Raw genomic sequence first — 60,948 nt, 5'->3', positions numbered from 1 at the left:
TTCTGGACTTAGATGACTTAGTAGGAATTTCAGTGTAAACACAAAAAAAGACAAAATGGTGTGGCAGAGGAAAAAAAAAAAAAAGGTAATTGTCCTCAGGTCAAAGAGTACAAAACTAGGAGTGATTTATACTGAATGAGTTGCCATGGGGAATTTATTAGGTGAAATACACGTAGGCTAACACAGCGCTCCAGAGATACTTTGTATTTATACAGTGCTTTAAATCTTGAAGTATGACAATAATTTATAATAAAGAGTTCCTTCTGTTCTGTAAAACCTTCAAGCATTTGTAAACTGTGAGATTAGATATAAGGATCAGAGAGTGTAAGAGATTAAAACAAAACAGATCAACTATTACTTCTTTTTTTGAAGCAAACCATTCTTCCTTTTCACGGCACCAAAATCAAAACAGTTCGAAGAACAGGGTACGGCTTGATAAACTTCACTGACTGAAAAAGTTTTGATGTGGCCACAGGTGGGACACGTGAACACTTTGTGTTGGAAAGGTCCCATTATTGTGACTGAAGTCTGAGGTAATAGTGGAAAATACTGGACATCTGAAATGAAAATACCATGAAATTGAAATTTTTACACCCCTCAGCAAACTGAAAATATTTGTGTTCAGTTAGTTTCTCTCTTCATCATTTCAGGCTGGCATGCTTTTCCTAAAAATCTCTATAATTTTCCCACTTCTAGAAAACTATTTCTCGTCCGTATTTGAAGCTTAAGTAACAAAAATTGTTCCCTCTCTCCGTGGCGTTCCGTAGGTCCCGACATCATTTCCCAAACCCACGACAGGGAGTGCAAGATCGGACAACAGCCTACGCTGCTCCGGCGACAGACAGAACCGGGAACTTGAGAAGTACGTGGGCTGCCACTGCCCTCTGTTGGGCACCGGTGCAGGAGGAGACCCGTGGTCACCGCAGGCACCGGTCCCATGGAAGACGCCAGCAACTTTGGGAACAGTAAGAAAAATTCTGGCCTTTGTTGCAGTCCTGCAGGCCCGTCCATGCGTCTGTTGGGCAACTCGATCCTCTCCTTTTCTGCCTTTTCGTTTCACCTGAGGCAATAAAGGAAGATTATTAGCGCAGAGTTGCAAATTTCAAAAGCCCTGAAAGAAAAGCGTTGGAAGGGAGCGAGCAAAAATTTCCTCCCCACTGGGATCCAATTCAGGATATAGGTGGCAGCCAAAATGCCAAAACATTAAATGTTAACCACAAACGCGTTATCTCTTAGGCTTTTGAAGAGGAATTTTTAGTTTGTTGGTGGTCATAGAGTCATTCAGGTTGGAAAAGACCCTTGAGATCAAGTCCAACCATCAACCCTACTCTACCAAGTGCACCCCTAGACCACATCGCCAAGCAAAATATCACACGATTTTTGCCTGTGAACAAATACAATAGGAAATAAAAGTATTCGGATCCAATATAGCTGAAACTCAGTCTCAAGCTGGACACAAATCACCAAAGAAAAGATTAGCACGACCCTGACAAGAAAGGCTGGGGAGAAATCCTTAGAAAAGGACCACCGTGGGTGATGTCTTGCACAAAGCGGTACGTAAACATGATTTTAGTGTAACATATTCAACGTGCTCATCGTGCCAAGAATGGTGTTACGGCCAGGGGGGGATTTTGTGTTTTACAAAACCCTCCACAATCCCCCTCGCTGCTAAAATGGTCACTCTCTCCAGCGCAGGCGTCGCCCACGCCCCTGGAGGGAAGGCGCCAGACAGCGAGCTGGGGACCCAGGGCAGAGGAGAACCCCGCGTTCGCCGCAGCCGAGCGAGATTCGGCAGCTTTTTCTCCTCAGATGGTCTGGATACGTGACCTTAAACTGAGAGCGAAGAGACACGACATCTTTCCGTCACATTTGGCCTCGTCAGGGGGTGATTTGCTTCACTGCTCTGAAACACGACGGAACCACGAGCCTCATACGAGAGGATTTGCTGTATTTTTATGGGCCTACGGGGTGAATCCTGCAGTAAAAAGTCCTGCCTGTGTAGGAATGACTAAAAACGAGTTTGGATTTAGCCGTGTTACGAACACTGGGAATTTGATGGAAAGATTCAGGGGATTTACAGCAAAAAAAACCCCACGTACGACCAACACTTTTGCCGCAGCCCGGCGAGCACGGCCGCTACATTTAGGCCGCGAGGCGCTGAGAGCAGCGGGCAGGCCCCGGTCCCGGCCCCGGCCCCGCTCCCGCTCCCGCTCCCGCTCCCGCTCCCGCTCCCGCTCCCGCTCCCTCCTCAGCGCCCCGGCCGCCATGGCGGGAGGCCGGAAGCGGAAATCAGCTGAGCGGGGGATTACCCCCCCCCCCCCCCCCCGCCGCGCGCGCGCGCGCCCCGGAAGTGGGGCGGTTCCTTCCCGGAAGGAGACGCCAGCGCTGCGTTGGCCCCGCCTCGCCGGGCCGCCATCTTGGCTGGGAGCCGCGGTCGCGCCGCAGCGGGGAGGTGTCGGGGTTGCGGCCCTGCCCGGCCCTACCCGCTTTTTCTGGTGGCGTCCCCTTCTTTTCCCCCGTCCTCCCTCCCTCCCTCCTTCCCTCCCTCCCTCCCTCGCTTGGCCTCCGGCTGCGGGCAAGCGGGGCGTCCCGGCGGTGGAGGGGCCTGCTCTAGCAGGGAGAGGTGAGTGGGGCCTGGGCCGGCGGGGCGAGCCCAGGGGCGGGGAGGGCTGGACTGGCTGTCTGCGTCCCTCCAGCCCTCCCTGCCCCGGCTTGTGGGGGCCCGTGCAGGGCAGCCCGGCTGGCTGGAGGCTGTGAGCTCCCCGCTTGTCCTCTTGCTCCTGCTTCGGTTCTTGCAGTCGCTGCCCGGCACGGAGCGGCCAGCGGCGGGGCCGGGGTCACGCTTACCGGCGGAAAGAGGCGCTGGTTCCCCTTGCAGAAGGCAGCTGTGGGGCGTGGGGACCTGTGGTGCCCTTGGCTTGGTCCCCTGAGCCACCCCGCCGGGCTGGGAGCAGGGCTTGGGCGGCTGAACACTGGCGAGTTGCTTTCTTGCTTCTGGTAAATAGTGTCGTCGAGATGGGAAAATGGCTTTGCGGTTCTGTAAATGTGGCCGCTTGTTGTCTGCGTTGAAGATGCAAATGTTCTTTCAAATAAAGCATTGGGGGCTGTTAAAATCTCAGTAACTAAGTGCTGTAAAATATTTCGGTGTGTATTTGCGATCTATAGCGAGGGGCGCTGTTGTAAGACATCAGAACAACTAATTGTGTTAAATTAAAAAGAATCTCTGGTTCTTGAAATAATGAAATTAAGAATTTTTCTCTAAAGAAGTCAGCGTTGACTTTAAGACATAGATTGAATCGTATGACTTCCTTCAAGAAAAAATAATCTGCATTTCAAACAGTTTTAAGGAGTTCTGACAAAAGGCGGGTTAAAAGTGTCTGTTTCGAGTGGCGCTTGCAAATTTGATCCCATATAACTGTTGCTCATGGTTTAATATTATTTCCTTAATAAATTGTACTTGGCTCTCTGTTTGAAGTAAAGGAATAGAAAGGGTCGTGGGCATTTAGCATACTTTTTGTATCAAATGCTGCTATCCTATTGTAAACATTGTCTTATCTTTTTATACAAGCTGTTTGTAAAATCTTTCCTTTTTATTCTTGAATTTCCCTGTATAAAGCTAAGTAACTTGCTAAATTTCTCGGGATGGGGGGGAGGAGGGAAGTCAGTTAAATAGCAGTTGTTAATTGGTATGTGTTCTGTAGGTGCATTGTAAGGGCTGATGCTTTCTTTGTCTTGTAAGCAGCATGGAATTTCCTTTCTTCACACTGACTTGTCTCATTGTGGATGAGGTCTTTGTTTATCTGGAAGAGAATGATCTGGCTCAGAAGTTTCCTTCTGTAAATTCAACTGACTCTCTTAAGCAGGCAGTAGATTTAATTTAATATCCTTCACCTCAAAGTCAGTAATAAGGTTATTGTGGTTTTTTGTTTGTTATTTATTTCGAATAATTGGATGTGTAGAAACACCAAATGAATTTAAATCGTGGGCAACTGTACATAATAGATATTCAACTGAGTAGGGATGTGAGCTACTCAAAAAGACTGAGCCCTTTAAAGCAGTGCCATGATGGTGGATGTTCAGCCTAAACACAGGACTGGTTGTTAAGAGTTCGGGGGAGGGTTCTGTTGTGCAGCATATTTCGATGATAGTGATTCCCTGTGGTGTGTAGACAGGGTGTTCTGGAAGGAGTGTTCTCCCGTTTTGGCACTAGACAGAGTCACTTGGGAGTGTATCAGTTGGTTAAGATTTTGCATGGTTTTTCCTACTTAAAAGAGTCTGTAAAGTGGATTTTGCAAAAACGTGGAGCTCTGTGTCTATTAAGATTGTGTTGTGATTGTATTTATGTATGTTTTTTAAAAACTAGATGAGCAACAACAGTAACAAGAGAGCACCAACGACCGCAACACAGAGACTTAAACAAGACTACCTTCGAATTAAGAAAGATCCAGTGCCTTATATCTGTGCAGAGCCCCTCCCATCTAATATCCTCGAATGGTAAGAATTAGAATGAACTGTTCACTCTCCTGGGGAGGGAACAAGATTTTCCAGGTCATCAAGTCTGTCTCGCTCCTACAGATTATGTGGGAATCTTGGGTTTGGGAGGTGGAGGGTGAAACTTTTGCTGAAGTGCTGCTGATCTTCCTTTTTTTCTGGAGAAACCGATGGCTGGTTGCGTGGGGGCTTTCATACTTGTTTCATTTTCCTCCTTTGTCTTAGGCACTATGTGGTGCGGGGACCTGAAATGACTCCCTATGAAGGTAAAAGTCAGCACGTAGCGAAAGCGTGCGGGTACTTTGTGTTGTGGTCGGCATGCCTGAGTAATTACGTGCCTCTTTGCATGGGCAAAGTGTAACTGCTGAAAATGGCTCTAAAAACTGTTAGTGCAGGTTCAGAGCTGTGGGTGACTGGTGTGGTAGCTTGTTGAGAAGAGGTAGTGGTACCGCTGTCTCTTAGTAATTTTTCTCTTATCGAGGATTCTAACAATTCAGGTTAAACTGAAGACAGGTAACTTCCTGTTCAGTAATGGCTAAGGGTCTTGGAGCAGGTAACTCACTTTAGGTAGTATGGACAGTCAAAGATAACTTCAAAAAGATCCCGTTTTGTTAACCCCCTGAATGTTCTCAGTGAACTGAGACACATATTCTCTTCATTAATTTCTCTGGCGAAAGTGAGGGACATAAAAGCCGTATTCATTTGGGGTAGTCACATATTTCACAAGGTCTTCTGGAGCCTCTCAAAACGCACTTTGAAATGGGCTTCTTCGTAGGATTGTGTTTGCAGTTAGCTGTGTTTCTAGAACAGTAACTGATTTGTATTGTATTAAACACATTTTGGCTGGTTTTCCTGAAATGTCATGGACTTGACAGCAGAAAGTACTGTTTGTATCGTGCATGTGAGAGCATTGCCTCCAGAGTAAACCTACTGCGGGTGGGGATTGTTGTTCCTGTGTTTTAGAGGTACAAGGTGATGAGCTCTTTAGTGTGAGGGGGAGAAGGAGACAAGTAAAGGGTTTTATTTGGCCCGTTTTGAGTAGCAGCTTAGGACTTAATCTTCATGCAAAATAAGTAATTCATCTCTTTATGTAATGCAGGTGGCTATTATCATGGGAAACTAATATTCCCCAGAGAATTTCCTTTTAAACCTCCTAGTATTTATATGATTACACCTAATGGAAGGTTTAAGTGTAATACAAGGTAAGGATTTTCTTCTAACACTTAAGCAATTAACCCCGTTTTAGCAATATGTATGATGTGTGATGATCTTAAGGGTAAAAAATAAACCACGCTGCCTGTCTGCCCCTTTTGAAGGTTGTGTCTTTCCATCACTGATTTCCACCCGGATACATGGAATCCAGCTTGGTCGGTCTCGACGATCTTGACGGGCCTTCTTAGTTTTATGGTGGAAAAGGGCCCCACACTGGGCAGCATAGAGACCTCGGAGTTCACGGTAAGCTCCAGGCTGCGGGAGGTGCTTTTTGTCAGCCTGGGGAACGTGGCACGTGGCCTCAGAACAACAGCAGCCGCCGGCGTTGCGCTGTCTGGGACGTGGATATGTTGTTGCCCACAGTGGATGATGGACAGAGGAATCAAGTCAACTGTAGGTAGTGTGGGGATGGGGGGAGGATTTCTTAGAGAGTTGAAAACCCCTTTTAGTAAACAGTACGGTTAGGACTTCCTTTCTCCTTCCTTCCTTCTGGAAGTGCCCGCCAAGCAGGCACGCTGGTACAAAGCACTAGTCCCATAAGGTGAAGTTAAGCCTAGAAAAGCCTGTTGTGGTGGATGATATTCACAAGTATGAAGTGTTAAATGTTAGAAACTAGTTGGCTGGTGGTTTGCACCGTTCTTGTGGGAAATAAGCTGTTGAATTGAAGTGCATTAACTTTGTTTATACGCAACTGCTGATAATGTGTTTCCTCCACAGAAAAGACAGCTTGCCGCACAAAGCTTAGCGTTTAATTTAAAAGATAAAGTCTTCTGCGAGCTCTTCCCTGAAGTGGTGGAGGTAAGGGAATTCATCTGTGCAATCGTTTGGTTTTCTGTGGTTCTTCAAGTTCTCTGTGTAGATCTGTAAACTAATTGTTTAGGACTTTTCCCAGACAGTAGCTACTTTTGTCAGTCTTGGAAGCCTTTTAAAAGGTGCTTTTGCTACGTGTAAGAATGAAAAACTTGAATCTTCAAATGGAATTGTTTTTCTGCTGCACAAAGATCCCTCGTGTAGAGAATCAAGTGTGTGTGTTTAGTATATCCTAGCCTTAGCTGAGCTCCACGTGCAGCAGATGTGGTTGCGGTCCCAATATTTTAGAATTGTACACTCTGTTGTCTTGAGTTTGGGCAGGACTGGTCTTTATGGATCTGGACTTGGTCCATCAATAGTCTAGATTTTTTTTCTTAATTCTCCTTTAAGATCAGAGACTGTTCTATTCTTCCTGCTGAACTTCTGAGAATGGGTGATGTCTTCTTATGGCATGGATCTTCCTTGCACAGCACTAACCCCGTAGGTGTGTTGATACACAGAATATATTGTCACCTGTAGGTAACAGCTGAAGGATACAGACATTTGCTTCGTGTAAGGCTCTGAGCATGCTCATCCTTCAGCCACACAACAGTTACACAGATGGTACAGGTTTAAGAAAGAAAGAAAAAGAAAATCTCCCTTCATTCAGACCTCGGGGATTCCGTAGCCAGTTTCCAGTGATGCTACTTGGTTCTAAAAGGTCTCACCTGTTAGGAGTGAAGGATGCTCCTTTCTTCACTCCTGTCTCAAGACGGTTCCTTCCCTGTAACTTCTTGGTGAAGGATTTTGGTCCTTTCAGCCTGCTGCTGAGACTTGGAGAGTTAATTTTCTTCATGCCGTATGGATGAGAACAATTCCCTGTTACGGACTGTTTCGTGACTCTGGAGTTACAATATTGTGATGCTGATGCTCGTTGTAATTTGGAATTCTAGGCAGGAAACTTGTTTTGTCAGGCAAACTGTTCTGGGTTGTACAAATTTCACCAAATCACAAGGCTTTAATAATAGCACCAGGAATGTGTACTGTAAAAGAGCAGGGGGAAGATACAAAGAGCCGGTTTCTGTCTGTTTTCAGAAGCATGAAAGATGTGTGTTTTTGTTAAGAGATAAACTGAGGTCATAAACACAGGAGCCCAGCTGGTGAAGTAAACGTTGTCCACAGACAGAAATGGCTTTTCTGGGTGGAGTGGTGAGTGCTTATGGAACTTCAGGTTTCACTCATCTGTTATTCTTAAAGGTATTCACAAAGCTCTAGTTGAAAAAACATTCTCCCTCTTTGTCTCCTTTTGGGACAGCCTTCTAGGAAAAGAAAAGTTTTATTTCCTTTCTTCCTCATGCAGATAGGAGTCTGAACTGAAGGTTTTAATTGCTTTTCATACCAGTTACAAGAATGCCAGCGAATCAGAAATACTTTCTGCAGTACTGTTTTGCCAATCCCTAAATCGTCAGGAAACTCTGAAGACAATGATAGATAACTGCTGTTGTGCTCCAAGTACAGGCAGTTTTTTCATGTGTAATACTTAGAGTCCTAATCCTGCTCAGCTTCGATGATTGCTTTTTTCATTTATTTAATGTCTTCTGCTCAAAACAAGCTGAACGTGCAGGACTTTGGATGCAAGAATTTCTCATTTCTGAATTAAAGGCTTCTTAGGAAAAGTACACGTGAACAAGAAATAAACTTGGCCAGCTGATTGTTAGTGCCAGCTACTGAATAGGTCACTTGGGAAGAAGTTGGGGAGACCTTATACATGTGCATAATGCAGTTAGTTTGCTTTGAAAGCCCTGCAGTGTAAACAAGTGTCCCATATCCTTTTCCTGAAGTTACGCAAGAACTTGGTTCCGAAATCTTTTCAAACCACCGAACAACTTCACCACTTTCACTTCCAGCTACTCAGTTTCCTTTTTTTTTTTTTCTTTCTCCAGGAGATTAAACAAAAACAGAAAGCGCAAGAAGAGCTCAGTAACAGACCTCCATCCCTCCCTTTACCAGACGTTGTCCCTGATGGGGAAGCACACTACGGTCAGAACGGAATACCCCTTCTTAACGGGCACGTACCCTTGGCACCCGCCAATCACCCCGGTCTCCAACAGGCCAATCGTAACCATGGACTTTTAGGCGGAGCTTTGGCGAACTTGTTCGTTATAGTTGGTTTTGCAGCCTTTGCCTACACAGTCAAGTATGTACTGAGAAGCATAGCGCAAGAATGAGAATAATAAAAGAAATCCAAGACCAAATTAGTGGTAGTTGCAGAATGAGTGGGACTCTTTGGGCCTCTGACTCTGACACTGGGGTAAATATTTGTTTTACCAAGTTGCAGGTGAAACATCCGTTGGCTCATGGGTTATGTTTGGGAAATGGAGTAGTTTTGGTTAGTCAGAAAACTAAAAGGAGTTCCGCTCGCAGGTCCTCTTGTCCTCGCTACTATCTAGTAGTGGCTCACAAGTCAAAGCATTAGTGATGAGACGCTGGCATTTCTAGTGCTTTGATTTTTATAGCAGTTCTCCATCTGTTGGGTTGTTTTGTTTTGTTCTTTTTTTTGTTTTTTTTTTCTGAAATTTGAAAACTGTAAGCAAATAAGGCTTTTTACTTCATTGAACAATTTTTAAAATGTCACAATTTATGCATATCGTATTTTATTTTCATTAGGGAAGAGTCCGTACAGGTGTTGAAATGATTCAAGTAGAGATTTCACGTGGACTTGGTAAGGGTTTGGTTAATGTGAACATTGATGCTACAGCAGATTGCTGGGTTCTTTTTTAAAATAGGATGAACATCATTGCATATCTAGTCAGTAGTGATTAGATGAGTGAGAACATAACACCATGTGTGTTAAATGTGTAGTCTAAATCGTCACAGTGTCATTGAGGGTTTTATTTGGGCTACAAGAAGTGCAGTTGTCGGCCTTGAGGGATGAATAATGAGAAACAACATTTGAATCAGTCTTTAGTGGGGATACCCATATGCAGTCTTGTTTTGGGTTTATTCACTTAAAGATTTCCATTTTGGAGATGTTGTGTTTGAAAGCTGTAATACTGAATTTTGATCACAAGGTGCCACTGTTGAAAAGGATAATAAAACCGCACACACCAACGGAGAGTCGATTGTGTATTTGGAAAATCTTCTCTGGATTTCTTGGGCCTTTGGTGAATGAAGTGACCCTAGCCCTTGTGAAGAGAAAAAGACAAACGAATCCGAATAGCAAACCAGCTTCTTCAGAGTCAACCAAATTAATCTGAAGTGTCACAAGCTGAAGTAAACCCTTAAAATTAGTTCTATTTGCTTACTTGAAGATTTGCATAAACTCTTAAAAAAAACCCACCACCAAAAGCCGAAGCCCAAACCCTTCTAATTCGTCTGAGATTCTAGAAGCTTTTTGCTTTTAGCTGTGAGTTCATCCCGGTCCCCTTCAGATGCCTGAAATACCGATGTTTGTTCATGGGATTACCGGGCTGTGGCTAAACGCTAAAGCACCTAGCGGAGTTCAAAGTCTGTCTGAAATGACTTTAAGTCAGTTTGCTTGGGTTTCCCCCCCCTCCCTGCTTCATTTTATCCAAATGCTTTGTTTCATCAGAGGCAAACTTACTGTGCCTTTCGTAATTTTACGACAGTGGTGCCTAGTCCTCTGGGGAAGAGCGCGCTCACTGTTAGGGGTACAACCAGCCGTCGAGGGTGGCAGGGTAAAAAGCTCTGCATCTCACTGCATAGTCTTACTTTAAGTATTGTGAAGAGCCCAAATAAATATTACCTCATGTGTCTACGAATGTTTTCGAAACTGTTTTATTTTCCCTTTCAGATTTGTTCTCCCTGCTTCTCCTCGCTATCTTGAGTTGTAAGCAAAAATGTCTTGTTAACCCATGAGCCATGCAGCTTAGAGAATCAATAAATGTGACCAATTCTCTGCAATAGGTAGGAACTACCAAGCTAGCAGAACAGCTCTATACTAAAGAAATCTTAAAGCAGTTCTTACTGAGGTAAGGAGGGGAAGGAGGAGATGGGGTGTGTGGGGGTGGAATTTGGAAAAGGCTGGATTTTAAAATGTATTTATAAACCTTTGATGATTTTTTTTATTATTATTTTGTGGGTTTACCGAATCTTATTTATAACTATTTTTTAATTTACCTCTTATGTGCTTAATCAGCTCTTGTAAAAAGAGAGGCACCAGTTGCATCTATCTAGAAACAATTACGTTCTGTCAGTCTGGGGGGCGTTCTGGAAAGGGAGGGGCGGTGCCGTGTCCTTCCTGCAGTGGTGGGGTTGTCGGGATGGCTTGTCAGACTGCTAGTTTTTTTTCTCAAAGCCTATGGACCCGTAGCTGGGGCTGTTCTGCCTCATCGCTTTTAGTATCACTCAGACATGTTTGTGTTCTCGCAATGCCTTTTCTTACCGTTGACACCGCCTAGAGACAGAGGCTTATCATTGGTTATCTGTGTTTTTCTGATCTTATGGAAGCTCTTTTGTCCACATAAATGAAGACAAAGGCAAGGAGACCTTGGGCATGGTGTGTTTGCATCTTTTGTGAAAGGTACCTAACCAAGGTAAAAGAACTAGTAAAATCCGGAGATGTTGAATAAAAGGCATTTTATTATGTGACAAGAAGTTGGCCTTAAGCTACACCCAAGCGTTTGAAGGTGGGTCTCTTGTTTTTAGTAAGTGCCGCAATTGGAAACAAAAAAAAAATCTTCGGTTAAACCCTGGACATGCTGCATTTTTTTTTTTCTGAGGATTTGGTTTTATTTCAAAAAACCAAAACTTCCAATTGCAGTTTCTCTTCAGTCCCCTGGATTCAGAGAAAGACTTGACGGTCATTTCAGGTGCCATTCACTGAAAGCTCGGAGCAATAGCTGACTGAACCCTTGCACCTGTGGCTTACAAGATTTTGATACATCTCCTCGCTCCTTGCCTTTGGTAACGGAAGACTTACTCCCTTTTGTGTAGGTTTTACCGTTTTGTGGGTTTTTTTTTAAAAGAATTTATAATAGTACGCAGTATTTGATCTTTTTGTTACCAAAGTCATTAGATGGAGTTAACCATTCTTTGCCATGCAAAAATACGATCATGCCCTGAAGCGGTGCATTACTTCATGTATTAAAGCTAAAAGCTCTCCCTCAGTATCTGATACCAGAGCAAATGTTGGGCCCTTTGCTTTCCTGCTGCAATTTTGGAGGTTTCTGGAAGATTGTACACGGGCGATAGGCAGTTTTTGCAGCCTGAATCGGAAGACATCTCGGTGGTTGCCTTTAAAGATCTCTTGATTTTTAAAATCCTGGACTTGTGTGTAGCCATAACTTTTCTCCCCCTAAGATTTCAAGGCCATGGAAGTTGCCGTACTTCAAGCATGTACTGAGGAGTAGAAATGACTGCATTGTAAAGTTGTTTGTTCATAATAAACATTCATGATAAAATTTGTACTTTCTGTGGGACTGTTTTTGGGAAAGGAATCGCTGGGAAGAAATCTGACTGGATATGTAAGGACTAGAAAACCAAAACTATGGCAAAACTGCATCTCTCCTACGTCCAGATTATTTTTTTTTATTTTTAATTTCTTTTCCCCCCAAAGTTGGTTTGGTGTGGCTTAAATCTGTGGTAAAACACCTCCAGGTAGTAACTTCTTTAAATCTTTTGCTTGCTAATGCAGTTCCTATACAGAGAGGTCCTTGTTTTATGCTGACATGAATGTCACAACTGTCGCTGTGGTGCAGTACCCGTTTGCAGTACCTACTCTGAGACGTGTAGGAGTCACCCTAAGATGCTGTTTCACTGTTTTTGCTGACAGTGATGATGTCTCTGAAGAAAAGAGTAGATTGAACCCTTGCTGCTAACTTAGCCGTTGCTGGTTGAGTGCTCTTTGAGTTTGTCCTGCCGCTGTTCCCCTAACATCTGGATAGCAAGTTCCGTGGTAGCTGGGCGCCTTCAATTACCTGCAGCCCAGACAGCTTCAGTTCTGTGCAAAGCAGTAAATGTTACTCAGAGGCTGATTTCACTTTTGACTTTCAGAATTTGAATTTGGGCTGGCATTCCAGTCGTGTGTGTGGATCCAGAACATAGCTGTTTGTAACAGCAACTTCTTTATAGCTTGATGGAAGCGAGGGGTGGTTTTTTGCTTGACTGACATCTGCCAGGGCTGAGCTATGTCCTAATTTGTTTTAAGAAATTACACCTTTTCCTTAATAATGCTGGTATTTTTTTTCTTAGAACAGTTCTTGTGTCTGGAGTTCTTTGAACTCCGTTTTTAGACTTAGTGGGTTTTCGTTCATTTTGCCAGTTGCCCTGCTTCAGGTGGTTTTAGTGCTTGTGTTAGGAACCAGTCAGATGAGGGTAGCCACGTTGCTGCATTTTAGATCCGTGTAGCCCTATGGGATTTTTGCTGCGAGGATGTTGTTCTGGCCCTGCCCCAGCCAAATTCTGTAGGGGAAAAAAACAAAAACAACCACCTCCTGTTGCACAAATACTTGGATTTGAAGCTGATTATGGGTGTTGGTGGTGTGTATCTAGCCAGGTATTAAATGGGAAACTCCTGTATACGGAAGGCCAAAGAAATGAGGTGCTTCTTGCCCATCTGATGGATTCTCCAACTTTCCTTAAATGTGTAAGCAGTCACAAGCTGTCTTACCCGCGGAAGAGCAAGCTCATAATTTGTCATTAGATTTCTTATCTCAGGCCATGTGCTTCAAAAGGTATTTTTTTAATGTCTCTGAATAATTTCTGCTGATAATTTGTTGTTATGAGTGGCTTATGTTGCAGCACAGTCCCAGGAAGACGAATAGTGTACAAGATGATACTTTTTTTGCTGCCCAGCAGAGGCCAGATCTTAACTTCTAAAGCAGAAAAATGACGTTTTCGGTGGAAAAATCGCCTACGCCCCCACAAAAGGCAGGCTAGTGAAAATGAACTCAAAGCTTTGACATCTCCTCTTATTGAAGAGACTTTTCTGGGCAACGAACGAGGATGATTTATTCGGGTTTACCAGGGACCTTTTATTGCCCCGACAGCGTTATTTCACACCTCGGTCGCTCTGAGGAGCCCCCTGCAAGAGAAACCTTAGAGTCGCAGCAGCTGTTTCCCCGTTTTGCCGTGTTTCGGTGGATTTGCCGCGAGATGGCGTAGCGATCCCGCGTGGGTCGGGGGCGAGCGGTGGCCGGGAGGGTGCCCTGGGCTGGGGGATGCGGGATGGAGAGGAGAGGATCTGTGAACGTGGGGCGCGGGCAGCTCCGCAGGGGGACTTTGCAGAAGGCAACAGAAGTGGCCGTGAGCTCTTGGTGTGTGTCTTCCCAAGGCTGCTCTTTTGTCTGCTGGTGTGTTTGGGGCCGTTGTAGCGGCTTTTGTGCGTTAACCGAATCAACAGCTTGAGTTTGTATCGGATGAGCAGCGGGAAACTTCACGTTTAAACCCGGTGGATCTATCCTAGGGGCAGTCTAGACCTTTGTCTGCCGTGAAGCAGGGCTGGGTGGGTGTGTCAGTGAATGGTGACGTGCCTTCTGCTGTATTGGCTTAAAAAAATCACCATTTCTATACGAAGGTTTTGGAGTTGTTCAATATAGCTGCAGTGGGCAACTCTGGGGAAATCCTAGCTTTTGACCTCTTGCCCTTTGGCCGGTATTCTTAGCAAAGTTAGGTCTATCTTGAGTAAAAGGTGAATTGCAGAAGTAGAGGTTGAAAGATCGAATCACAAGTTTCTTGCCTGACTATTCGGTTTCCTCTCTAGCTTTACACACATTCTTACAGCGCCTGCAAACGCTGTATTTGGGTTTTTGGACACGGGTTGAAGTGTAAATGTGTCGTCTTATAATACCTTCCCTACTTCAAAACTTTCCTCATGCAGAATCGGTATTGTTACATTCTTAATCGTTCCCATTCTTGCTGCAGTGATGCTGAGCTCAGAGAAGAAACTGTCTGTCTTTTCAGTCGCTTTGAGATCCTTGGTTTGCTGTGCTATGAAGTGCAACATCGGCCTATTCCTTTTTTTTTTTTTTTTTTTTTTTGTAAACGGGGGTTGAATGTTGTTCGTGCCTTGCCAAGACTCGGGCGCTTTGGAACTGCTGCAGCTTGGATGTGAGAACAGCAGCAGCGAGGTGTGTTGTTTCCTACAGATAATACAAATGCTGAACTGGAGGTTGGAGGAGAGGTGACAACTGTGCTGACACTTGTTTCAGCCCAGCATAGAGACAAGGATACAGCTGGGAGTCGGCTACCGTCGGTTTGTCCTGCTGGACTATCCATCAAGTAACTTTCCTTTGTGCTTGCAAACATAGTTAGGATTCATTTCCCCCAAGTCTGGGGATCTAGTCCTGGGGTTTGGCTCTTGGGATGGGAAGGGAGATGCTGCAGGCAGACAGATGCAGCCTGCACCAGCAGACCGAAAAAGCGGTTGCCCCATTCCAGCCTCCGATGTCATTTCTTGCCATGGTGTGTGGATCTGTCAAGCTGTTTAGCTGCAATATGACAGATTGTCCTATTAATGTGTCATCAAGTGCACTTTTACAAATTCATGGCTTGTCTACAACTAACCTGAAAAAAGAGGCTTGAGTATGAGAAGGCGCCAAAGAAAGTTAAATATTATTAACAAATAAAGTCTGCCACGTAGTTTTGATGGAATGTGAGCTAGTTGGGGGAGGGGTGATATGCTGTTAACTATTTAGCTTCTGTCTTACTCTCACTCTCTTCTTTCCCAAACTCCATTTCTCTCCAAAGATGCTATATTTTTTAAAAAAAAAAATAAAAAAATCTGTATTCTACTTCTTGATTTTTGTGCCCAGATTGTTCATGCCTCAGTTTCCCTGAGCCAGAGAGAACAGAGCCGTTGCTCCTGATCCACCCTGGCTGCCTTTGAAGTCCAGTGAAGAACCGTGCTGGCGTTACTACTTGGATCACAGAAGGCATGGCAAAGAGATTGTTAAAAGAAACCAAATCTGTGGCTTGCTGACTGCCTAAGGGACTTCAGATGATGTGATCCTCAACCTTTTATCATTTTTGGACTCTCTCATGGTATAATCGCAGAGAAATTTTTGCATCATGCTCTGTGTTCATAGAAAGAATAGGACTATTTGTTCTAGGTAGTGGGGGACTAACAAAGATTTGCAGACTGGCCAAGTACTTTGAGATCTCCCTTATGAAATGCTTGTAGGAGATGTGCAACCTTTGGTTTTCTGATACTTTTAATAAACAGCTCACCCTCCTGTGAAGAAATCAGAAAGCCCCCGCTAAGCCAGCCTCTAACGAGAGCTGGGGGAGGATGTTGTAGGGAACACAGCTAAGGGGAGTGTAGAGCAAGAGTTCTGGTCTATCAGTGTGTGGTGCGATGCTGAGTGCATATTCCAAGCCACATATTTTTAGCTCTACCACACACTCATGTACAGTTTTACAAACTTCCCAGAAAAATGGTGATTTCTCTGAGATAATGAAGGGGAGGTACAGAATAGGGCTGAGGGGAGGGAGCAGGGAATGGGCATTGATTTAAATCTGCCTGGCACACGGGCCAGCTCCACTTATCAGTGAGTCTAATAGGAATGTGAAGAGAATAGGCTTGACAGCTCATTAGAATGTGATCCCTCCTCCTTTTTTCTTTTTTTTTTCTTTTTTTTTTTTTTCCTTCCCCTTTCTTGAAGTTGATGGAAACTCATTCAGGAAAGAAGTACTTATTTGCTGAGGTAAAGCAAAAGCTGAGGAGGGTTTTGCCAATGTGCAGCTGGGGAAAGGAGCAGCAAGAAAAATCTGACGTGATCTACACTTAGAGGTACCTGAAATCTTGCCTAGTGTGAGGGGAGGTGAGGATGAAAAAGACACGAGACTCTACATCCTGACAGCTGCTTGCGGCATCGGGACTTACTGCTCATCGTCTCATTAAAGGAAAGTGAAGATAAGCTCAGCTAAAGAGGGAGAGAAGTGAGACTTGGGAAAACTTTACCTGTTCCTAATGGACCTAGGTACATCCTCGGGGTCTTTGCTTCTCCCTGTTGTAACTTTTATGCCATGAGAAATTTATTTTCTCCTTAGAAGGCTGAGCACTTGGCTGAGCTGTGATGCTTTCAGCCTCTTCAGAAGAGCGGTGGCTGTAGCAACCTTGGATTACAGTTCCCCAGCACCTCGAAGAGAAAGGATGGGGACTCGTCACTGAGGAAAGGGAAGTATCATTCAAGAGAGAATGGATGGAACGTATTCAAGCCTGCTTTGAGCTGAACACCACGCTTCAAGTGACAGAAAGCGAAATCTCCTGTTGAAGAGGAGCAACCTCACCCCCCTAATGAGTTTGTGTTGTCAGCTCCGGCCTGAGCAACTGTTGCCCTGAGCAATTTGACTTCTCTGGGTTTCATAGTTGAGTGCATTTTAAATGAGTCTGAAGACTTATTGGTGAGGGGGGGGAGCGACACTTCAAGGTGGGTGGCAGGACTTTCCAGGGCCTCTTGTATTTATGTAAGCTTCAAGGGGGCTGAATGGACTTACCTCTTTTCTTCGAGTGAATCCAGATTTTTCAAACAAGTTTATCTGTACCATTTCCATGTGTCTTGCTTGAGCAGAGATCTCTCCAGCAACCACCGCATCCGTGCATGCTGCTCCTTTGACATTGCATAGCCCAGAGGATCACCTTTAATAGTTCTAACCTTTTTTTTTATTTTTTTCATTTATTCATTTATTTTTTTTTATTTTTTTTTTAGAGAGAAGTCTGTGTCTGTTCCTATTATTGGTGGTGAAGGTTTTGGTGCTTGGAGAGTGCCCTTCCTGACTTGGCCCCTCCCTTTTCAAAATGAAGGGGTGCACCTGGGTATTTGTGGCAACTTTACTTTGTCAGCAGTTTTGCCTCTTCAGAGTTACGGCAGCAAAGAGAGAGAGAAAGGTGAAGAAGGAACCTAACCAGTATACAGAGCCTTTCAATGCTACCCTCTCAAACAGCGAAGAGCTCCACGGGCATCCCAAGGTAGGTGTTTGTGTGTTGTCAGGGCTTGGCAGAACTTATTTCTGGCAGTAATGTGACGCTGGTTCCTTTTTCCAATGATTGAGGCAATCTTGCTGAATTCTATTTGATTTTAAAGGGAAATGTTCTTTCTTTTGCCTTTGCATGATTGATTTTTCTAGCTTACTGAAGCAAACACTGGAATACGACAATTTATAACTTATTTTAGAATATGCGTGACTGAAGTTCCAGTCCCGTAGTAGCTGCTGAAGTGTAAAGACATTTTGGAGCTCTAGTGTATGAACACTATCGTGTTCAGAAACAACTGATTAAAAAAGAGGCAAATGGGCTATCAACAGGACAGCAATGATACTGGAATATTAATGTATCTCTTGTAGGCAACCCCTTTACTCTCTGAAATGTTACTTCAAGGCTTTCTTAGGCAAATACAGTGGTATAAACGTCTGAGCATGCCTGGGCTTTCTCTGCCCTGCACCTTCCACCAGGGAGGCTGCGGTGCTTGAAAATTACAGAGGAGAAATGTTTGGTGTAGTCAGGCTTGTTTAAGGTGATTGTGGCTCGTGTAGGGAAGGATTCAGGATGGCGCTAATCGTGCCGAAGTGGCAAGTGTGAGACTGTGTGTACGATACCTCAGTGGCTGTAGCTGATGACTTGCGAGGCTCAGTGAGTGGATTTTGCAGGGTAGGATCCTGCCAGTTACACGCTTGGGGGAATCACGCCAGGCTGAAAGCTGCCAAAAATTTCCAGTCAGTTGATCAGAGCCCTCAGAATCCTTTAAGGTGAACGTTTGCATAGAATGCTTGGGAGTAGGAGAGGGGTTTAGGGAATTAAAAGCAGGTCGTAGGATTAGGAGCAGGGTGAAATGGAAGGGAGACTACAACACTGAGGAAAAAGGGAGTCTCCCCTATCACACAGCCCCTTCTCTCCCTCTCTCTCTCTCTGTCTCTCCCCTGCTCACACAAAAATGTCCCTTGTTTCAGATGGAGGTGACCTCTAAAACATGACTTTGATCACAAGCATTAGGGATGGCAGTCACTATAGCAATAGAGGAACAAACCTGTCAAAAATTGGGGCATGGCAGAGGGGGCAAGTTAGAACAATTGGGCTGACATTCTAAATATCCTATTGAATGCTGTTGTGAGAGTAATTGGTTAAGGTTGGGCAAGTCTGGGAAACACTCCTCTATATAAAAAAAAAAGCTGGCTGCTGCACTTAAAATTATCATTAGGGGACTGTGAGCAGCATTTCTTCAGCTAACTTTGTGTGGTGTATTGCAGTGCTCTGTCAGGACAGGTTGTCTACATGCTAAAGTCTCGAGGTGCTTACAATCAATCACTTTTTTCCTGCTCTCCCTAGAACTGCTTCATTCTGCTCTTGCAAAAGGGGCCAGGTCTGTATCTGGTGCAACTCAATTTCAGTCTGTTCTGGAATTAATTTGGCTTGATGTGAAAGGTGCTGGACCGCAAGCAGAATACATTCTGATTGCAAAAGCAAGCAGAAACTGGTCCTGGTGAATTCTGGTATAGTCATACGTACGTTATTGCTAGAAGGAACACAGTACTCATTTGGAGGCGAGTGGGCATTCGTTAAAACAGACGTTGTTTGGAAGCTGCAGTTTCTGTGTTGAAATACTTTGCTTTAAAATATCCATGGCAAAGGTTTGGCTGCAGTAAGAGCTGGCAAGTTCAGGGAAGGCAGGTTCTGCTTAACAAGGATAGGACAAAACCCAAGTCTTTGATGTAAGTGCTTCTGAGCTCTGCTTGCTATCCGCTCCCAAATTTTGCAGTGTGAACTTTTCTCCTTGGAATCTATTTGAGGTTGGAGTCCAGGCTGTAGTTTTAGAAGTATTGCTTCTAAATGTCACGGGTGGCTGTGTTGTATTTTATTTTTATATAGCACTTGCCCAACCTAAGGGATTATTTTACCCATATGATAAATGCAGTGCTTAAGAATTGCCACCGTGTCCGGGGTAAATGACAGCTGCCATTTACAGCAAAGCAGCACAATTTGTGTTCACTTAAGGGACGAAGTAGGGTGACAGTAAAGCCATCCTTACCTAACCTGTCGAGCTAAGGGAGGGTTGAAAGCAGTTCTCTGTGGAAGACTGATCTCTCTGAGCCTTGAAGGTACTTCTGTGAGCGGTTTTCTTGCACAAAAGGATGCTCTGCACAGAGAAGGGAAACAAGAGCAGTGTCCCGTTTCATTTCTCTACAGCACATAACAGGAAAGATGGAATTTTTGTGGCCTTGTGCAGTAAAAATTAAGGCCGTGTTTACCTTGGAAGACTCTGTGGGCAGCTGGTCGGTTTATCAAAGCAGAAGGGGCAGGGAATGAAATATTAGCTGCGAGTGGTGATTTTTATTCATACTGTTAAAAAGTTAGATGCGTTTTCCTTCTAATTAAGCAAACCAATTTGGGACAGAGTTCTCTTGGGAATTCTTTTCAAATAGGAGCAGAGAAAGCTCCCTTTTAACATTCACAGTGCATCAGTCATGTGGTGAAACCTCCACCTAAAACAGGGAAGCAGAAGTCTCCTGGTAAACCTGATATTTCCAAGGAAATAGCGTGTTGGGGTTTTTTATTATATTTTTTTTTAAGTTTTTCTCCAGTCTTACCTTTGAGTTGCTGTCAATGTGATGTGCTCGCTAAGCACCTGAGAGTTTTCTTCTCTGACACAGATGTATTAAGAGAGAGAGCAGAACCTGACTGATGGATACAGAGCTTTTCATCTACTGGACCTTTTTACCTCGACTGTGTGTGGCTCAGTACCTGCAGCTGCCCCTTGCCAGGCTTGCCTTCCACTTTTCCAGGCACGAATCTTGTCTTGCAAGATGTGGTATTACACTAACAGGGGTTGATGCTGAGCAGGAGTTACTGTTTGATACCCGAGTAGAGGGAATAAAGATGGAGTCAGACCCTTAGTGCCCAGTGAAAGGACAAGGGGCAGTGGGCACAAGTTGAAACACAGGAAATTCCACTTAGATATAAGAAAAAAAGCTTCTTTACTGTGAGAGTGGTCGAACACTGGAGAAGGCTGGACAGAGAGGCTGTGGAGTCTCCATCCTTGGAGAGAGGCAGAACCTGACTGCATGTGGTCTAGAGTGACCTGCTCTAGTTCACCTGCTTAGAGCAGGGTGTGTTGAACTAGACAGTCTGTGTCTGGCCTTTCCAACTTCAGCTGTTCTGTGGGCTGCTTTGAGGGCTAGTTCAGCCAAGCAAGTCCAAGGCAGCATCCTAACCTGGGGAAAATTATTGACTCGGCATCCCAGTGAAATTTTGGGGATGATTTGAGGTCAACAGGGTTTTACCTTCAGTGGAATTTCTGCAATAAATAGTGTAATGCTTTTAATTTCGTTACCTGCTCCGTAACCATGGAGTCCTTGAAGTTTTATTTCCTTTGTGATCCTTCTGTCTCTGGCAAAGATCTATGGCTAGGGCTACCTGGTTCGTTACTTAAATCTCTCTGGATTATTTCTTTGGGGCCTTTTGCTTCCAACTGAAACCAGCAGCTGGTTCAGTGGCGTTGCACAGGTTCCATTCCTCCTCTGGAACGAGATTTCGGTCTTAGCCTGAAGTGTGAGAGTATTGAGAAAAGTATTTTTGGGCCTGACAAGTGTTAAAGCCATGGGAGAGACTGGACTTGGACCTATCTGCAGCAGAAGATGTTATCTTTCAGGTTCTGTACCTGTCGTCGTTGTCAGTCTTGCTCTGGCGTTATTACGGACGAGAAGGAAGGGCTGTAACAAACAACGTGCTTCCTAGCCATTCCTTGTGGAATAACCTTGGATTCATACATCTCCCTCAGCGTATCAAATAATTCAGTGCTTGGTCTCATTTCTCAGAGCCGTTTGTAAGATTTTTAAAGCTCATTGTTAAGGCGTGTAGTCCTACCAGATGTGGGTTTGGGCGCTAGATGCGTTGTGCTACGCCTGTTCTGGTGGTGCTGTTCAGTTCCTTACCTGTTTGTGGTGTCCCTGAAGACAGAACTCTCCTGGTACCTCCAGGGGTGGCACCGAGTGGCCCTGCAGTACAGCTGCCACAGCAGCCAACGCCACGTCGTTTCCTCGCTCAGAGTAGCTCCTGCTCACGTGAACTGTTCCATTAGATTCATTAAATTCGTTAGGGATGTGACCACTGAAGGCAGTTCGTGTGTAAGTGGGGGGGGAGAAGCTTTTCGAGATAGCCTTTTAGAGGAGGGAAGTATAATTTTTCAATCACAAAACATAGTGGGAATTTAGGTAGAAATTCCATTTTGGATTTGGCTAAGGTACCAAACCTAACGCTTCTGCTCTAGGGAAAATTCTTGAGAGATCTGTAAAAACCACAAGTGGTCAGGACCTTGGTTTTACATCTCGTTAATAACCAAGAGTGTGTGTAACCATAAGTTGTTAGCAGCTGACATAGGATTTTTCATGCTAAAGAAAAAAAGGCGGTCTGTCGGTTTTTAACCTGTTCCAAGTAAAATACGCTACTGAAATAAATAATTTGCTCCTAATTTTATAATGAAGCTGACAGTACTCTTGCTGGTGTAACAACGTAGAAATCTGTGGATTAAGGTAATTGAAATTCTTAGTCAGGTCCGCTTTGTGTCTGGCAACTGCTTAACTGTTAAGCAAAGAATTCTCAAATATAACTCCCTCACAGGTGAGCAAAGACGTAGATAACGGAGCGAAACTTGCAGGGCAGTAACTTCAGGCATAAAGACTGTGGACTGGAATGGTTGGGTAGCTGTTCTTGGACACACACCTCTGACTAATTGCAGGTAGAAAGGATGCCGACTCCTCCAAAATTGTAACCTTGTCGTGCTTTCTGTCCCTCCTGTCCCACCCTGAGAAACGCTTAGGTGCGCCTGAGAACGCTTGGAGATGCTTTTAGGTGTACGGACTTGCTCACAGGTCGTGTTGACTTTTTTTTTTCTTTTATTCATCCAGACTCTGAAACTGCTTTTGTCCATTTCACTTTGGTTTTTAGCAGAGATGCAGACTGGATCCCAGTATGCTTGAATTTCGGGAAAGTTCAGATACAGTTCAGAAATTTCTCAGGATCCAAGCTCTGCTACTTGACTGCAGATTTCTGCAAGTAGTTTCTTCCTTGCTGGCTGACGCTTGGCCAGAGGCTGCGTGTGTCTGTGGGCAGTGCGTGCTGTTCTGGGAGTCAGAGCCAGAAAGAACTGTGGGTTCTGGTTGTGTACAGCAGTCTGAATTACAGCTCAACCCCTCTTTTATTGTGAGGGAAGGTAGGGAGAGAGCGGGCTGATTTCTCATCAGTGTCACAAACTGGTCCTGAATACAACTGCCATTGTGTTTGGATTCCAAATTAATGGTAAAAGACCCGATTGAAAGTTCATTAAAAATTGCTGGCAAGGCTTCTGTTGATTTTGGAGGTGCTGTTTCAAGCGTTAAGGACTAAGCCTGGTTTCACCGTCGTTAACACGACGGTTCCTCCCGACTCCTGTAGGTTAGCTTTGCTCTGCAAGCAGCACCCCAGGAGGGACGAGTCCCCTTTGCTGGGATTCCAAAGCTGTTCTCAGTCCTGACTGATACCTGAGTTGGCTGCAAGGTCTCTCTGGCTGCTGGAGGCTGCTGCTGCCAAGAAAAATAGAGGCTTGCATGCTTATTGCTGGGATTGCTCATGCATGCCATAGTAATTAAATAATAATACCACAAGGATGGAACATTCATTTTAACTGTCAATCATCCTTGTGCTGGAGCAATTGGGGAGTGCCATGACTGTCTTGCAGAGGGATTTGTAATTTAAGCAAGCCACTGGAGAGGTATGGGGGTTTTTATTTTTATTTTTTTTTTAAACTTCAGGAGTTTTTCATTTATTTTTCTGGGATGTGCCATCTGGATTTCTTTTTTTCTCCCTGACAAGATGTCTGCTCTGGCCTGTTTCTTCGCAGCTGCAGCTCCAGAAAGGCTGAGGACATCTGTTTGTCTTCACAGTTGATGGTCAGAGCCTGCCCATGATTGCTGGCTTCTGCTTCTAGCTGACTTGTTCCCTCACTTTTGCAGTGAAGGGGAGTTTATGCCTGTCTTGCAGCCTGGTGGAATATTTGAATAGTCTCTTCCACATCTGCAGCAAATGCTGCATCCCAGTTCCCAAGGCTCTGGTCTTGTGTGTTCTGGAGACTGTGCTTCTGAGTTCCTGCCACATGAGCCAGCCCTTTTTGAAGGATGGACTGATTTTCCTTCCTTTTTCTCTCCAACCCAGCTGTTCTTTCGCTGGCTTCTGTTACAGCACGGAGGGAATACTCCGTCCTGCCTGAGCCGGGGGCTTCTATTGATAAGTTACCTCCCCCTTGTTCTTTGCGACCTGCACTGCACCTTTACCACAGACCTGTCAGTTCCCGTCACTGGGACAAAAAGACATCTGCCTCCTTCGGGCAGAGCACGGGTGGGCTTTTACCTGCTTTACATTTATGAGCTTTGTAAACTGAAATGCTCATAAACACAGTCCTGTGCAGGTGGGACCTCGTTTGTGGGGATGCTGCACCCATCTGTTTTCAGATGAAGTGGGGCAGGAAAGAACTAGCTTCTCCCATCAGAACCCCTCGGATCTCCATGAAACTCTGATACGTATTTCACGTTTGTTGTAGAAATAAGCTGCACCTCGTGTGCTGTTCTAAGGACTTTTGCAAACTTTGTGGACGCTTGCCTCTGGGCTTGTTGTTTACGTGTTAACGATAGAGGGGGAGGTTTCTCAGCCTGTCTTTGACTTCTTCCTTATGCTTTGCAAAAACCTGCAGCCAAGCAATCTGTGGGAAGATGGTAATGCTTTAGTGAGGTGTCTAATCTTACAATACCCGGGATTTCCTGTGGTGCTCTGTTTACATTACTTTCCAGTGGAATTTCAGAAAGCTATTTAAGTCCTTGGTACAGTCAGTAAAAAAAAAAAAAAAGGCAAATAATAATTTAGCTAAAACCCACCCACTAGAACCCCTTGACTAAATCTGCAATTTACAGCTGACTGTAAATGTGGTTATAAACATAAAAAGTCTGTTCAAGCCTGATTTTGGTGCAGGAATAATGAACTAGATTGTTATGAATAGTTTGTCGTGCTGTTGTTTGTGGTACATGCTAAATTGGAGTGTCGGCGGGAGCGTGCATAACCATAACTCTGGCTCTGATTAATTACAGTAGAATGCATGAACGATACGGCGACGTGTCTGGGGATCCCCTTGCTTTGGCTTAGAGCGCAGCCGCCAGCCGCTCTGCAGCCATCTATCTGGAAAGGAGGATAAGTGGGCTGCCTGAATAGAGCCATTCAGTAGGAGCAGATCTTGCTGTGGGTTGCGTCTGAGCGGTAAATCACTTCAGATTATTTGCTGAATAGAGAAGATAGAGCTGGCTTCCCAGAGCTGGAGATGTACGTTTAACGACTGCCCTTGCTCAGCTCACAGCGCGTCTGCTTTCTGGGGAGCTGCTCGTCTTCGCCCGGTTTGTAAATTGTTTGTTGACCGAAGCCATTTGAAATAAATAGTTGTGATCAAATCAGCTCAGAAAGCTGTGGACACGTGCCTTGTGCTACACCCATGTGCCTGGGTGCGTGCCAGAGAGCGAGCTTTCCAGGCTCTGCATCAGCTTAGAAGCACCGACATTCCTTATAACCTCCAGCTGGAACTCCAGCAGACTTCTAAGATTTAATTCTGAAACAATTTATGGTGCATGGATTTTTCCTAGCAGATCACACAGACCCTGGTCTATTCTCCTCAAAATGGGCTGGCCCTGCTATTTTTAGCTACCGTTTGCAATCCTCTGTCCAATTCCTGTTACTCCTAGTGCCCAATATTGCAGTTATTGGGACCTCCGCTCTACCTGCTTTCGAAAGGTTGTTTTCTGCATGCTTCTGCAGACTCATGAAGGAGAATCTACGCTTGTAAGTGGTACTAGAAACGTTATTAAAACTCAGCAGGGCTCTCTGAGAAGTGTCAAGTGCTTTAGGGAGCCAAGTGAGACGGGTGAGGAGCAAATGGAGGTGTTTGCTGGCTCGGTTGCGTGGGGAGCACCTTGCAAGGTGACTGTGGCTGTTAAGCCACTGAGTGTAGAGCTGTAGTGTCTGAGCTGTGACAGAACTGTCTGGTGCTGTCAGACGAGTGGGAGCTTCATACCCAGGGGCAAACACTTCCAGATCTGAAAAGCTGACTGACTTTGCTTCTGTGCTTTTTCCATACCCATCTTGCCGCCTTCCTCCTGAATGGTGATAGATCAGTATTGATTTACCTAAACTTTACCTTAACCTAGTGGCCTAGGAATCATTTCAAATGTCATTCACTACCGTCTTGTGTTGCTTTCCTGCTGGAATTCTGATCTGTACCTGTTCTCTCTCACTAGGAGAAGAAAAAACAGGTTTCTTGCATGAATCCCAGAAATTTACAATAGGCGTGAGGTGGGGGGGGTTGTTTATTTGTTTTAAAGATTTTAAGTGTTCATTGCAGTTTTTCCTCTCTGGCTTTTTCGTGAATGGCTCCGAATACTTAAGCATGGTTCGTGAAACTTTGGGAGGGCTTGTGCTTTTGCCCTCACTGTGGTGGACGTTCGGGAGGGTGATACGTCAAAAGATTGGAACCTCCATAGTCAACAGTTAATTGTTCCTGGCAAGAGTGTGGCAGGGTATCGGTAAGCAGTGATTTCTGGTGCCTTTTTTTGATTTAAAGTTAGAAGTTCATTCCTAGCCTAGGAGAAAAACAACAGGTATGGCTATTTGATCGCTTACTTCTGGTTGTCTCTGGCAGGTGAGTAATGGGAACGAGAGAGTCCATAGGAAGTGGACCCAAATTCAGAAAGACAGATCCTTTCTTCTGTCCAAACTTTGCTTAGAAGGGATCCAGAACCAGCCTCGGTGACGTCAAAGCTTCTCTAAATAGTGTCTTTATGGCTATGATGTACTTGCAGAACACAGGAATGGGCAAGGTAGTTAAATTTGCCAATGGACATCTTTTCTGTGATCAGACATGGCCTTTGTTTTTCATTGTGGATTGTGGTTTTGTGTTTTTTTTTTTCCCTGTGTGTGCATTTGTCACTTGACAGCCTGTGATTTGAAAGTTAGGGAGCATTTCTGTACGTTTTAGTCTCCCTGTGTTGCTTGAGGGATCCAACTGATGAATGTCAGACGCCAGCAGTGAACCATCTCTGGCATCTGGGCGGGTTTTCTGTGGCACGTGTTGGAACTGTCGAGAGGGCCAAGAGTCTCAGCAGCTTGAGGAAGGTCTCTGAGGTACACTGACCCCCAGCCCTTGGCTCTTACTGCTTTCTTAAGCAAAGGGAGCCAGGGGACTTTGCGGGTGCAAGCATATTAAGTTATCAGAAGGCATTTTGATGTTTTAAGGGCAGCATCTTCAGGCTTTTGGAACGCTTCTGCTGGCAGGTTTAGCCTGTAACTTCTGAAGAAAATAATCCCACTCTAGTGGGACTCTTTGGAACCCTGGTGTCTTTCATGCACTGTGTCAGAACTCAGGTTGAAGTACTATCCTGCGTTTGCAATGCTCCTGTAAATACAGACAAAAAGTGGCATGGTACTGGATAATCCAAACTGAATTGCTTGTTACAGAAGTGTCAATAAAATCCCATTTTTATCCCACCTTCAGTCTCCCAAATGCAGTACGTTTGGATCAAGGATGTAGTTTAGGCAGCAGACAACAGTCTGGTCTCTGGAAACTTTGCATTCTCTGAATCTATGTAGTGGCCAAAGAGAGACAGTGATGTCAGTCTTTGTTCTTGTTTCTCTTTAGATCCTAGAATCTCCAGATCCTCGAATCACAGATCCACGGCGGACCTGGATCTCCTTTGTTCACCGCCCAGACGATGGCAATACCTCTAAAAGGAGATGCAAAGGGAAAGACAAGAAATTAGTAGGTTATTGCTAGATTGCCGTCAGCTAATAAATGATATGGCTGTGGCTTCCCTTCCTACTGCTGATGTGCAAGGTGTTTTGTATGCTCCAGCTTTTGCCTTCCCTGCTCGGTGTGCTGCCTTCTCATTTGTTTGTATTTAATTTCTCAAAGTATTTTGGAGAAGTTTGAGACAGTAGGTGCTATATGCTTGGTAAGATAAGGTATGTGAATTCCACTGTCAGTACTCATTTTCGTTTGAACAAGCTGTTTCTTGGACTGAGCCTTTTTTTTTTCTGCTCAGTAGAAATAAAATTAACATATTTTTTTTTCTTCCACTAGATAAAGTCCAAGTATCTCAAAGTATATATTAATCAAGGGGTGGACAAGTCATTTATTTCAGATTAATGAATTACTGATCATCTGCCGAGTGATCCTTGATCGTGTGTGCACTTTTAATCTGCTGCTTAGACAATCTTGAATGTTTTTAGTGATTTCCTTTAATTGCTCAGTGAGCTGATAGGCAGGAGTGCTTCCACGCAGGTTAACTGCAGTTTAGTTGAAGAAACAGGAACTCCCTGGGCACAACAGACATCAAAATAGCATTGATGGCGCTGTTGCATGGTCATACTACTAGTTTGAAGCCCTGATGTGTGTGTGGCTAACCTTTACAGGGGATTTGTTTAATTTTTTTTCCCAAGAGTTCTGCTGTTGCACCAGACGTTCCTGTATGTGATCATTATATCTCAGCAATGTATATTAATGCTGTAAAGTGTGGCTAGATGGCTATTCTAGTTAGTGACCAGGCAGAATAAGAAGCTTAAAGGCTCGTATGATACTTTGGTGATACGAGAAGATACAGAAGCAGCAAACTCAGTCTTGTGCCTGTCATTCTTCACGCTGTATATATGTACTTGAAGAACCAGTTAGCGTTTACCTGGGCAAAGTTTATCTTCCCACATAAAGATGTGAGGAAATTCCAAGTGCTGGAATTCACAGCTGGCTGGAGAGTCAGTTTAGGATTTGCTGCATAAGGCCTGTAGTTGAACTGATGGTGGAGGGGGCTGCTCACGTGGCTGGCAGCCCTGTACAACTGGGTGATGGCTGAGGGAATTTTGGGTCTGTCGGTGCGATTGCCTGGTTCTAATTCACGTGTTTTTCTTTGGTTACTTCTTTAGCGTGGCCTTGTTGGGCCTCCAGGACCTCCTGGTCCCCAGGGACCTCCAGGAGCACCTGGTGCTGAAGTCACCCGGGAAGTCCTTTTGCAGGAGTTTAAGGAGATATTAAAAGGTAAAGACTGTAAGAGCTTCGTGCTTTGGTCATCTCCTGCTTTTGCTGAGCACCGTGGCAAATAAAGAACTGGCTTTGCAGACGTTTACCTTAAAGCATTCCCTTATCTGGCAATCAAAAATTTGAAAAAAAAATGTTTCCCCAGTGCTGCTTACTTCAAGTTGAAGAGTTCGGTGCCGAAGTCTAATTGCACAACTAACGGCTTCATAGACCAGGCTCTTAAACTAAGCCTTTATTTTCCTGTATTTTCTCTTTTCTTCTCAGAAGCCATTGAGCGTCGAGCATCCCTGGCTATTTCGGCCCATCCTAGCCAGCTGCCTCCGCTCCTGCTCTCCTTGGAGGAAGCTTCGCCCCACAGACGTGTGGAGGAGGCGTTCCATTGCAAGCTAAAAGGACAAGTCATTGTCGATAAGAAGACCCTGGTGGAACTTCAGAACTTCCAGTCGGTGAGAAGGGATTACAGACTGAACCTGTGCAACTCCACAGCAGCCACCGTGCGTAGATCAGCTGTAGTTCCCCTCGTCTGCGAAGCTGCTAGGTGCCTCTGTAGCTAAAGGTGTTGCCTGAAAGGGCAGAGTAATCCCAGAAGCTCCTCTCAGGCTTGGATGCTGTGAATGTAGCGCTGCCTTTTTTGTGGTTGACAGGAGTAGGATCTCGTGTGGTGGTTTCAGCACTGCAGCTCAACTGCAGTAAGATGGACATGAGCTTTGAGTCCTCTCCTTCCTGACAAACCCAAGAGGCAGGCTCTCTTCCTCTCCTGCAGCCCGGCTGAATCTCATTACGGTTCTCACTGATGTTCTAACAGGTCTGTGCAGGAGAGGGCTGTCTCACAGGTCCAAACAACAGTCAGTCTTTTTGTTTCAGTTGGTGGTGGAGAAAGGCTTGTCCGTGTTTGCCATTAGTCTGAAGGATCTGTTGTTTTTCAGCGCACACCCTGTTAAATGTCAGAGTCACCTTCAGATGTAGCAAAATGTCAGAGGCAGACAGAAGCCGTTGGTTATAGATTTGTGACCCCAAATGAGAGCCAACATTTTGTTAGATGGGCCAGTCCTGATGCTCAAATTCTTTACATAATGAAGACTTTTATAGAAGACTGATAAAATTTACCTCTATAATTCCATTATAGTCATGTTGTAATGACAAGCACACCATCACAGGATGCTGTGGGGCATTATAAGCAAGGTTACAAGCAAGTTGTTGAGCTTGATATTAAAACTTTGACTAACCATTTCTGAACCAGTTGCAAATAGCATCTGAATTTGAAGTGTAAACGTTAGGCAAAGTAGTAGCTAAAACCAAATAGTTACTTGGTAATTGAAGGGGCTTCTTTTCGACTTTGGAGTCGCAAAGACTAAATAGCGCAAGGCCTTCAGACACATGGATGCTTTTGTGGTGTGACAAGAAGCGTTTGAAGAGTGCGAACGGGGAATGTGGCTTTCCATCAGCAGGGTTTGCCCACGCTGTCTGTGTAATAAGGTGCTGAGTCCCGTTTCTGAAGAATCCTGTCCAGCAGATCCCCTCCTGTGGAGCGGTTTTGCTGCTAGGACCTCTCACAGCTGCGGGACTAGAGGCAGGGGTTATGTTCTAAACAGGGTGCTTTCCTGGATCTTTCCCAAATACACTTGTGGAAGCCTGGTTTGACGGCGCTGTGGGTGCTGGCACAGAGACGAGATTGTGCTTGAAGTGTGGGCAGGCCTAGAGAGATCTGCTGCCTCATCAATTAGCAGGGAAAATGTGAATAAAGACATCTTGGCAAATCAGCGCGTAGGCTGATGCTTCCCGTGCTTTGTTACCGTGTGCCTAGCTGCTTTCTAATTGCTTCTGGCCCCGAAGCTGCTGTGGGAGGGCTGGCAGGCCTCTGGATGCCAGGCTTTCATTTCAGCTTTGGGACAAGAAGTGTCTGGTTTTAGCTTGTGCTCTGAGATAGGGGAATTTAGGAGGGGGGGAGGCAGGGGATGCTCTTGCAAAGATGAAAACATTGTCTTTAAATAGTCCAAGGGGAGGAGAGAGAGAGAATTCCCTTCCCTCCGTTCAGTTTAATAGTGTGAAGAAGCCAACAGTTTGATACTTGTCGGTGAGATGGTAGGGGATTGAGTCTGTTTCCTGGTTTTGGACCTTACCCAAAGCATTCTGAGATAGTGGAAAGGACTTGTGCTGAGAAACAGCCTATTGCTTCTATACTCTGCCATTTGCGTATGGTGTCTGTGTCACTCAGACCTTGAGTACTGAGAAAGCATGGTGGTTTTCTCATCCTTCCATGCTAAATTTCCTCCAAGAACATTCTTTATCTCTCCTCTTCTTGGTCTCACCATTTCCTTGGTATCTGGAATGAAACATGTGATATTCCCCACACTTTTTTCCTCCCCTACCTCACGCTTTGAGGTTTCTAACAACTGCCTCTTGCAGAAGCTTTCAGAATTACACAGCGAGAATTGACCTAACTGCAGCCCCTGACAGGCCATGGAAGTGGGGTTTATCTGAGGGCCGGGAACGCCACTGGCATCGGATCATTCAAGGTGGCCGACGTGCTTTTCATAGTGAAAGATCCCAGAAAGAGTCCTGGTGTCTCTAGTGCCTTGAGGTCAAGCTAAATGTCTGCCTTTGGCCGTTGAATTTTATTGCTGCTTCAGGAGATTGGTGCATCCCCTGTGAGTTGTGGTTGCTGTGCAGGCTGGGTTGTCCTTTTCTTTAATAACAGATAAGTCACTGCATTGCTTTCCGCAGCGTTTAGCACTGAAAAGCTAAACTGGACAGTTCACATCTCGATTCTCTGCATGTGGTTCCTATTTTCCCCCCAGAAGTACGAGGGAGACGTGGGGATAGGAGATGAACTGAGGAAGAGAAGCTGACCTTGGTTTGTACAGAATGGCTGGACACGAACCCGTTTGTTGGCTTTTGGTCTGCCCGCTGTGTGCAAGTAGTTAGTTTCTCAGATATAAACCCCTCCAGTGTTTGAAGCAGCAAGGTGAGAACGCTGCTGGGAGGCAGCGAATGCAGCAGGGAGCTCTAGTTGGCGTGGGGTTTAACGGAGTATTTTTCCCAGAGAACCTCTCCCTGCATTGTCTGTTTCTATGAGCGAAAGAAAAACAGAGCCACAGAGGGCGTGAAGAAACAGGAATGTTTTATCAGTGATAATTTACTGGTGCCTAAGATTGCCTTCCATGCTCATCGAGTGGTTTTGGAATTAGGTTGCTGATTCTGCTAATAGCCCTAACAAGAAAGGAGTGGATTAACCACGCAGGGCAGTTCTGCACATACGGGGCTTGGATCCGCTCTTTCAGCGAGATAAATAAAAACCAGCGTTACCGAAAAACGATGGTGTAGTCATGGCCTAAGAGTGGAACCAATCTCCCTTTGTAGCCTTTGCTGTTAGGTTGGCTGTTGTGCTGTCCGTGTGTGTGCGCAGAAAGAAAGCAGAGCTCCTTTTGTGTGTCTGTGTGTGCACGCAGGCACACGTCAGTGCCTTAGAAATCAGTGTATGAGATGCAGTTGTTGTGCACTTCATTATCGCTCTTTTCCCATTATAAAGATGTAATCTTATGAGAAATGCCGCTGCCGTTGCACGTGGATGTATTTTCACCACCGTGTCCGTGCATAAAACATTTCTGGTAAAGTTCTGTGAAACTTAAGACTACAGGTAGATCTTGGCAAGTAAGGGCTGGGAATTACTCTTTGGTGAGCCTTGCCTGGGATTTGCTGAATAAAGGCAGGTTAGTCATTTTCATTCCTTCTACCAGTAGTAACTCTCTAAACAAACACCACCAGACCCAAATATTTGCAGCTGCATTTCCTTTCAAAGAGAAAGTGAATTGTTCCTACCCTGCTCTGTGAAAGCTGGGCATTTCTGGCTGCGATGAAGCAGAATGGGGAGGCAATGAACTTCCTTCTGGTACTTGGACAAAGGTGTTCCACTACATTTCATTTTTTTTAGTGTAGTAGCACCTGTAGCAACGCTGCTACAAATTTGCTCACCGTGTCTCAGGCCCCTTTTGCCATCTAGCATTGGAAAGCACACTCAAACGTTGGGTTGTTGGGATTGCTCTGGTATGCATTTGTGCATGTTTTAGGGCTAAAGCAGCGTGTGTGCCTTTACAGAGTCGGCTTCGAGCAGCTCTTCTGTCCCACAAGACCAATGTGGGGCAAATCCCTCAGGGCAGCCTTCGTGGGAATGTGTTCACGTTGCACAGAACGCCCTTGCGGTGGAAGCAGAGTCTGACTAATGGGCTTTCTTGGCCCATTGAAGCCACTCCTGCTTCTCCCCAGCTCTAGCCAAATTCATATGAGGCAGGCCAAAACAAACAATAAACATTTCTCGCAGGGTTTATTTTAGTCTGAGTCAGATAATCTGCTGCGAGTTTGACTTAGGACTGCTTCTTTGCCGTGATGAGAAGCTGCATGCTCTTGTACTAGGGTTTCTGTAGAATCCAAGGCTAGAACAAAACGAAACTCCATCTGGAATCTGTAAGAATCCAAGCAGTTGTTCTTTAACAGTATCAAAACGGTCTGACTTAGACCTGAAGTGGGTAGAAAACCTCTGGAGACCCAAATGAGCGTTGCCTCTGTACTTGTATCACAAAAACAGCGTGCAAGGTTCCAGGTTTTTGAGCATGGCAGCGCTGCTTGGCCCCATCTAGGAAGTCTTTGGGAGTAGTAGGGACCTCTTGACTCACGTAACGGGTGATCTTGTGTAACAGAACAGCAGTGGAGGCTAGAGGCCACTAGGACCAGCAGAGCACAGGGATGCAGTAGGCACAGTCTGAGTCAAGATGAGTTAGAAGAGTTCGGCAGTGAGCAAAAAAAGGCATTTTCATGTCTCTTACTGATGGTTTTGCCTTTTGTGGTCATCCCATGCTGAGAGAGAGCCCATCTGGAAGGTGTGTTCTCAAGATAAGGCAGTAGCCTTGCAAGTTGCTTGGGCTTTTTTTTGCTCATTAAACTTGTTCTTTGTCATGGGCAAAGGTAATTGTTGAGCGTGCTGGGGACTTGTTCAGGGTCTGCTTTTCTTATCTTGCAGCCTCTGGCCAAAGGAGCTTTTCTCCGGGGGACAGGATTAAATCTGGCAACAGGACGTTTCACAGCACCCGTGTCTGGCATCTACCAGTTCTCAGCCAACATCCACATTGGTGAGTGGTGTCCGCAGAAACCTTTCCTGTACTGCCTGAGAGGTGCAGGAAAGGAGTCCAGGAGAACGCTCTGGGTCCTGTTTGATTTCAAGCAGGTGGAAGGGCAGCCCTTTGCCGTGAGCTCTCCCTTTGGTACCGTGACCCAAACCCCTGTCCTTAGAGCTGGGTGCTTCCGCAGGCTGATAGCCCCAGCAGGCTGCTCCATGCAAACCATCAGCTCTCCTCATGGAGGATGAGTTTAGGAACCAAATATATTCACGTGTGGAAGTTATGGCTTCCATAAAAAACTTTAGAAGAAATGAACGTGAAGCTGTAGAACTGCATCAAGGCAGTTTTGACTGTGTTTTGTCACCAGTGTATTCATTCAATGGTTTAAATCATTCAGTGATGAAGTATTTTATAATCTAACACCAGAAGGGTGCTTTCTGAAGAAGTTGTGGTGGGTTGACCCTGGCTGGACTCCAGGTGCCCACCGAAGCCCCTCTATCACTCCCCCTCCTCAGCTGGACAGGGGAGAGAGAATAGAACTAAAGGGTCGAGATAAGGACAGGGAGAGATGACTCGCCGATTATTGTCACGGGCAAAACAGGCTCGACTTGGGGAAGAATTCATTTAATTTATTGCCAATCAAATCAGTAGGATAATGAGGAAAAAAACCCCCTAAAATCTTAAAACACCTTCCCCCCACTCCTCCCTTCTTCCCAGCGTTAACTTTACTCCGGATTTCTGTACCTCCTCCCCCACAGCGACGCAGGGGGCTGAGGAATGGGGTTGCGGTCAGTTCATCACACATTGTTTCTGCCGCTCCTTTCTCCTCCGGTGGAGGACTTCTCACGCTCTTCCCCTGCTCCAGCGTGGGGTCCCTCCGTCAGGAAACAATCCTCCAGAAGCTCCTCCAGTGTGAGGGCTTCCCACAGGCTTCTTCACTAACTGCTCCAGAGCGGGTCCCTTCCATGGGGGGCGGTCCTTCAGGAACAGACTGCTCCAGCGTGGGGTCCCCCGTGGGGTCACAAGTGCTGCCAGCGATCCTGCTCCAGCCTGGCCTCATCTCCCCACGGGGCCACGGGCCCTGCCAGGAGCCTGCTCCAGCGTGGGCTTCCCACGGGGTCACAGCCTCCTTTAGGCCTCCACCCACTGCGGTGTGGGGTCCTCCGCGGGCTGCAGGTGGATCTCTGCTCCACTGTTAACCTCCCTGGGCTGCGGGGGGGGGACACACAGCCTGCCTCACCGTGGTCTTCACCACGGGTTGCAGGGGAGTCGCTGCTCTGGCACGTGGAGCGCCTCCTCCCCCTCCTTCCTCACTGACCTGGATGTCTGCAGAGGTGTTTCTCTCTCATATTCTCACTCCTCTCTCCAGCTGTGGTTGTGCAGATGTTTTTTCCCCCCCCCCCTTCTTAAATACATTATCACAGAGGTGCTGCCATCATCACTGGTGGGCTTTGGCCTTGGCCAGTGGTGGGTCCGGCTTGGAGCCAGCTGGCATTGGCTCGGACACAGGGGGAGCTTCCAGCAGCTTCTCCCACCCCACCTCCGCTACCAACACCTTGCCATGCAACCCCGATTCAGAAGTCACAAGGTTACTGGTGTCTCTGTTAAGCCAAACACCAGCAACTGGTGGTCTGCTGTGTTGTGAAAGTGCTTATGTTTCTTCCACTGCTTTCCCCAGACCACAGTGAGTTGAAGAGTAAAGTCCAACTCCGAGCCAGAGACAATGTCCGAGTGTTGATCTGCATTGAATCTCTGTGCCACCGATACACGTGAGTTACTGCAATGCTGTCTTGGCAATTGTTTTTCTCAGATGGGCCAGTGTTTTTCAACCAACTGTGGCAATCGGGTTCACCGACGCTGAATTTTGTATGATAAATGCTTGTAGAACTTTTCTGAAGAGAGTGATTCCATCTGGCCTGTAGGTTTTAAGTGGCTTTTTTTAAATTGTTTTTTACCCTTTCAGTGCTAATAGCTAAAAATTGCGTATGTTGAGAGAGTTGTGACTGAAGTCTGCTGAAACTGGATGTAGCTGAAGGTGCTGAGTGCTCAGCTACCGTCATAAACTTACAGAGCGAGGGAAACACTTCAATTTTGTGCCAGAGGCTGTTAGCTCAATTTTCACGCTTTCAGCTGCATCCTGAATGGATCACAGCATCTCACTCCTGTTGCCGTGGAAGTGTTGGAGCGAGGAGGAGAATGATATAGGTGGAAAAGAAGGGGGCCCTGAGGCAGAAGGTGCAGGGCTTGTCTGCAGGTACATGATCCCTTCTCCCAGCTGCCTTGTGGAGCTGGCTCAGATCACCACGCTGGACTTCCCTCTGCTGGGATCCGTTAGCAAACCTCTGCCGAAGAAACGCTTTTGTCAGGCCGTGGCGACCTTGAGCGTTGCTCCTTGTGCAACGGGCCGGGCCGTCGGCGTGTTTGCCGCGCTTCTGTCCTCCTTTCAGCTGCAGCATGTAGGTGCCCGGTGTCCCGAGAGGGCCGGCTTGCTCAGGAGGAGTGTAGGGAGCTTCGCTGGGGAGGGCAGGGGCTGTGAAGCCCCTGGGCTGGGCTGAATTGCACCCAGCAGAGGGCAATGCTGCTTGCACGGTGGCCACTGCCTCTGCTTGAGGAAAAATGCCCGTACAGGGCTGTGTGCATTCACCCTGCCCGCAGCTCTTCCAGCGCAGCTCTAGCAACACCCTTGCAATAGCACCACTGAAATTGATCCATAAAACGGCTCCACAGGTGCAACGTAAACCCCAGAAATCCATAAATTCGCGGCTGGGCCGGCTGCTTTAGCTCTCACCTTCCCTCCTCCGAGAGTCAGTGCTGCAAATAGGACTCACCTCTCCGCAGGCATCTCGGTTTAGAGGCTTTATTGGCGGGAGAATTTTACGTGAGGCCTCATCTGATAAATAAACCTCTCTCGGGTTTCGTTGGCCTGTGGAAAAGAGTTGATGGGTATCTGAGTACCCATTAGTAAGTAGGGTAAGAGGGAGCTGTGCGCCCAGTGACCTGATGGGAAGTCAAGGAGCTTGCTGACTGGAGTGACTGGCACCTCCTCGGCCTCGTAGACTCTGTTATAACAGTCTTTTTGGATGGCAGCACTTAAAGTGAGGTGGTGACTGACTGGCTGCAGTTACAGTGTCAGCAGAAGCAGCGGGGTGTATCTTCTTGCCCCTTGGATGGACACCTTATGTCCTGATAAGCTGCAGAACTTAGAGGACCTTTCGTTTCTGGCACTTGTGAGAATTCCTTCAGGCCACGCTGAGAATGGACCTCAGCCTCATCTTGAAATGTGGGACGTGTATTGGCAAGGAGTGATTTTGGGACAGCCCAGGCCTTTAATCTCAGGGCTGGAGCAGGTATGAGTAGGGCAGAACGTTACTGTCCTTTGGGCAAGTAGCTCTCGCAAGTCTCCTTTGCACAGTGCACATCCCTATTCCTGTCCTTTACCAAGACGAGTCAGATTCAAATAATCAGGTTTTTTTTTTTTTCAGCATTGGTACTTTTTTCTTTTCGCCTTCAACAACCTCCTCTTATCTTAGCTATTTCATCAAGAGCAGGCCTCGTGGCCCTGGCCCTCAGATTCCCCATGAACAGAGACTGCAAGTTCCACAGAACCTTTTTCTGAATGCTTTTGGGGTGTGGAAAGATCCTGCCTGTTGGGATGTGGGAAAATATTGCCAGTTGGTGGCGTTGACCTGATGATATTTCAATAAAGATTTGAGTGAACGAGTGGGTGAGATTTATGAAGCCACCTGAGAGAATTTAAAAGTAAAATTGAGCCTGCAGGTGCCCAAGGGTGAAAAGCTGTTCTCCCATCCTCATCTCCACTCTACGTTTTGCCTTCAGTTACAGAATCACACAGAAAAATAGAAATTCCATTTAAACCCTTCTGCAAAAATAACTGAAAGTGACAGTGGTGAGTTTTTCTTCCTAATGATTCCACAAGGTCCCAACTGGTTTGATTAAGGAGTCTGAGAGATAAGGAAGTGTTTTTCTTCTGGAAGGCTCACTTCTGTCTTCAAGGACAGTGTCTGTCTGTGCCTCTCTCTCTCCTTTGCTGTCTGTAGTATTACAGTAATACTACTTACAGTAATACTACTTACAGTAATACTACTAACGAAGGGCTGTCAGTCTCTGATTGCTTTCGACGTGACTTTAGTCTTGCTTGTTCTGGTAAACACAAGCACAAGAGTTACCTGAATAGGAAGCTTCCCTCTGGGCCGTGAAAACTCCTGTGCCTTCCTCGTTGAAGGTCTGTTTAGCTGAAAGCTCCTGGAAAACTGTTCTGGTTCTGGCTGGGATGTGCGAACAACCTCATACGGCCCAGGCAGGTTTATCGGGGTGTTTTGAGATTAACTTGCCATCTGAAGAATTTATAGCTACATTCTCCACAGCACAGTAACAGTAAAAACTTCTTTTTTTTTTTCCTTAGACAGCACTGACCCAGATGTTAATGGTTTTGATAAAGCTCTCTGATGTCTGACTCGGAGTTTTCATCAGTTGTCCAGGGTCGCAAATCATGTTGCCGGCCTGAGCTGGGCAGCAGCGGGAGTAGAGCAGAATCAGCACTGGCTCTGCGAGAGGCATCTCTCGCGCGGTGGGTGAGAGGATGACTGGTCTGTGGCATGGAAGGAAGATGGGTGGAGGGCTGGGAACCTGCCTGGACAGACACTCCGCTGGCACAGGCGGAGCTGCTACCTGTGCTTGTGGAATTTCCTGGGGATGTCATTCATTTGAGGGAGCTGAAAGAGCCCTGGGGGCTTTCGGCGGAGAGAGATGGAAACTCGGAGGCAAGGAGACAGTTGGAGTGGAAGAGATTAATGGTGGGAAGTCCCCACCCAAGTTAGGCTTTGGCAGGGTATGACACACCGACGGAGCTCTTCGATCGAGGCGGTGCCAAGTGGCTTTTGCTCTCTCTGGGCCAAATGGCCCCTACCTTTTATGCGTATTATTTCCTTGCAAGGGGGCTGGGACCTGCACGTTTGCACTTGCTGGGTTTTGTCACCAGCACTTCATGGAAAAAAAAAAAAAAAAAGGCAGGAAAGGGGTTGGTTTTCTTGGGAAAACAACTTGATCTGCTGCCACTGGCTAGGCAGATTTTGGAAGAACCAGCCGGGCACGGAGCTCTGGGCCTTGGTATTGCTGTGGAACTGAGCTTACATGGGTTGTTCTGATTGTGGGTGTCTCAGGCACCTCCTTCCCCCCTGAATCCTGTACAAAGGGGCTGAGTTAGGGCTCTGGAAACAGAGGGGGTCACAGAGAGCAGCCATCCTACATCGTGCTACTGCAGGGAAGATGGTGGCTGTTAGCACGTGACGGTAGAAAAGATCAGTGCTTGAGGGGTGATCTGGAGCTCTCCCTTGCATTTTAACTGAAGCACAATACTTTTATTTTTTGGCTTGTGTGTGACCCCTGATCCAAATGTCCTCCCCAAACAGCTTTCAGCTGCGGAATCTGTTCTTGCATAGGCTGACTACATGTATCGTGAAGGTGAAATAAGCCTTTCGTACCTTGGAAGTGGATGAACTGTTACTGGCAGAATGTGTGTAGCTGGCTCTTTGCAGAATAAAAAAGAGCATAAACCATAGCAGTGGTCCACAAGCTGGGATAACTGGTATGTAGGTAAAGCTAAAGAGCACGTTTAGCTCTGGTGGGTGGGGGGATAGAGCCTACAGGACCTTGAGAAAGGCCTCTGTGAGAGAAGGTGGCTCCCAGCTTCTGCCACCAGCTGAGTTCTGCAATCCTGTATGCTCTGTAGGTCTTCCCTTAGGCACCACAGCGCAGACAAGGTTCTGCTCTTCTCAAGGCAGCCGATCACTGCTAGAACGAAGCCAACAGGCCACCTCTTTAGTACAGGTGGGCACTACAACCACCAGGTCCTATTTCTGGGGAGGTCACGAGACTGTTGTCACTCCACACACAACTGTTGTGGCTGCCCTTGGGTGTTTAACCTGTGTATTTTTCTTTTGCTGCTGTTTAGGTCTTTGGAGGTCATTGCTGGTCTGGAAAGTAACAGCAAAATCTTCACTATCTACGTGCACGGCTTGTTGCAGCTGCAGGTAAGCCCACGCAGACTGGGAATCTGCACTGGTTTGCAGGGGAGTTACTAACTGGCGAGGCTGAATTCTTGCCCAGGAGGTGGGGAAGGTTTTATTAACCCTTCGCCTGGGCTGACTAGAGAAGGAGCTGCGGCAGGACGAGGAACAAAAAGCGAGACTTGTGTTGCACGTTCTGATCTGAAGCCACAGAAGTAACCTCCCCTCTAAGAAATGACAGGCAATAGTTTTCTTTCTCAAATCTCCCCTTGCACTGTCAGGATGGCAATTGTATCTCCCCTTTCAGCAGAGGGGAATCTGAAGCACAGATGACCTACGAAGCGATTTCACTTCCAAGTCAAAGCTGTAGTGCTGCAGGAAAAATAGTTGGTCAGATCCTGTTCCCAGGAGGCACAGAAAAGGGCAGGAGGCTCCTGTGCTTTGTTCATGGCAGTGAAAAGCTGCTGGTTTGTTTTTTTTTTTCTTCCCCTTCCTTTTACACTGGGATGAAGTGTCTGATATTTTCCTTTCCCTCTTGTTCTGCAGGCTGGCCAGTACACCTCCATATTTGTGGACAACAGTGCTGGAGCTCCCGTCACCATTCAGAACGGATCGGACTTCATGGGCATGTTGATGGGCTCATAACAACAGCGGCAGCAGCGTAGCAGGGGAGGATGTGAATTAGAGCCTCGCAGTGCCTCTTTGACTGAAGAAACCTTTACTTTGACTCTTGAAGACTGCTTCCTGTAACTGTTGGCATCTTTTCAAACAAGCAAAGAGCCTTCCCTTTCACAGATCCTTCAGCTTGCTTTCAGCAGCTACTGCTTTTCAAGGTCCACACCAGTCCGTTCGTCATAAAAACTATACTTTTATAATTCAGAAGCAAACTCTGTGGTGTTTAATTTGTGCCTCACCAGATGCTCACTGAACGATACATGGAGATTTGGAGTTTGTTGCAGTATAACTTTATTTCACAATAGCACTTGTAATCAGCATGTCTTTCGGGATTGATGGTGGGGTGTTTTGAGTTTGTAAATGAAGGATTGGGAGGGGAAGTAACATAGTGACTATATTCTCTGTGTCGTGGAGGAAGGAGACGAGGATTTGCCAGCAAAACTGCTTTTTTTCCGTACATTTGTAAACGGTACAGGCCCTCGCTCGTGTTCAGAATTGGTTCTGTTTGCCACGAAGGGTGTTGGATTCTCAGACGGTGCCTGCTTCACAGGTGGGAGGCCAAGGCCTGAACTCTTTAGTTGTGGTCCTTTGTATCTAAGTATTTCCTTGGTCTTATCGATGAAGCCGAGCGCCCCGCTGCCTGTGCAGTTCTGCTCGGATGAGAAGGTGAGCCAGTGGCACCAGTTCTTCTAGCGTGGACTCCCTGGCTTGTGGTCTTATGTTTTAGTAAGATAGACACGTGGTTTTGGGGCTGCGTCACGTCAACAGCCTCCTCTCGGGTGCCATGTACCCGTCTGTAAACGTGTCAGATGCGTCACTCTGGTTGTCAGAAGCCTGGCAGAGAGGGCGAGGGTGGCAGCCTCGGGTCAGGTGTGTCACGTATTTGGTGCCTGTGGAACTGCTGCGAAATGATGAGAGAAAACACGAGGCAAAACTTAGTTCCATCAGGTGGGCAGGGTCATGGGGAGTCTGCCCGAGCTCTGCTTGAAGGCTGGCGGTGCTGTCAAAGACCCTCCAGTGGAGACTTCATGGATTTCTACGAATCTGTGGATGTGAGCGTGTGAGATTGAGCCCCCAGAGCAGCTCTGCGTGTAGCTCCAGGCTCATTTTAACCACGTAAAAGGGTGTTGACCTTTCCTGGGGTTAAGGCGTTCCCCGAGATGCGGTAACACCCCCGTGATTAAAAACCCCCGCTCATTGAAGGTACCCTGGGAGCTTTCCCTTTCGACACACCCCCGGCCGTTTTGTTGATTCACCTTGGCTACAGCAGTGGTTGTGGAACAGCGTCATAAACAGTCGGCAGCGAGGCCCAAAACGGCGTCTGGGTACTCGTCCTCGAGCGCTGGCAGGGCCTGGAAGATATCCCGTGTGCAGCGCCGCCGGTTTTGCTCAGCTACCCCACCTTCGGGCAATGAGAACAGAGACTGCTGGGGACAGCAGACGGCGTGGGAAAAAGGTGTCGCCCGCTGCTGGGTCTGTTGTTGGGGTGGATCGAGAGGTGATGTTGGTACAAGCTCCAGGAACACCCCTGTTGAGGTTGGTGGCGTGCAAAGACGTCCTGTTTCAAGAGGTGTGGAAAAATCTGCTGTAAAACAGGCACGGCTGAAACGGGGACTCTTTAATCTCCGTTATAAATACCTTGAGGCAGATCTTTCAGGGTAATAAAGGGTATTTTTTTTCCTGTGTGAAGAACATACTAAAGCGATACCTATTGGAGGAGGAAGAGGAGGGTACAAGGGAACAATCAAGTAGTGCTGTTACACAAATAAACGCAGGTAAATCCCACCTTCTAGTCAATAGATTGCGATTGTTCTGTCAAAACTATCCAAAATCCAGCAGCTATCCATGTTTATGTATTCATTCTTGCTCCGCAACACGTGCCAGAATTCCTATCAATATTTTTGTGGAACACTTCAGGGCGAAGGTACTTTTAAGCATCAACTGGGTGCTCTGCTGGCAGGGGGGGGGAGTCCACTGCTATTGAAAGGCACCGCCAGGAGCAACGGGAGTCGCTTCTGGAGCTTCAGAAAGCACCTAACACCCAGGAATATCACGAGACCCTGTCCCTAAAGATTGACTGGGCTCTGAGGGAGTAAGCTTGCCCCGATCCCAGCGTGTATTACTGTACTTTGTACTGTGTATTCGTAATAAACTGGGCTGTTCCGTGCATGACTTACAGCAACATCATCAAAGCGGTGTGATACTCCAGCGTATGTTGTTACAGCTATAGGCTTTTTTGAACCAAGTCTCGCTGTTCTTGGTAAATCAGAGTTAAAATATTTATTTTGCGGTAGAACTAAAAACGTTGGTCAGACGTTTTGGGATTTGTGACTTTCCCCCCTGCCCCCGCTTTGCTGTGTTTTACTCCCATGATGAATCGTTCTGCCTTTAGACCTGTTCTCCCTCGTTTCTCTAAGGAGTGCTGTCCCGGCAGGGCCTTCCCCAGCCTGCTAGGAGCTGTCTCAGCGCGTAGCCAGACGGTCCTGAGGAACACACAGCCCAAACAGCGAAGGCTTAAGTCTCCCGTGGCAGGAGGGCGACGGTGTCAGAGGGAGAAGTAAACCGCTGTCTCTGGTGTCTGTCTGGAGGCAGCATTGCCCTTCTGCTCCAGCCGGCAGAGACACCTCGTGTCGGCCTCGGCACTGGGGAAAGAAGCCAAACGAGCAGAGGGAAAGGGACATCGTGCCTCTTGGTTTGTCCTGAGTTTGGTGTCACCACTGGAGAGCTCATGGGGTTTATCCTCAGGACAGAGGGCTGTCCCGTAAGGAGCTTCCCTGTGCGTCACCGGGGTCTTTTAGCCAAAAGGCTCTTTTTCTCTCTTTTTAAGAGCATTTTAGCTCCGAGTGCTCCGAGGCTACAATTCTCTTGTACCCCGGGGCTTCAGCCAGCAATCAGGGCGAGCCTGAGATCGTCCAGCCAGCAGTGAGCTGGGGCAGGGTGGGTTGAAAGAGCCAAGCAGCAAGCTGAGCCTGGGCCTGCGGTGTGGAGGTGCAAGGGTACGAAACCCATGACTAATATGGACACAAGGCTTCTGGCTGGGCTGGGGCTGAGACAAACACCCTGCAAGGCTTCCGTGCTGTTTGGAGAGCGAGGAGATTAATGGTGTGCGAAGCGAAGCCTCCATGCTCCTCTGTCGTCGTAGAATTTATAGTCCAAGAAAATCCAAGAACTCGGGAGGACCGAGTTCAGTATGAAGGAGTTGTTCAGAACAAAATCAAACCCCTATGCTTGAGCCGACGTTTGATGGCCAAGCGTGTTAATCCCACCCCGTGGCAATGGCCGTTTGTGGCGTGCCAGGGGGGGAAGGCTGAAAGAGGCACGAGTGAAACGGCCGGGGTTGGTTTTTCTGGGTCCTTCTGGCACGTTCTGTGCAGCATCTGTACGAGCTGAGGCGGGAGGATGGGATGGGGGCACCTCGCTGTTGAGGTCCTAGCAGAATAGGGAACACAAATACTTGCTGCGTTGTTTTTGGTTTTGTTTTTTCTTTAAGATTTCAAAGAAGTTTAGGGCTTCAGGGAAATGGAAGGTGTGGAAAAGTCCATCTCTTCTCACTAGAAAAAGTTGCTTTCTTACCCTCCTCTCCGAGCTTTTCACAGAAACATTTGCCACAGCATCACCTTCAAAAAGTTTCAGGCGGTAACAACTTGTACCTGCAGTTGTAACGTCATCCAGGCACCATGTACCTGATCTCTAAGTATTCCCTTGATCTTACCGATGAAGCTGAACGCCTCGCTGCCTGGTGCAGTTTGTTTGTGTGCGCTCTGCACCAGTTTAAGACCGCTTCCAGACGGGTGATTGCGACTTCCCCCACGAACTGGTGAATACTGACTCCAGCCTTGCTGTCCTCGCCCTGCCCTTGCTCGCTCACCTTCCTCCCAGCCCCTTCCTCTGCAAAGGCCTCGCTCGGTCTTTGCCACAACCCGCACCGCGCCGTTTGCTGCGCGCGGCGTTCACGCTCAGGCGAAGCAGCTCAGCGCGGTTTTGTTAGGGTTGGTGCTCTCCGCAGCTCTCCCTCAAGTGAGGGGGGGAGCGGGGAGAGGTGTGTTCCCTGGCCAGGGTTTTTGAGATCTCTCGCGTGAATTTTTCCTACCGGAGAGCTGCTTGCTTCTGGGATGCTGACGCTTGAGTTTGGTGCCCCAGCCCCGTGCGAGTCTCTGAGCTCAGGATTCCCGTTGTGTGCTGCGTTGCTCTGCTCGCTACGCCGCCCTCTTGCACCGTGTAAACGGGCCGCTTCGCTGCTTCGCTTGTGTCTCAGGAACACTAAACCAAACCATCCTAGGATGAGCATTGACTGCTGATTTCAAGGTCGATGATAGTGATTATCTTCACGCATAATCCCTTATTCTAAACAGAGTCCAGCTATAAGTTTCCAGCTTCAAGCTAAAGTTACTCGCTTAGCAAGAGGGTAAATATCCTCCAGAAGCCTCGTACGTCTGGAACTCTGCCCTTGTCTCAAAGGTCTAGGCTGGGTGGTGTTGCTGGCGGGTTTTTTAGCTCCTTCTACGCTGGGGGCCCTCACAAAACGCGCTGGTAGCTGTGCTTTGTGAGCCTGACGGAGACCTCACGGAGGCTGGTGGAAAATCTGGCCAAAATGCTAGAGATTCGTCCCAGAGCACAGGTACTTGGTCTGGTTCAGGGCTGAACTCCAGAACTGCCCTTCAGGGGTGTTTCTGCTGGCACAGCCACTATAAATTTTGCCCTAGGAGCTATATCAACAAAAGATTGCCGGGTTGTCCTGATCCTGCTGCTTTTCGCTACTCCCATTTTCACCCAGAAGGGCACGGATCAGCCCTCCACACACAGAACCCGCAGTGAAATCTTATTTAATTCACACAGAGCCTTCAAGTAGCCCTTGGTCAGGCTGCGTTAGAGTGAGGAGCCGAGCAAAGCTACCCCCGTAATGCCAGGGTTGTCCACTTTGCACCTTTGCTCTCTCTGCTGACGGCTTCAGACGAATAAAAGCAATCTTCCAGGCACCGAGATGGCAGCTACAGGCACTCTGTGAGTATTTTCCCTGGCTGGGAGCTGACAGGTTATGAGGTTTTAAGTTCTATTCAGATTTCACGTTTTGTAAATGATTTCAATGCCACACTCCAGACTGACTCCAGGGGTATTTATGTTGGATTAGCAGCGGATTGCCTGCCTTTCCTCACTCCATAGAAGACAGCCCGGCACATGTAAACTCCCCTTGAATGGCAGGCTATTAACTGTCAAGCAAAATGATTAGTTTGTCATAGAAAACTCTTGTTATAAATAGGCGCAGGTTATAAATCAGTCCTGAGGACAATGATGAAATCAAACAGCAAGAGAGACCCTTTCCAAGGCTCTTCTCTGAGAGAAGCCTGCGAATAGAAGCGAGCAACAGAACGTTAGTTAAATGCTTCGTCTTCAAGGAAAACTCAAGGGTAATTTGAAAGCCATTCTGAATTGGTGACTGTAGTAAAAAAAGCAGAGTGAAGTTAGCCCTATATAGGCATTAATACTGTGTGATACTTAGAAATTAATACCACAGATTTCGGCATTGTAACTGCTGTGATGGAGACGGCCCGAGCAGCAGACTCCAAAGAGCTGGTACTGCCAAGGTTCCACACAAAGTCAGGGAGCTGGTGACCCTGTAAAAACAGAACTAAGTGCCAAGAAGACCTTGAGTCTTTATTGCTTTGTCTCCTGGCTCATATTTATGCAAAGAAAATATCAAACTCCCATCGATTACCGAGCTGATTCTCACTCAGCAGCTTGATTTAATGACCAGGTTAGGCTGGTACCGATGAAGACTGAAAGGCCGTGACAGGAGGGATTCAGCTGGACCCAAGTTCCTGCAGGATGGCTAATTTCCTGCAGAGCTTCTAGGACTCAGTATTCCCCTAATAAATAGGGTGGGGAAGGGATAGGTAGGCATTTATAATATTATAATAACAGTGTTGAGAAGCAGGTGTTGGATCCCTGTGGCGTGGAGGAGCGTCTGCTGGTCAGTCATGTACTGCTACCGGTTGTTTTATGTTTGGGGTGGTGGTGGTGGAGGGTGTTTCTTTGCTACTGCTTAGATGACCTCTGTCTCCAGGCTTAGAAAGGCTGTAGAGTTTTTTTTCCTCGGTGGCTAGCAGTTCTGATTCAAAATAGCCTCTGCGCTCCCAGGTAGTTCTGAGAATAGACAGGTCAGGCCGTGAGAGTTGCAAGCGCCTCCTTCCTGATGGCTCTTTGAGGCGTTTGAAGTGTCTAGGAGAGCTGCTAGGCTATGCTTTATGATCTCACGTTCTTAACAGTGGAAATGTTTTATCTCCCTTCATCCTGAAAGACAAGACAGGAAAGACGGGCTGCCAGCTCGGGCATAATATCCCAGAATAGCTGCCCTGGCTATTGACGTAACCTCAGTTCGGGTTGGGGCTGCTTTTCTCGCACCTTGCAGGAGCTCCGTGTGCAGGGACCAAACACGAGTCCCTTTATGATGTCTTACATCAAAATTCCAATTCTGAACCCTGGTGTTGAGGCACCTGAGCTGGGTTTGCCTCCAGCATAGACCCAACTAAGAGGTGTCCACGGACGCAAGCCCCTGCGGTACCTCCCGGCCCTGCTCCTCCCTCGGCCCCCTTGTGCCAGGGGCTTGGTGCTGTCTACGGGCAGGGTGTTCCCGTGCTGCGCTTTAAGGTGACTTATTGTTCTTTAGAGCGAGATTGCAGGTATTCTATACCTCCTGCAGGTATAGAGACTCGCCGTGGCTGGTGCGAGGGGAGTCGTGGGCTGCGCTGCGTGAGGGTGGGCTTCCATCGCCCGCCTGAGAAGGGGGAAGGTAGCCAGGAACGCAGGGCCGGGAGGAGGGGATGCGTGCTGGAGGGGAGCTTGGCACCCTGGTGCGAGGAAAGAACTGGATCTACCGTGGAACAGCGAACCAGCCCGCCTGGCTGCCCTGCGCCTTCGCTGTCAGACACCACGAACTTACCATAAAGCCCCGGGGGGTCGGTTCCCTGCACCCATTGTCCGCAGACACTCCAGCCGCTCCCCACGGTGACAAAGGGTTTGCAGGAATCCTGCTGCAGCCCACGACAACACCATAACCACGTAATAAACAGCTTTCTCATCCCCACAGTTCAAGTTCTCTGCACAGATCCAAGGTTCTGTAACTGCCTAAATCTGCCTTGGAGGGGGTGGGGACGGAGGAAACAATCGCAAAATGTCCGTTGTGCCTTTTTCTTGGTTGTACGATCGGTTGGTCGATTCATATGGAGGCTCCAAATGGGGAGGAGGAGGGGAAACGTCAGCTTGAAAATAAGCCCTGAGTGGGAGTGCGTAGCTTTGCGGTGACAGCTCGGTGAGGACTGGCCAGTTTTATATAGTTTTATCCAGGTGCTTCCATGTAGCTGTCTCCGCAGAATGTCCCCTTCCTGTGCTGAGGTTCCAGAGAGCTCAGGTGTCCCCACGTGCAGTGCTTAGCACGCTTGGAAATGTTTTTTCTACCACTGAGCTTTTGAGAAATACTTGACGTTGATGAAAAACAGGAGAGAAACCCGGCATCGCTTGGAGAACAGCAGCTGGTGTTCCCATAAAGTCCTCCTGCAGGTTTTGTGGATTTTAAAGTTAGGATCCTAAATCTCATTGGAGGCTCTTGCTTCTTTGTTAGATCCACTCTTTACTGCAGTTTGGGGTTTTTTTTTGGCAAAGCGTTGTGTTTGCTGCTTGTTTGGCATAAACACTCTTTGCACGTTTGTCTTTTTGCCGGTTTCTGTGTTTATTTCTTTTCCTGCCTGCTGTCTGCTCTCCCTCTAGCTGTGGCTAGCTTGCAGAGCGCTGGAAGGGCAGATCCCGCTTTCACAGCTCTCTGGAAAGGAGGCTCAACCACGATGCTGCTTGTGAAAGTGGCCCTGGTTGATGGGTGGGGACACGATGGCGTTTGGAGCTCTGTCAGGAGGAAACTGGAGAAGAGTTTGTGGTCTTGCTCTGTTTAGGGAATGCCCCTCTTCACCATATGCTTTTTCAGAGCTTGTTCTCCTGAAGGAGCTATGAGAAGAGGTGTTAGGGACAGGCTGGCATGGGGAGCTGGGTCAGTGCTGGGTCAACCCCAAGTGCTCTGAACTCAGGGTGGAAAAGGAGCGAGGCTGGATTCTGGGTATTCCTGTTGTCTCTCACTCAGGCCCTCACGGCTGATTTACACCTTTCCTAGTCTTTTTTTTTTAGGCAAAACGTAGGGGAGCTCTCAACCGAGACACGCTGCCAAGCCACGAGCATCCCTCCATGGGGCTCACGAGCCTGCAGCTCCTGCAGGTGGGCAAAGGCAGCTCCTGTTTGCTCGAGCACAAGCTGGGCTTGAAGGCAGGCAAGAAGTTCTGGGCAGTACCAGCAGCCATCCTAATTAGCTGGGATGCTGGCGTGGATAGAAACCCAAGTTCCAGTAGATGAGAGAATACTCTGCAGTGTCGCTTTAGTCACAGAAGAGAAAAAATAAAAAAAGCTGAGCTAGTTTAAAGTAGCTTTAAGGACAGTTTTCAGCCATCTCAGGTGTCTGCTTTGACTGTACTGACAGTTCACTCTGCGTGCGTGTTACACCTGAAAGCTAATACAACTTTACAGGATGATGGAGTTGGGGTTGGTTTGGTCTTATTTTGTTTGGCTTTTGTTTTAAGCGAAGTTCTCGAGGGCTGTTGTAATTATCAAACCCTCTTTTTTTTTTTTTTCCCAGCAAAGGGTGCTGGGAGTCGCCAGTAATCTATAAAACAGGAATGACAGTCAGTCTGGGGGAAATGATCTCAAACAGTATAAATATCTCCAACCAGGTTTTGGTTTTAAAGTTTTATGAAGTGATAGAGATTCTGGGGATGTTTTTACAAGAGGCTGGCCAGTGAGGAGCAGGGCAGCTCACATGGGTAGCTTGGCGTTGCCCTTGGGGTTGAATCCTGGGTGCTGGTTAGAACTGTGTGAGACTCTGTAACCCGAGGGGACACACACTTGCCTGTGGGAGCAAATATATCTTGGAGAAAGAGAATGGAAAACCTGGGTTCTGTTTCCAGCGCTCCCATTGACCTACTTGTTGACCTTGAGCAAGTCCCCTCATTTTTCCTATGTCTCATCCAGTTCAGCCACCAGCCCTTCAGGAGAGGGTCTCTGGTGGGTTCCAGCAGCCAGTGGGTTAGGCTCACACAGGGTTGAGAAGAGCTTGAGTTCTAGAGCTCTCTTAAGTTGTCCTGAGCTATCACCTGGTATCCCCGCTGACCGGTAAGAACACTGTCTTTGTGAAGAGAGCACCGGTGCTTTACAGGCGTGAGCAACTCCTGGTAACGCTACCGTGAGCTGAGAGCATTAGGTTCCTCCTCCTGCCGAGAAGAAGGATAGGGCTTCTGCATCACTAGCACTGAAGGATCACGTCTTTCTTCCGCTCGGGGAAAGAGCCACCAGCCTTCCTGACACCTCCTGCTGAAAATCAAATGGAAATTTCCCTGGGACCGGGGTGGAACATCTTCTCTGAAACCTTTCTGGGTAACTCCCCTCACCATCACGCTGCTGCCTGGGCATTGCCGGAGGTGTTGTGCAGCTGGGGGTGAGGAAACGCTGACCTCAGGAGATGATATTCCCAGTTTCAACCGCGGGCAGGAGCTACTGGCAGTATCATCCCTTTGAAGGTTCCAGCCTTGCTATGCTGTTTGCTGTGGTTTGGATCAATCCATGCAACTGGATCTTCACCTGGGCCAAACCAGCAGAATGAGGGAGGGGTCGTACAGAAGTTCTGGTGCCTACAGCAGTGAGTGCCCAGCCAGATCAGAACACTTAGGGAGCACTTGCTGCTGGTTCCTAACCTTGTCATTACCTTTAACTGCAGGGAATCTTGAACTGGAATTTCAGACGTGTACGTCTTTGATCTTGTTCTCTCCCTCTTGTGTTGTCATGATTAATGACTGTTTCAGAAACGCTGCGGTGTCTGACTAATGCAATCTGAGGGGGGTGCAGAGCTCCTTAGTTCCTCCCATTGCAGACCTGCGAAGTGATTGGAGAAGAGTTTGTTTTCCACTTCAGTTTGTCTGGGCTTTTGAGTGGCTGGGGCAAGAGAGGGTTAATACTCTCTGCTGTGTTAAAAGTGACTTCTTTTTTCTTTTTTTATTGTTAATCAATTAACTACATAACTGTCATGGTCAGAAAAAGAAACCGAAGTATGTGCGACAGTCAAATTCTGCACATAAAAATCCCATTCTGAAATAATAAACTGTTATCAGGTTACTTACCTGGAGGCTACTCATCCCGCAGTAACATCCGTGGATCCGTTCGCACGGGCCTCCTGTCCCCGTGCCGATGATCTTGTGGGGCTGGACCCCCATCACGTGGCTTCTAACAGGCTGCTTCACCCCACAAGCGAACGGGGGCCACACAGAGCGCTCAGAAGGCAATAATCACTCGCGTCCCCCCTGGATCTCTGTGCCAGGACAAATGTCCCCTTTTCGAGAAGGATCAGTGCCACGAAGCCGTTGGCAGCAGCCGGAGAGCGCTGGGTAGCCAAGAGCGATGGGTGAGGGAGCAAACCGCGGCCAGGCTAACTGCTGCACGACTGGTATTTGTGGAATTGGTCTGTATTTAGGTATTTACTCTTTCCTTTAAAAAAAAAATGCCAGGGAAAGAGGGGGAGAATGTCAGACAGCGGTGCTAGACATCTCAGTGCGGGATCTCCAGCCACTGCCCCTCTCGGAGCTAGGGCTCAACGGGTTACATTCTTCTTGCTTTCCCCCTTGTTCTAAACAAACAGGAGCTGGAGCCTTGGGGTATGTTAGAGAGCGACAGGGATCTTCAGGATAATACCCTTCTGGGCTGTACCTGAGGAAGCCCTTAGCTTCCAACTCACAGTGAACAGGACCTGCTAACAGGGGAGGTAGGAGGTGGGTGAGGGGGAGAGGAAGACTGTTTGTTTGCAGCTGTGCCAGGTAACGCTCCCCTCCGCCAGCCGCGGGGGCCAGCTCAGGACGGGGCAAGAAGGGAAGGACACGGAAAGCTTTCCACCGGCTCGGCAGGTACGTGGGGGCCGCCAGTGACGCAGCCTGCCTGGGGTGTGTGAGAAAACTGAAGAGTCCGATGTGGGCGGGCGCGCGTGTGCGCCCACCAGATCCTCTCGCAGCCGTGGCTTGCAGGTCCCGAGAACCCAGTCCTCTTCCCCATGCCTCCCCACACTCCCCCCTGCCTCATTTTCCAAGCCATCATTAATATTAAAGCTATCTAAATCTCTGTGTTTTAACGTTAGCTTTCATGGCTTGGGGTAAAAATAGCAAGAGTTACGAATGACTGCTGAAGGCCAGATGAACTCTAGCCATGGGAAAACAAAGTGCCATCCAAAGTCAACCCCGCCTCTGCACCCCCGCGACCGGCAGCCCTTCACAACAGCACGCTGGATGCTCGGGGACAAGGCTTCTCGTTCACCGGGGACGCCTGTGGATCTGCTGCCTTTCCTCGTCCGCCTCCGCTGCTGGGTTGTGAGGCTCCGCCGCTCCACGCTGCAGGCAGCAAGGACTGGGCTGAGGATGGTGTTTCCAGCCCCGAGGGCTTGGAACCACAACCACGGCGGTGCTCATCTCCAGAAGGGGCAGTTCCAAACTAGCTCTGTCTCCACTGGACCGCTGAGACCACCTTCCCTCCTTCCAGCTGGCCCAGCCAAGCCCAAGGATCGCTCTTGCTTCCCCCTCTCCTCTCGTGCCCAGTCGAATCACACGGGCGTTTGGGGTCACAAGGAATGTGCTGTTTTGACTCTGAAGGCTCAGCGGGAGCAGTCGCTGAAGACACAGCGTGGTTGTATCAGGACCAAAAAATAATAAAAAAAAAAGGGAGGTGTGGGGGAATGGAAAAAATTACCGTTTCCAACGGCAGCCAGGTTCCTGCCTCCCGTGTCCTCGTACTGCCAGCAGCCTTGCCCGGGGGCTGCTGCCACCGTGTGATGACCCCAGCGAAACACCAGCGCGTGGCACGGAGCCCGCGTTGCTCCCAGCCCGCCTCCCTCGCCCTGTGTCACGGGCTCTCGGCCGCTGCTGCGACGCTGGTTCTCCTCAAGTGGCCAGAAGGACCCGTGGTGTCCTGTCCCTCCCGTTGTGAGCCTCTGAGTGGAAGTCACCGTCCGCTGGCTTCGCTCTCGGCATCTGCTTTCGGTCACTCGTGGGGGCGCAGGGAGCTTGCTCTGACCTGGCATAGCTCTTTTCTCCGTGGCCTTGGTAGAGCTACACCAGAATGGCTTTTTTTTGGGGGGGGGGGTGTATATATGGCTTTGTTCCATGCTGTGCGGGCTCCAGGGTCTCAGTAACCGCTTCCCTGCGTAAAAAAATTCAGTCTCATCCAATTAGTAATTGTGGGAGGCAGGATGCCTGAGGTCAGCTCTTGTTTGTTTGATGATTTTAGGTGGGCAATTTCACGTCTTTCTCGGTGGCTGGTTGCTTTTTCTGAGGACATTCATCGATTGCCTGCTTTTTTTTTTTTTTCTCACGAGATCTGTAGGAACTTAGCTAGGTCTGGGACCTTCACGCTGCTGCCAGGTTTCACAGAATCATAGAATAGTTTGGGCTGGAAGGGCCCAAACTAGACCAACCCCTGCAACGAGCAGGGGCATCTTTAGCCAGATCAGGTTGCCCAGAGCCCCCGTCCAACCTCTCCTTGAATGTTTCCAGGGATGGGGCTTCTACCACCTCTCTGGGCAACCTGTGCCACTGTTTCACTATCCTCATTGTAAAAAAAAATGTCTTCCTTACATCTAGTCTAAATCTGCCCTCTTTTGGTTTAAAACCACTACTCCTTCGCTGGCAAAGTGGCAGCTGGGGAAGTGTGTGTGGGGGGGAAAATCAAGTGAGGAAATGAAATGCCGTTATTCAACCAGCTCTCAGCCCAAGGCAATTATTGCACCTTCCTTGATCTTTGAACTTGCTGGCGTGAATTGTAGTGAAGTTGGTGCAGATTGACAGTGCTTCTCCCACGTTGATAAAGACAAAAAGGCTTGAAACAAGATATCGTACCTCCCCTGAAAGGTCATGCGATGGACACTAACGGCTGGCTCTGCAATAAAGAGTCGGGGAGTTTCAGAACAACTTATTTACCGGAGCAAGACACTCCCTGGTAGGAGGGAATTCAAGGATGCCTTTGGGGCAAATAGACAGCCTCTGTACATCTCCTTCTGAAAGGTGCTAGCTCTGGTAGCCTGAAAGGGGGCTGGAGGAGGCTGCTGGGATCACAAATTTGAGGATAAGGGCAGGAGTGAGACTAGGTGACTCTAGGAAAGTGCTGGAGACACGGATGGAGGCAACAGGGTACTTCCCTCTCGTTGCTAGTATCTAAATTATTGGTGACCCAGGAAGCCTTGGGATTGCTCAGAGAAGACGCCTGTTAAGTGATCCCTCCTGCCAGATCTCTTTTGATGAGGCTTTGCTCGAGGAGGCTGCGGGTAGGGAGACAAAGCAATGTTCCAAAGCCTGATTTGACTCTTAGCTGTACTTCTGGTTTGTTGTGTGTTTTGGTTTTTTTTTTTTTTTTTTTCCTGGGGGATGTCTGCTGGTTTCCTGCAAACACATCCCTCCTAGAAAGAAGCAGTCTGAATCTACCCCATTGGCTGTTTTTCTTGGATTGTCTCCTACGGCAAGGTGTCTGTTACGATTAGATATGAACATAAAGAAATCTGTGGAGAGAGGAAAGTAGGGAAAGATGATAATGAAAAGCAGGGAAAGCTTATCTTAGAGAAACAACCCGAGAGGAGGCTGTTCCCACCTGAATGTTTACAAATAAAGTGACAAGAGAGAAAAACACTAGGTCTTTGAAGAGGAAAATGAGTATTTTTATTTTTTTTTCCTATTCCAGACAGAGTTGGGGATAGGCACAGGGAGGAAAATGGGAGTCCTTTGCCAGAATGCCTGTGCAACTGAGGCAGGAATGGACTAGGGTGGTGTACAGGCAGGGAATGGAAAGACTTCGCTGCAGCACATGACTAGTGATCTAGTTGCTTCTGCTGAGCCACAAGCTAGAGTTACGTGCCATAAGTGCTTGGCCATGAGGCTTTTGTCTAATCCGGCTACCTAAGCACAAGGAGTACTTGCCACTTCTTCAGTACAGCCAATGCCCACAGCTGTCTTGGGCTGTGGGAGTCGTGCTGGGGAGCACGAACACAAAAGGATCTCCTGTTAAGCCCTGTGGTCACGGTGCTGCAGCACAGGGCAGGTTTTCTGCCGTGTTTGTTCATTCTTCAGGGTTTTTGAACTGCTACTCCTGATGGCCAACTGCTTCTTGAACAGTTTCTAACTAGAAGAAAGGAGCGTGCGGTTCTGACCCTCCTGGGGCGATGCAGGAGTAGCAATAGCTTCTCCTGGCATTGTACTTTTCCTTCTGATGTTTTGGCATCTTTTCCACATATTTCTGTTTCATTGCTTGTAACAGTTAAATGCAGTTGTCAGAAACAAATACTAAACCAACGTCAACGTTGCCCTCCTTTCGGATGGCTTAACTTGGGAAATTAAACTGTACAGGAGGAACTGGCAAAGGAAGGAATTCCCCTCCTGGAAATGCTTGTCCCACCCAAAACTCTGCACTTTTGCACACAGCTAGGTCAAGGTGTATTGTCTGCACCAAAAAAAAACCCTCTTGTTTTTACCTCCAGGCGTCTTTCTCGGTGGGACTGTGCTACACATTAGGCAGCCCAACTCGGAGAAAGCTGGGCAGTGGCACTGGAGTGACGTGGCTCCTCCAAAGCCTTCCCGCAGGTCCCACGTGTGCACACAGGCGCCCCTTGGGCAAGCAGGGAGGTGAGCAAGCTTGCGTCTGTGTGGGGAAGAGCTCAAGAGCGACAGAACTTACTGCAGCAGGAGGAACTATTGGATGTAGATCCAGAAGGGCTGGTGCCTCTGACGAGAGAAGCGGGACTGCCTCGAGAAAAGCGACCCGTGTGTAGACCAGCTGAGTCGTTCTTACCGTGTGGAGAACTGACAAGATTGGTTTTAATCATAAACCCTCGTTAGCACCCAAGACTTGAAACATCCCTGCCCAGAAAAAGAAAATTACAAGAGAAATGGTGAAAATAAAACCCTGCCCCACTTGACATTCATACCCAAATGGGAAAAGACTAGGAAATCTTCTGAATCTACTTATTTTTCTTTGCCAGTGGCAGTTGCCTGACACAAACCCGTAACAAAGAGGGAACAACAGCCAATGAAAGGAGAACTGCTTACTCACTGTCAGGTTTGCAAATTTATATTTAATTATTTAGCTGGCACAAAAGGCCCTCCATGCCTGCAAACAATTAGCTGCCTGGCACTCCTCAGGGGCTTCAATTACGCACTTGTACAAGTATTTGCCAAATCAGCACCTCAGAGAGGAGAATCAATAAAGACTGCATAAAACATGTTTCTTTAAATAACCGGTTCAGTGGTGTTTTTCTGTGGCCTTACTCATAAAGGTGAAGCCTTTATGCTTTAATGAGTATTACCTTCATTTCAGCAGAGCCTTATAGCCTGAGCATGTTTGCTTTGGGTAGAAACTGCAGAGGCCAAGGGGGAGTTTTTGAAAAAAGTAAGTTCATATTTTTCTGGCTGCTTTTGGCTTTCATGGACTCCAATAAAAAACAGAAGTCTGACTTCTTAAGCACCTTTTTTTTTTTAAAAAAAACCCCCTGTTCTACTCTCAAAAAGCATAACAGGTTAATATGACGATGCTGTGGGCTGTCTGAAACTTCTCTGAAGCTGCAAGAGTAAGACCTGCTCTTCATTCGGGAGAAATCTAAGAAGCTACGAAGCCCCTTTAGAAAATCGGGTCACTGGAACCGTAGGAGCCACCAAATCACAGGGTGTGTGTAAGACATGCCAGCGCTGAGCTGTGTCCATGCAGCTCGGATGCAGAAGGGTGGGGCTGTGGACGGGGAGGGGGGAGAAAGCAGAGGAGGAAAGATGGTCAGAAGGACCACAGAGGCAGAGAGGAGGCAGCAAGAACTTACTGGACGCAGATGGTTAAGTGGGAGAAGAACTAAGTATGAGTATTTGGGCAGAATGTGAGCTGAGAAGCAGAAATAAACCGTCAGCAAAGAACCTGTGTGCTCCTGGTGATGTCTGCTAGCCTGTAGGAATGCTACAGAAGGCAGGCAGAATGAACAGCCAAAACTGGAAACCCCAAGGCCTCATCCCGCACTTCGGGAAGCTGGTAGGGACTTGCTGCAGTGTTTGCCAGGTCTGGACGAGAAGCCTCAACAACAAGAGATATATTTATTGTTAAAAGAGCTCTTGTGTTAATATGGAGTTAAATTAAGACGGTGCCTTCATGAAACAAGCGGGCGAATGAGTAACTTGCAGGATAATTTACATCAGTAATATTGAATGTTATTTTAGATCGTTACATCAGTATTATGTTATATGGAAACAGCCTAATGCTGGGTTATTCATTTGTGCTTTATGTCGGGAATGGAGCTGGTGGGGCACCGAGCTGTGAGCTATTAGTCTAAGTAAAGAATGGATTTTGGGTGCTCAAGCCACATACTTGCCTGAGACCGTGAAGCTGAAAGGTCAAGACAAAAGCCAGGCTGTATCCACCGTGCTCCATCAGTTACCCCTGGGCAGGGCACGTGTAGCGAGCTGTTGAAGCCCTTGCAGTAGAAGGGGCTTCTCAGACCAGCTTTGTAAAGGTACAAGCCATAACCTTTAGTATCATGTGAGGGAGATTCAAGATCAGAAAACGCCGGTGGCCCAACTCTGTGTTTTCTATGAGGAGCCAACAGAATCGGTTTGGTAACAAAAAAACCTGCAAGTGTTGTTTGATGCGGCTTCATCTCTGGGGTGGGGTCTCCAGGGGTGTGAATCTGCTGATCTCCCTTGCCGAGAATCCCAGCTGCTGCAGGGAAGAGCGTGCAGCGCAGGAGGGAGGGAAGGAGCTATCACATGGGCTGCGTGTCAGCAGGGTGGGAAAAAAAAAAAAAAGGAGTCTCTCTTCCAAACCAACATCGTTAAGAATAAAAGCAAATCACAGCGTCTGCAAAGAAGCCCTTGAGGACAAAGATGGGAACAGGGTTGGGCAATGCAACAAATAGACCATTTTTCATCACAATCTCATAATTGCTGTCTTGTTCCCAGTCTGCTCTTATGATAGACTTTGCAATATCCACTGGGGACTCTTCTAGGACACAGCACTGTGAGCCAGAACCTCATTTTAGCATTATACCAGGGAAACTATGCTAGGCAAACTGGAGCCACGGAGTCAAGTTTGGATCCAAAGTACATTTTTTTAAAATTTTTTTCTTTTCTTTTTTTTTTTTTTTTTTGGCTCCAGAAGCCCAGAGCAAGGAATGTAAATTGGCTTTGCAGAAGTATGTCAATTTTGGTGCCAAAGTTTCATTTGATATCATCTCTGTCTGGCACCTACACAGCAGGTGCTTCCCGAGATGACCTGAGGCACATAGGCACAGCACGAACGCCGGGCTGAGCGCTGCTAACCACACAGCTCGCGCGCCTTGCACAACGTTACGTGCCGCTGCCTCCCTGCAGGGATGGAGACTGTCTCCTGACGCTACGCCCCAGCCACAAACACAGATGGATTTTGCAGGAAGCCTGGCTGCTCCTGCCCCCTTCACCCCTACCCAAGCCGGCGCGCTGCTTCACACTCGATGCACGCGAGCGATGCCACTTTACTGCTCGCTGGGAGTCGCTCTCGCAAACCCTGTGTTCGGAGTCTTGGTAAAAAAAAAAACGCTCAGAGGCTTCTAGGATGGAGATCTGCCCCTTTTGGGAGAAGCGTGCCCCTCTTGGGGATACCCTGCTGGGATCACTGGGGGTGGGCTGTGGTGGTGCACCGCGGAACCTTGCGCAGAGCTTGGCAGGGGGTTAAATGAGGCAATCGTGTCCCAGGGCACGTGATCGGGGTCTCCCGTAGATCAGCAACATCACCGGCAGTCACGGTCATTGGGAGGGGGGCGAATTCCTGCCTGAACCTCAGCTGTTGTGTCGCAGAGGCAGTCTGACTCGCTGAATCATGTCCTAGTTACCGCGCTGGTTTGTACCTTGGGCTCTGCTCGTTCTCCATCCCAAAAGGTGCTCAGATGCTCATTTCAATGGTGAGCAGAAACCAGGTGAACCAGATAAGCTTTCTCCAGGCCTTGGGTTTGTTGTCGTATTTGTCCGGAGGGAGAAAAAGGAAGCGTGTTGGAGCAAGGGCAGTTTGAAGCACCAACCATAGTCAAAGGCTGGCCAGGAAGGTCTAAACTCGTTCATGGATTTCAGCAAGACAAGTATCTTTCTGTTCGTTGAGCTGTGATGTCAGATTTGTCACACTGAGTTGGGAAGGTACGGAAGGGACTCGCTTCAGCTAAAGCCAGCCTGCTTTTGTGGGTGATTTTCTGATCCAGAAGTGTTTGAATCCGCTAGGATTTAAAATAAGCTAGGACTAAATCACAGAATGCCCCAGCATTTTCAAGGTGAAAAAGGAGTTTCAATCGGATCGCCAGCCAAAGGAGCGTGTTCCTTTAATTGTTAACATTTCAGAGAGTGGATTAAATTGTTTTCACGATGGGACAAGGATCCTCCATTTCTCATGCACTTCCAGGCTCACATTTGATAGTAAACTCCCATGGAAAGATTGCAAAAAATTCCTTGCTGGAAGATATGATTACACAACAGCCTTCTGGTAACTCACCAGGCAGATCACTAACCTGATTCCAACCTCTCTGAGCTAATGCACGCTGACAGGCGATTGTTTCAATTCATTCAAGGTGACAGTAACTGACAGCCTTTTCTGTGGAAGGCTGATCTGTCCATACAGGAGATGTCCTCTAAGGTACCTTTGCAAATAAAGTAGTAAGAAGGTGGTTTAAACAAGAGAGCAAAAGATACCTTGTGCCCGGCACCTTCCATCCTCAGCACCCTGCGAAGCGGCTGCCCCTGCAGAGCTCTCTCTGCCCTTCCATCCCCAAATCTCCTGGATTATCTCACCTTTGTAAGTGCTCCAGCCTAATCTTCTTCCAGGTTAACAAACCCCAGTGAGCAGCACAGCTGATTTGAGTTTGATTTCTGGCAGAGGCAGCTGTATTTCATTCCCTAAATCCCGCATGAATAGCCTGGCTATTGAATTTAACCCGGGAGATGTGGTGCTTCCCTGGCCGAAGCCAAGTGAAGCCGGGTGAAGTAACCAGTCTCTTTTGGTGATTTGGAGTGATGGGCCAGTGTGTCAAGGGAAAGCTTCTGCATTTCCACCTGAACTCATCTTTCCCGTCCCGATTAAAGTGGAAACTTCTCCCCCCTTCCCTACCGTGGGTGTCTATGAGCTCATGGGAAATCAGGATTACCCATCTCCTACTCACAGGTAAAACGTGCTCTCGTTCAGTGCCTTGGAATCGTAATGTGAGATGTGATGGAAAGGAATGGTGATATAACATTGAAAGAATGTTTCTCTTCGCTAGGAGCAATTTTTGCTGTGCTTTGCTTTGTTTTAGCCAGACGCAGCCCCGAGTGAAACCTTTTAACGCGACGCGGGGTAGCGTGGAGAATTAGTCACTTCTATTAAAAAAAAAAAGCAGGACGCAGCTTGGCAGAAAGGCGTGAGGGCGGCGCGGCTGAAGCTGCGGGGTTTACAAGGAGACAGGTGAATTGTTGCACTGCACCAGCGTTCGGCTGGAGGAATTTGCAAGGAAGCGGAGTGCCGCGGTTATCCCCAGCTCCACGGAGTTCCATGCTGCTGGGAGGAAGCAGAGCAAAAGTGCCTCGCTCTGCATGTCTTAATTAGCTAATAATACATTTAGCCCTGCTAAGCAGAAGGCTACAGAGTAGGTGCAAAGCCAGGAGGTGCAAAAAAAGATGAAGGAGGTCGGGGAGAGGAGACAGAAGTGTGCCTGAAGACAGAGGGGCCTGTGTTTAACCTGTAAGGCTCCCGGTGGGACAGGGAGAGGACAGGGGAAGAAGAGGCTATTTGTTGCTTTAGTTTCTGTGTCTTTCCCCTCGGGCTTTCGCCTCAAGTGCTTAGTTCTTTTTCAGGACGCATCCTGCAACATGTCCCTGGCTTGTCCTCCCTTACAGCCAGACAAATTGGACCTCGTTAAGCATCCTCCCACAGTTGCCTAGGCGCCAGGGCTGACAGTGGCGTGATGGCTAAAGAGCCCGGCGAGGAGGAATCTGCCTCCTGCTGAGTGACAGCCGTGGCCTCCTGCCAGCAGGGCAGAGCTGAAGAGGGCGGCTGCGGTAGGCAGGACCGGCTGTGGCAGAAGAAGACAGTCTTTAAGGTTTTGCAAACGATGTGCCCGGGAAAGGAAGAGTCCCTGCTCCGAACCCACACCAGGAGAAGTGCTGTGCTCCTGTTCTCCTTCTGGGAAGACAGAGAATCCTCTTGTGTCCGGACAGGGGAAGTGGTATGGAAGGGAGTTTGCCACGAAGAGTGTTATGACACCACGTCTTCGGGCAGGGATGTGCACGTCGCTGCACTGGGTTGTTATTCCTCATGGCTAAAACACAAAACACGTGACAGAGTTACCACAGAGAAGCCTCGGGGATGCTGCTCCAGGCCTCCTTGGCGTTGCTGGAGGGCAGTGTTTCAGCTCTGTGAGTCTCCTGGGAGTTTAATAGCAGGCGTATTCCAGGGAGACGGAGTATAATAATTAGCCTGTTGATTCTGTGGGGCGTGCTGTGGCCTGACCATTTGCTTTCC

At 47.5% G+C, this 60,948-nt stretch overlaps 2 protein-coding genes across 4 annotated transcripts; both read left to right on the top strand.

The window, feature by feature from the left end:
• Nucleotides 1-2,462: 2,462 nt before the first annotated feature.
• UBE2J2 (ubiquitin conjugating enzyme E2 J2) lies at nt 2,463-9,027 on the top strand. Its single transcript, XM_086476052.1, has 7 exons — nt 2,463-2,623; nt 4,364-4,494; nt 4,717-4,757; nt 5,591-5,693; nt 5,808-5,946; nt 6,421-6,501; nt 8,436-9,027. The coding sequence occupies exons 2-7, from the start codon at nt 4,364-4,366 to the stop codon at nt 8,718-8,720; spliced, it is 780 nt and encodes a 259-aa protein (XP_086332178.1). The 5' UTR covers nt 2,463-2,623; the 3' UTR covers nt 8,721-9,027.
• An 8,098-nt stretch (nt 9,028-17,125) lies between these two features.
• Nucleotides 17,126-41,042, top strand: C1QTNF12 (C1q and TNF related 12). Of its 3 annotated transcripts, none has more exons than XM_086476107.1 (8): nt 17,126-17,422; nt 27,150-27,269; nt 28,427-28,538; nt 28,803-28,984; nt 33,553-33,661; nt 35,328-35,418; nt 39,621-39,699; nt 40,222-41,042. In XM_086476107.1, exons 1-8 carry the CDS (start codon nt 17,252-17,254, stop codon nt 40,318-40,320), a joined length of 963 nt encoding a protein of 320 aa, XP_086332233.1. In that variant the 5' UTR covers nt 17,126-17,251; the 3' UTR covers nt 40,321-41,042. The 3 variants fall into 3 exon arrangements, with proteins under 3 accessions (XP_086332233.1, XP_086332232.1, XP_086332234.1); XM_086476106.1 differs by having other exon boundaries at nt 28,803-29,032; XM_086476108.1 differs by lacking the exons at nt 39,621-39,699; nt 40,222-41,042 and adding an exon at nt 37,893-37,921.
• Nucleotides 41,043-60,948: the final 19,906 nt, after the last annotated feature.

This window comes from Leptosomus discolor, chromosome 20 (genome assembly GCF_034619465.1).
Source record: "Leptosomus discolor isolate bLepDis1 chromosome 20, bLepDis1.hap2, whole genome shotgun sequence".
Classification (NCBI taxonomy): Eukaryota; Metazoa; Chordata; class Aves; order Leptosomiformes; family Leptosomidae; genus Leptosomus; species Leptosomus discolor.
Note: the sequence above shows the minus strand (reverse complement) of the source record. Positions and strands in the feature narration are given on the sequence as shown.

Bases quoted from the DNA above. Each gene is read 5' to 3' on its own strand.
- UBE2J2 (XM_086476052.1), top strand. From the start codon at position 4,364: ATGAGCAACAACAGTAACAAGAGAGCACCAACGACCGCAACACAGAGA. The intron at 4,495-4,716 runs GTAAGAATTAGA...CCTTTGTCTTAG, and splicing joins CCATCTAATATCCTCGAATG to GCACTATGTGGTGCGGGGAC. The intron at 6,502-8,435 runs GTAAGGGAATTC...TTCTTTCTCCAG, and splicing joins TCTTCCCTGAAGTGGTGGAG to GAGATTAAACAAAAACAGAA.
- C1QTNF12 (XM_086476106.1), top strand. From the start codon at position 17,252: ATGAAGGGGTGCACCTGGGTATTTGTGGCAACTTTACTTTGTCAGCAG. The intron at 33,662-35,327 runs GTGAGTGGTGTC...TGCTTTCCCCAG, and splicing joins CTCAGCCAACATCCACATTG to ACCACAGTGAGTTGAAGAGT. The intron at 35,419-39,620 runs GTGAGTTACTGC...GCTGCTGTTTAG, and splicing joins TCTCTGTGCCACCGATACAC to GTCTTTGGAGGTCATTGCTG.